The 72,089-nt window shown below is 34.4% G+C and overlaps 2 protein-coding genes across 4 annotated transcripts; one reads left to right on the top strand and one right to left on the bottom strand.

The window, feature by feature from the left end:
* Positions 1–470: 470 nt before the first annotated feature.
* LOC107862441 (protein JINGUBANG) lies at positions 471–2,247 on the bottom strand. The gene has a single exon (XM_016708029.2). It carries the CDS (start codon positions 1,876–1,878, stop codon positions 739–741), a length of 1,140 nt encoding a protein of 379 aa, XP_016563515.2. The 5' UTR covers positions 1,879–2,247; the 3' UTR covers positions 471–738.
* Positions 2,248–29,742: 27,495 nt separating this feature from the next.
* On the top strand, positions 29,743–55,087 carry LOC107862442 (alpha-N-acetylglucosaminidase). Of its 3 annotated transcripts, XM_016708030.2 has the most exons (20): positions 29,743–30,130; positions 30,590–30,666; positions 30,797–30,845; positions 31,384–31,606; positions 31,699–31,820; positions 33,056–33,141; positions 36,382–36,476; positions 36,920–37,001; positions 48,664–48,770; positions 48,912–48,942; positions 50,042–50,159; positions 50,428–50,475; positions 50,714–50,823; positions 51,495–51,597; positions 52,180–52,278; positions 52,689–52,799; positions 53,793–54,037; positions 54,126–54,363; positions 54,442–54,520; positions 54,669–55,087. In XM_016708030.2, the coding sequence occupies exons 1-20, from the start codon at positions 29,918–29,920 to the stop codon at positions 54,932–54,934; spliced, it is 2,502 nt and encodes an 833-aa protein (XP_016563516.1). In that variant the 5' UTR covers positions 29,743–29,917; the 3' UTR covers positions 54,935–55,087. The 3 variants fall into 3 exon arrangements, with proteins under 3 accessions (XP_016563516.1, XP_016563517.1, XP_016563518.1); XM_016708031.2 differs by lacking the exon at positions 30,797–30,845 and having other exon boundaries at positions 29,744–30,130; positions 31,395–31,606; XM_016708032.2 differs by lacking the exon at positions 30,797–30,845 and having other exon boundaries at positions 30,065–30,130.
* Positions 55,088–72,089: the final 17,002 nt, after the last annotated feature.

Raw genomic sequence — 72,089 nt, forward strand, 5'->3', positions numbered from 1 at the left:
TTATAAAATGATAATACAAAATTATGTATAACTTTAATGATTTTGTAGAACCTATGAATATAAATTATATTTCTTAAAAAAATTAAATATTATTCCTAAAATAACTTGTGAAAAATATTTGAAAATCTATGACGAAACGCTGGCTTAGTCTATGTCAACATTTGATTGAACCATATTAAATAGATGGTCCATGTACTTTTGGTCTCTCTAGAAATTCTAAAAGTTCAACCAACCCTTGGGAAACTTAATACTTGGATCATCAGAGACAGAATTAGGCCAAAAAGAAAAGTTAATTAGGCACGGAGGGACCATCACTTTATACCCAAGGAGCTACTATTTCCTACTAGGATATGTGTAGACTTTAGTTTTTTATACTCACTTCCCTGTTAACTAGGTGAACTGGTTGAAATGATTTCAACAGGACTTTATGAGGTGTACTTGTAGAGAAGATCAACCAAAGTGGTTTCCAGTTTAAGAAGCATAATCATTTCATAGTGGTAGCCTTTTTCATTAGAATAAACCTGCAATACAATCCAACTAAAGAAGAAAATAAGTTAAAATTTCGTAGATATTTTCTTCTTTTGGCCACTTGCCCAACAATCTAAAGTGCAAAATCTAATATACAGATATGTTAATTGGCAAATCTGGAGCATGTGCATGTTCATTAGAGAAATCAATCAGCCAACAAATACAACGTGTCATGCTAGCTGATGCACCTCATTGAGTGTTATCAACAGCTTAGAGAAATGGAACAAAAACCTTCCAAACCTTGGTTTCACCATCTAAACTAGCACTGTATAGGACATATGAATAAGTTGAATCAGATGGAATTTGTTGATCACTGGTCACAGTCAAGCACTTCACTGGTCCAGTGTGTCCTTGAATAACACTAAGACAAGAGTAGCATCTCTCAACCCCTCTCCACACTCTCACTGTTTTATCTTCTGAACCACTGCACACTAAATCTGATACGACAGCCAGACATAATATCGACTTTTTATGGCCCCTGAGTGCACCCACCAGCAACATGTCACCACCTTCATCCTTCTCCCATACTAATATTGACCTATCGCAAGCACCCGAATATAAAACAGGATGAGTGCTACTCCCTCCAACTGCTAGTGCATTTACACCAGATTTATGTTTCTCTAGTGTACAGCCTAGTGAATGTTTCTTCTCTTCAAATCCCTTTCTCCAAATCTTGATTTTCTTGTCAGCTGATCCTGTAAAAACATCCCCGTCTACTGATATTTCTAGAGCGTTGATCGCGTCATCATGTGCATTTGCTATCGATTCCAGGCACTTAAAATCAGTGGTGCGCCAAATTTTAAGTGTTCGATCCCATGAAACGGAGTAGAGGAACGACTCGTCGTTGGAAAGGGCTAGTGCTGAGACTGTATCAACATGATGCACCCATGTGGACTCCTTGTGGCGCCTGATCTGAACATGGTTTTTCGGCATCATAAATTTAAAGGCTCTGTCACTAAGTATTGGGAGAGTAGCCAAGTGAACAATATTCGGGGTATCTGAATGGTGGTTTTCGATTCTCCAGACTCTGATTTTGTGGTCTTGATGAGCACTAAAGACCTTATCAGCCAAAATTACTAGAGACTTCACTGCACCTTTCCCTGCTATAACTGTGTCAATTATACTTGCATCTATTGTGGAAGTTAAAGCCTTTTGCTCCCACATACAAATTTCTTTGTCAGAAGAGCCAGTAAAGAGGAATTTCCCAGCAAGTACAAGGGAAGATGTATAGGAATTCTGTCCCTTAAGAGTAGCTATGCATTGATGGTGAGCTCCAAGACTAAAACTTTGACTTCCTTGTTCTGCTTTCGAGCCATTGCTTGAACATGATGTTTGATAAAAGGGCATCATTCTTCATTCCCCTGACCTCTAGCTGATGATGACTTTGATTTTATGTGAGGAAGAATGGAGATAGGCAGTGGTTAGAAAATTCAAGTGGGGAGGATCTTGTGAATTGTTTGGTTGATCATAGAATATACATTTTTGGTGTCTGTCTTTGTGAGGACTGAGGAGTAGAGAAATTAAAATAGGCTTCCTTAATAGAAAGTGGGAGCTAATGTTGTTACTTTCCCGTTTCAATTTGTTTGTCTAGTTTTGACCTAACATGGAATTTACGTGTCTGGTTTATGATCGCAAACTAAAGATATGTCATATGTCTTTAAATATGCCATGTGTAAAAGTTAGAATTAAAGAATTGATAAAAATAAAAGAAGATATCATTTTTGAAACGGACGAAAAAAAATAAGACAAATAAATTTTAACGGAGGAAATATTTATTTTTTGAAAAAGTTCTATATTTTGTGTAACTTCTGTCGATTGGAAGGTTTTATCCTCATCAATGACACTTAAAGAATTGGCCCACAAAAAATAAACTAGACAAAAGTTACTTCATTAATTGTCTCACAAAGGTTTCAACTTGCATGAACCAATGTTTCTTGGAAGAACAGTATAGTCTTAATAAAAAAATATATAGTGTGAGTTAGGTACTATCAAATGGCTGACTACTTTATCATTTCATTTTCTTGACTGCCTAATTGAAAAGTTAAACCATTTAGCTATTTCTTTACTGCCCTGTAATTTGGATGGTAATTAGTGTCTTTTGTACTTAGAATGCTTGTGTGCCAAAACAAGGTCAAAAAGTAGACCTTGTGTATCTGCTGAAAAAAAAAAAAAAATCCTCCAGACACTTATAAATTATAGATTTCAAACCCGGTAAATCAAATGCAATGTGTTAGAATCCGAACTCAAATCCATAATGTTCATATCCGAAATTCAATTAGACTAGAAGAATTCAAAGGTTAATTTAGTGTCTATTCAATGATAGGGACTTAGCTAGTTGCATTTCATTTTAAAAAAAAAAGTGATTGGTAAAGCAGCAAAGTTAGGTACTCTCAGTAACCCGCCAATCTTTCTCTTCTCTTTTTAATTTCTTTAGTGTTTTATAACAAAAGAAAAAAATATATGGAGAATTTGCCAACTCACACTGCTAAAAAGTAAGTATTTACCATTGAAATTTCCCCATGAAAAAAAATATTTAGTGGCTACTTCCACAAATATTTTGACTAAATCAATGAGATAAGAAATTTTTTAAAATATTATCACACCAAAAAATTAGAAGCTTTTCAGTATTTCAATAAGAATCTGTTTCCTATCATGTATTTTTCAAGTAAACTTATTCGTTGAGAAATGGGTGGTAAAAACATATTTTATAATACAAATTTCTCATTGATTCGAGGTGGGGGAAACATTTGTTTCTAGTAGTGTTAGTTGTCATTATAGAATATGTGAAAAGTTTTCCATTAGGGTGTTTTGCTCAGCATCTGATTCTAATTATGGAGGACAGTTCTGCTGCCTCTCTGGATATTGCCTTGCGCTAAATTTTGCCTTTCACGTTGACAGTTTCTCAAGTGGCACTTATAAATCATCTCGGAATATGAATCCACCTACATTATATTATCTTATTTTTCCAATTTTGACCTTTTTTCGTATTAGTTTATTTGTCTTCCAAACATATCACATGATTTACTTATAATGCAATGTCCCAAACATTATTTTATAGTAATAGAAAAGAACTTCATTCAAAACTTAAAAATTAAATTAAAGATTGAAATAGCAGTCCAATGTTTGTCACTTTATTCAACACTGTTTCGGTGTAATTAATTAAGGCTCAAATCTCACGTCCTTAAAAACGCTCAAGTCTCAAGGAGACTAATCACGGATCCATCACCTAACTCAATTTTTTAGAAAAAGAGAGAAAATGCCTTTGAAAATATTATCCGAAGGATTTAGCCTAACTATCAATTAAGTGGAACAAGATTTAAATTTCAGCACATATATATACAAGTAAATGTGAGGTGATTTTTTCTAATTTAATAATTATACTGATGAGAGTCCTTAAGGTATGCATAAATCGATACGAATATATAGAAGTAAGAAGTCAATGAATATCTAACTACAATAGTAATCATTTTGCTAACTACAATAGTAATCATTGAATTAAAGCATGGAATTGAATGTGATCCAAAATATAGGACAATGAAGGAAACCTACCTGCCAAATTAGGTTTTGCTTAAAAAATACTCCCTCCGTTTCATAATAAATGAATTATTGTAGTATTTTTTATGTTTCAAAATAAGTAAATCGTTGAAATTTTTTTCCAAATTTAACCTTAAGAATTTGACAATCAAGGAGCTGATTTGACAACCAAGACTTATCATAAATATGATTCTGTACTTTGAAAAGGGGTAAAAATGAAAAACTATGTTAAATTTATATTTTTGATTCTTTTTCTTAATTTATATGTCAAAATCTAACAATTCATTTATTATAAAATGGAAGAAGTACTACTAAAGACACTATTCTATGGGACTGTCTTTACCTAAAGGATCTCTAAAGGGAAACTTCTATACTACTACTATTAAATGTGTACAATTTCTAGGTTACATACTTATCGAAGACTTATAATTGGAATAAATTATAGTATGGTTCTGCGTCCACTTGTTTGCAGGAATACAGGGAATTGATTGTTTGACTAACAGAAATAATAAATCAAATCACCAATTAATTAAGTCTTTGCTCTTTAGTTTTTTTTTTTTTTTTAATATAATAAAAATATGTTTTAAGATACGTGCACATTTATTTAGTATGCATTTGACCTTAGATTCTAAATATTTTTCACTTTACTTAAAATTGAGAAAATGGCCAAAGCCTTCGTCCCTCTTGACCCCCAAATCCCAATTGCACACCATATTTTGGGGGGTCCTATAATTCTCTGAACTATTTTAAAATGAAATATATACTCTTCTAAAAACTCATACCTAAATTTTATTTCAAGTAGTGGCCTGCACGCGTTGTCACGTGTCATGCCACGTAATTCCATGTCATATTATCTTTTTTTATCTAAAAAATTACTCTCTCCATTTAAAAAAGAATGATCTAGTTTGACTTGTCAAATGTACCAAAACCAAAATGTCCTTCAATCTTGTGGTCTTAAATATGGCTCGTGGAAAGTTAGAATTAAAAAGTTGCTCAAAAAGAAAAGGGGTCGTTCTTTTTAAATGGACTAAAATAGGAAGTAGGTTATTCTTTTTGAAACGGATGGAGTAATTATTTTACTTTATATATTATTTTTTTTATCTAAAAAATTAATTATTTTACTTTATATATTTTTCTTTTTTCGCTAATCCCGGCCATGGCCGCCGCCGAGTGTCGTCCACCGGAACCTCATATCGAATTTGAAATTTCCAACAATTTTAAAGTCGGAAATAATAAACAACATCGAATTTGAAATTTCCGACAATCTTGAAGTGGAAAATAATGAACAACATCAATTTTTAAATTTCCAACGATCTTAAATCCGAAAACAACGAACAATACCAATTTCAAAATTTTCAACGACCTTAAAGCCGGAAACAATGAACAATATCGAATTTAAAATTTTCGATGACTTTAAAGTCGGAAACAATAGAGATTCAACGACCTTGAAGTCGGAAATAATGGACAATACCCATTTTAAAATTTACGACGACCTTGAAGTCGGATATGATGGACAATATCGATTTTGAATTTCCAACGACCTTGAAGTTGGAAACAATGAGCAATACTCATTTTAAAATTTTCGACAATCTTGAAGTCGGAACCAATTGATTTTGTGTTTGGAGATGAGGAAGATGATAAATTAGTCTTGGGTGCCATTGATGAATTCTTTAGTTTTTTTATTTGTGAGAAAGGAGGAGGAGGGGGAGGAAGAAGAAGATTATATATATTTATGTAAAGAAATATTAAAAATAAATTTATAATTTATAATTTTCGTTTTCACTCTCTTTAAGAGAGTGAAACACTCTCTTGTCATGCTAGTTTTTAGGAGTGTAATAATTTCACTTTAAAATAGTTCACAAGGGTAATAGGATCCCGCAAAGTATAAGTGTGTAGTTAAGATTTGAGGTAAAGATTGGGGGGCTTTTGGCCATTTTCTTCGTAAAATTTATGGAGTTGGATCGGAGTTGAAGATGGAGTACTTGTGTTTGATTATATTTTTTGAGAACTTTTGGAATAATGTCCATCGTTGAATGTACTTACAAATAAAACTTCAAAAGTGAAAAGCGAGTTGAAAAACAGGTTATAAATTGTTTTTCAACTTTCAAATAAGTTGAATTTGAAATTTTATGATCCAACATTAATTTATGGCCAAATGGGTCTTGTGTCTAAATTTCCTCTTGTTTCACCTTCAATCTATAGGAAACTAGGTTTGGTCGTCTAGACATTAAAAATATTACTTACATAAGAAATGGAATTATGATTCACTCGTTGCTTCTCCTAATTTTATTTTTTTTCTAGTTTAAAATAAAGTCTTGACTCTTGACCTACCTAACTCCACAATAATCCATCTTTTACTTTAGTTTAATTTTAGCTAAACTCGTAATTAAGGAACTTTTACCATTATTTTGTGTCCATGACATCTTTGATCAAAACATCTTGGAAGATGGGTTTTACTTAATCCATCAAAAGAAATTTTGACGTCACACGTGAGTTTCTTTTTTCCAAAGAAAATTAAAGGGTTACGATTATCACATTTCACATGTGTATCCGGATGTCTATCAGAAACGGTTTTCCTACTTTATCTGACCTCAATTTGTGAAAATACATATATTATGTTGTTGTTGATTATCTTCATGACCACTAACTATGCAAATATTATAATAGTATCTTAACGTGTGTTAGTACTACTAATTAATATACAATCAAGGAAATGATCCCATACGTTTCGATTTGAATACAAAATGACCTTAAAGAAATTTCGTTTTACATTTAAAGTGACAATTCTATTAAGAGACGATTTAGTAGTAGTACTATTTAAACGTGGGAATTATTTCAACCAACAACAGATAGAATAACAAATAGTTATTAAAAAATAGTAGTAATATAAAAATGTGAAAATCGTAAAACTGATTTCTATGTGTACCTTGAAAGGTTTCCATGTCGTTTCTGCCTGATGAGTCATGATAAAAAGAGTGTTTAATTTATTTTTATTTTGTTTGGTTTGTCAACTTGGATTTTTGGTAGGTATTCAGGTGATAATGTACATTACCATAACCTTAATCTCGACCAAAAGTTCCAAAAATGAGTAATCTGTGTGATCAAACCAGTCAAAAAAAAAAAATACTAGTATCATATTGGTGCGTTAGGTATGACAGAAAAAATATATATTTTTGAATAATAAGTTCTAATTTTTTATTTATTTTCTCATATTTAGTAGGTAAATTACAAATTATGTATGTGTGTGTTGGGTTATGACCCCACATTTCAACCTAAGTATGACCCCATTTTTAATTTACTCGTCCATTTTAATTCGCTCAAATTCAATGTCTAAATTCTACCATTTGACATCTCTAGAATAAGGATGGACCAGAGGTGCAATTTTGTGGTGCTTCGACATCCGATACGTATATTAGATATAATTATACAAAAAATCCATAACAATTGGTATAAGATTTAGAAAAATACCCTGAAAACCAAGAAGATAGCTGAGTGCTTTGATTTTCAAACGAACTTTAGAGCTTTGAGCCCCAATATGTGCGTTTGAACCTTTCAGACACCCACGACCCCTAAATCCAAAGTCCACATCGATGAAACGCATCAGCCAAGAAAATCATAGAAGATATGGAGGGACTGGGGCCTTGACAAATAACACAGCTATCAAGGGGTAGGTTGAAAAAAAAAAAAACCTGCCTCCCAATTTGTTAGTCTTAGGTTAGGTGTCTTTTAACAGTACAAAAATTATGCCTATATGTCCCCAGACTCATTTTATTCATTCATGGGTACATGAATATGACTATTGGATTGGCAATTTGCCGAACACCTGGCTCTATTATTAGGTTTGTGTCTCACTATATATAAACATATCAAGGGCCCTTTTGTCCTTCATGTTGTTTGTGTTTTTCAGTAATTTAATTTGCTCAAATTTCTCTTGCTAGTACACAAGTAGATAATACAATGGTTGGAAGCATTTGTTCTTTATGTCACAATCTTGTTATATATCCAAATTTTCAGGGATTAGATATTAGGGTTATCTGTAATTAGTACTGTTAGAGGAAGATGGTGTATGTAAAACCTAGAAGTTATCATTGTTATATGGACTAACTATACAATTATTTCCTTGAAAAGAAGAGGATATTCATAATTAAGTTCTAATAAATAACCTACTCCTGCATCTTCATTTGATTGACATTAGTGCGTGCGATTTAGTGCCATGCCTTCCTCAAGGAATTATCTCTTTACTGGCATGTTTATTGATGTTGCAAATTTTTACCGTCCTAAAATCAATACTAGAAATGAGATCTCTCGCCTTCTTACAAAAAGAATAGAAGAAAATAATCTTTTTAGATTTCTTCTATGTAAAAAGTGAAGATCTTTTGTCAAAAAATCACAAATTCTTCCTCTTGCTATGGGTATTCAAGGTTTAACTCATGTATAGACAAGTTACTTTGGATCTATGTATACAACGTAACACAACTTTTATACATACAATATCAAGGTTTAATATGCATGTAGAGACACGTTATTTTGGATCTCTGTGTACAATTTAACTTTTCATATATACAATTTTTCCGATTAAATATGTTCAATTGCCATGAAATTTCATTTTGTAGTTGATCTGTACAAAAGTGTTCTTAGATTTATGTCATTTTTACTAGAAATCTTGTTTTATACATAAAATTGTTGAGAAATGATTCAAAAAGATACTTGACCAAGTTTTCAGGAAGTTAGTTTTTTTTTTGTTTGGTGATAAGGATAGATTATATTACTAAAGTTTCAGTTGTTGTCATAGTTAATAGCCACATCCCGGCATACTAGGCTAATATAATTACTGGGAATAGTTCTCCCATAAGTAGTACCCTGTTTGTCTTTCATCAAAATAGTTGCAACACTAAGGGGAGGGGAAGACAGTACATGAGGGTTATCACAAAGATCTGCAGTAGTTGCCATTTTTGTCAGTGTATCTGTCACTTGGTTTTGTTCTCTAAACGTGTGGATAGGTGTTGTAGCTTGGGTTTCCTTCAGCAATGACCTCAATTCATACAAAACATTATGATAATGAGATTCTGAGTTGTTTAGGGAATGTATAACTTCAATGGCATCAACATTAACCTCAAGAGGGTTAATGTTATTTTGTACAACAACAAGTAACCCTCTCTTTAACGCAAGGATTTCAGCATGGAAGGGACTGACTTGTGCTATCGTTTGATAAAAATCCAAAACCCAGTTCCCCTCATGGTTTCTTATCACGCCTCCCAAACCGACTTGCCTTCGCTATTGTTACACGCTCCGTCAGTGTTAAGCTTAAACGCAGGATGAGTAGGAGGCTCCCATCTTATTTCAATGGTGACACTATTTTGGTGCGGGTTCTATTCTTTTGAATGAGTAGCGAGTATTCAATCGCATAGCTGATGGGTATTTCCGTGCTAATGCTCTCTCGATTGTTATTGGATTGATTATCATTCCTACTTAGCCAAATTGTCCACATGCACTGCAGGATTTGGTTACCCCAGGTGATGTAGTCGTTGAAGGATTTATTCTTGATGTCCTTCCAAGTATTTGACTAAGAGACATTATCTAAGTTATTGAGAAAGGTGAGATGATTAATTCCACCAATTTGCTGAATGTTTTCCCAGAAGTTAATGGCTTTGGAGCATTGGAAAAAAATGTGGTTAAGAGTTTCCAGTTCCATATTGCAGTAATGGCATCATGGGTCCACATCCATCCCTATTCTGTTGAGGTACACATTGGTGGGAAGTCTACCATGAACAAGCAGCCATAGAAAAGTTTTAATTTTATTAGGAATGTTCGCTTTCCAGATTTCCCTGAAGCAACTAACGTCTCCATGGTAAGAATTCTCTGTGGCGTGAGCAATGGCCTCATAAGCACTGGAAGTGGTAAACTTACCATCATTTGTGAGTTTCCAATAGGGATGGTCATTCTAGTTGGTCAAAGGAGGGGGTTTGGAGTGAATGAATGTTTGCTTGATTTGGTCAGATAGTTCAAAAGATAGCCGCAAAAAATCTCAGCTTCCGTTGGTAACCATATCCATGACAGTAAGGTTTAGTTCCTCAGCATTCAAGGGACCATGAATTTTGTGTCTGATTGGGTCAGTGTTGGGAAGCCAAGTATCAGTTATGAACTTGACATTGTTCCCTTGATGAACGGACCATGCAAGGCCTTTCCTGCATTCTTTCCAGCCACTCTTGACATTTCTCCAGGTTGTAGAAACCCAAGGGTATGTCTGGTTGTTCTGTTCTAGGCTATGGTACTTGGTGGTGAGGACTTTAGACCATAATTTGTGGGGAGGGGAGGGGGTTGACCAGCCGCCACGCTAGGCTAGCATGCATTGCTCTATTTCTGTATTCAGCTTTTTGAAGTCCAAGGCCTCTATTGAGCTTACTAGTAGCAAGAATGTCCCAGCTTAGAAGATGAATCTTCTTTTTATCTTTCTAACTTCCCCAAACAAAGTTTCTTTGGATTCGGTTTATAGATTTCAAGGTCTTTTGTGGAAGCTTGATGAATTGCATTACATGAGTAGGCATGCTATTTAAGGTAGATTTGTCTAGAACAGTTCTGCCCGTCATGTTCAACATGTAGGTCTTCCAACCAGCTAACTTATTATTCATGTTATCTATGATGTATTGAAAGTCAGCATGGGTTGGTTTGCTATCAAGGATAGGGAATCCAAGATATTTTCCAAAGGAATTGCCTCTTTTCATGTTGAGGATGTCGCAGCATTCTTGAGCACAGCTGGTACTGTAATTTTTTGAGAATAAAATGCTGGACTTGGGATTATTGATTTTCTGGCCGAAAGATTGGCCAAATTGGTTCAGAGCTTGGAGAATGTTAATGCAGTTTTTTTTGTTGGCTTGGGCAAACAGAGTTAGGTCGTCTACAAAGAATTGATGAGAGATTTTGGGCCCACTGGTGATGGATTTTATGGGGTCCCATTGCTTTTGGAGCACAGCTTTGTCAACAATTCTAAAAAGTCTTTCCATGCAAATAATAAACAGGTAGGGTAAAAGGGGATCCCCTTGTCGTATACCTCTAGAAGGTTCAAATGAGGTTGAAGGCTTTCCATTAATAAGGATGGAAATCGTGGAGTTGGAAACGCATGACATGATGAGTTTGATGAGATTGGTAGGGAAGTTGAAGTACAAGAGGGTGTTATGGATGAAGGACCATTCTAGCATGTCGAAAGACTTTTCTAGGTCTATTTTCAGAATCATGTTGGCTTTCTTTCCCTTCATTTTCCTAAAGTGGCTTATGTATTCTTGGACAATAATTGCATTGTCTGCAACTCATCTGTTAGTTAGGAAGCTTGCCTGGTTAGGACTAGTGAGTTGGTCTAAATAAGGCTTGATCCTACTGACGATAATTTTGGTGATGAGTTTGTAGCTGAAATTACATAAACCAATAGGCCTGAAATTTTTGACCAAGTTGGCATTAGGACTTTTTGGAATGAGGTAGATGTAAGTTGTGTTTGCCTCCTTGGGCATGCAGCTTTTGGTGGCAGAATTCCAAGGTCTTCTGTCTAACTGCTTGTCAGTAATTTTGGTAAAACAGTGGGTAAATACCATCAGGCCCAGGGGCTTTCAAGGGGTGAAAGAATTTGAGGGCTCTAACCACTTCACTATCTCCCAAGGGTTCATCCAGAATAGTTTTAGAGTCTTCCCAAAGGTAAGGCTCATGGTAGCCTTGCTGAAGAGTTCTCTTGGAATTGCTTTGTTCAGTAGTGTAGAGAGAGATAAAAAATTTGGATACGTGGGTGGAGATACCCTCTTCTGATACAAAATCGACAAGGAAAACACTAACACACACCAAAACAGTCCATGATTTGAAGAACCGAGGACCCCCTTTGGTGAACCCTCTTGAATTCACTACCCAATAACAATACAAACACGATAACAACAAGATTCTAAGGTGTTCAACACCTATAATTAGCGAGCCACAAACTAAGATTACAACATAATAATAAGAACAAAAATAACACAACAAGGTCTCGGGTTTGGACACCCAAAACCGAGAATGAACATAACAACAATAATGAGATAGAATGATAGATAACTGGACACACAATGCACAAACACTATGAACCAAAGTGTATATTGAACACTAAGACCCAAGAATTCATACAAATAACATCAAGTTCTTACGATGACCTCAAGGGAATGGAATTCCCAAGCAACTAAAGTTTCAAAATAAACAACCAACACAAGTGATTCCACGCTTGTCACAAGTGATTCCACACTTGTATGAACACTCTCAAAGAGCTCTCAAAATATCATCTAAGTTATGATAAAATGACCTAACATGTTTTATTTATAGCCTAGGTTTCAACTTAATACAAAATGACTAGAATGCCCTTAATGAGCCAAGACAAAAGGGAGGCCTTGGAGTGTGCATATTGGATGGATTTGGAGTGTTGGGTCTTGTTCTCTACACTTCAAAGCTTGTTTCATTGGTTGGGCAGCCACCCAAGCTCGAGTCTTTACGTATTGATCCACAATCATGATCGTACTTGTATCATCCTCTCCTTCTAGAAAAAGGATTCGACCTCGAATTCGAACCTTGCAAAACAATAGGAAGGACAAGCAAACATAAGTTCCTCAAGATATGAGGGTTACTATTAGTGTAATTAATCATAGCATCTTGTCAAGGTGGCTCAAACTTCACATACACCCAAACATCCCTCTTACCCGAATACCCTCCCAAGAAAGAGTCAACTAGTCTATCCACACAAGTGTGACAAGAAACAAGGAACAAGAGTTGCTCATCAAGTGGAAAACATAGACTCTTCTTCAAACAACAAATAAGCTTGAAAGCCGAGAAAGGAAGGCCATAAATTCCATGCGTATTCAAGTCATTCCAAAAGACATCCTCATCACCATATTTCAAATGATCACCGGGATCAAATGGGTGGAGTGTCAATGGACACGGGTTTAGGATGCATTTCCTTTTCCCAATACTACCATTAGTACAATCACATATCCCATCTATTCTAGCATGGTCTACAACAAAAACAACTAGAGGGTCATCCATAGTCAATCGGCCAACATGTTCAACATCACCATTTTCACACACAAGTTGGTCTTCATGACTTCCATAAGACAATGTACTATCACTTGCCACAATAGCCTCAACACTAGATGGATCAACTAGTGTATCCACAATCTCAATTTGTACATTATCTTCACTAAATGGAGGCATATACGGCTCACCTAAAGACAAACTACCATTCACACTTAGTTGGCTACTAGCCTCATTCACTAGAGTGCAAGATTTAGTTTGATTACCTTGTAGCTCATGTGTAGCATGTCCACTCACATGAACTTGATTAGTAAGGCTTGGATTCTCTATCAAGTTATCCAACTCCTTGCAAAAAGAGCTTTCTGTCCCTTTCATTCTTCCTTCCACTCGGTCCATTATTTTTTTCATTCTCTCCATTCGGCTACTAAGGTCATGTTTCATACCTATTATGGCAGCCATCAAATCATTCATGGTCACCTTTTCCAATGCCATAGTTTCTAACAAAATAAATTCTAAAACAAAAACACAAAAAACAACAAACTAGTTAATGTTAGAAAAAAAAATCCTCACAAGCTCTCACACTTTGAAATGCCTCTCAATTGGCCTCACAAGTGTTGGTAACTCATTCATACTCCAAGGAGACTACTTGGTACCAATTGGGTCTCGAGGTCGGAATAGATTCTCTTTTGAAACAACTCAAAAAAAATACGTACGGACTTGAACCGAGAAACTACAACGAATTTTAAAAGATAAAAGCACACAAAGAAACGTAGACACAAATAAACGAACCCAAAAACTAATTTACAATCTAGTAGACAATTACTAGTTTGTTAATTAGCAATAGAATCAACAAATTGCAACTAAGAAACAAATATTAGAAACTAAGAAATAAAAAATTTGAGCCTAAATTTGTCGTGTGAACAGTAAAGCATGACGTGGCAGCCACGTATTGGTTGCGGTCTTAACAAATTTTATTTTTCAAAATTGAAAGTCTTGAGCAATTTGTGATTTGGAATTGGTGGAAATTTATTTAGGAGGGAAACAAGTCTTGAAATTCTATTGTCAAATTCAAAAGTGGAAAACTTGACTTTTTGTACCATCCCCCTTAAACCAAGGAAAGTTGTTGGGAAGTGATTGACTAGTTGATGGGTGATGGAAACTCTTTCAAGACTAACAAGCTTTCACCTTTTTCTCTTCAACTTTATAGATCTAGTATTCACTTTATTTTAACAAGTCTTGAAAGGGATGAAGAACATAAAGAACAACTTCAACAATCACCAAGAACACAATAATCCCAATAACCAATTCCAACAACAACAAGGCCAACAAATCACGGCCTAGTCCACCAAGATGACAACACAATCGGCTAAGGCTTTAAGTTCACAACAACACTTCAACAAATGCAAGCTCAAATTTAGATCTTGACTCAAGAGTGTTAGTGAACAAGAAAACTAACACTTGAAACACCAAGACAAACAAAATGACTCCTAGATCTAATGTTCAAGTCTCGGCCAAACACAACAAGAACACAACAAACTTTCGGCCAAGATCCAAACTCAAGAACACTACTTTTTTTTTGTATTTTCAAGCAAGCTAGCCCAAGATTGATCTTGTGGGAACAAAATCAAGCCATGCTCTGATACCGAATGATACAAAATCAACAAGAAAGACACTAACACACACTAAAATAGTCCATGATTTGAAGAACCGAGGACCCTCTTTGGTGACCCCTCTCAAATTCACTACACAATAACAATACAAGCACGATAACAACAAGATTTTAAGGTGTTCAACACCTATAATAAGCGAGCCACAAACTAAGATTACAACACAATAATAAGAAAAAAAATGACACAACAAGGTCTCGGGTTTGGACACCCAAAACCGAGAATAAACACAACAACAATTATAAGATAGAATGATAGATAACTTGACACACAATGCACAAACACTATAAACCAAAGTGTTTATTGAACACTAAGACCCAAGAATTCATACAAATAACATCAAGTTCTTACGGTGACCTCAAGAGAACGGAATCCCCAAGCAACCAACATTTCAAAATAAGCAACCAACACAAGTGATATCCACACTTGTATGAACACTCTCAAAGGGCTCTCAAAATATCATCTGTGACAAAATGACCTAACATGTTCTATTTATAGCCTAGGTTTCAACTTAATACAAAATGACTAGAATGCCCTTAATGAGCCAAGACAAAAGAGAGGCCTCTAAGTGTGCATATTGGATGGATTTGGAGTGTTGGGACTTTGTTCTCTACACTTCAAAGCTTGTTCCATTGGTTGGGCAGTCACCCGAGCTCGAGTCCTTACGTATTGGTCCACAATCATGATCGTACTTGTATCATCTTCTCCATCAATTAGTTGGCTAGCCTCATCCTTAAGAGTAAGGATTTAGTTTCTTCTTCTTCTGTTGAGGGTAGTGGCATGGAAGAATTTGGTGTTAGCATCACCCTCACTGAGCCAAGTGATTCTTGACTTGGTCCTCCAAAAATACTCCTCATATTGAAGAGTAAGGTTATACTCCTCAAGCAATTCCTTTTCTAGATTTTAAAGAAAATTGCCATGGGGGTAGTTAGGAAATTTTTGGATACCATCAAGTCTAGCTAGAATTTTTTTCAATTTTTGGAATATATTCCCAAAGACTTTAGTGTTCCAGCTGGAAATGGTTGATGGAGTGGGGGGTTGTAATTACTCTGAAAACACTGATGGACAAGGTTTTGAAAGGAGTGATGACTACCCCACAAGGTTCAAACCTAAATGTTTTATTGAAATGATTTGGTCTAAAGCCTAGGACATCAACAAGAATGGGGGAATGGTCAGACTTAGTCCTTGGTAGGTATGTGAAAGTGGCCTCTGGGTATTGGTTTATCCAGAGGTTGTTCGACATACACCTATCAAGTCGCTAAAAAATAAGTTGTCTTCTGTTTCTATTACGCTTATTGGTCCACATGTACCTGTTACCTTTAAAGCCTAGATTTACTATACTATAATGATTTATACACTGTCTAAAGTTGACACCTCTAGTAGGATTAATAGGAGCACCTCCTAGCTTTTCTTTGGTTTGAAGAACCTCATTAAAATCCCCATCCATGAACCATTTTCCCTTGTGATTATCAACTATACTACACAATTCATCCCAGAGATTCAGACGGGTAGAGTAATCTAGGCTACCATACACAATAGAAAAAAGCCAAGAAGGGTTATCAGGACATACCTTAATCATGACATGAATACCTTGTGTAGATGTGGATAGATTTTCTAAGTGCAGGAGATCCTCCTTCCACATGATAGCTATACCACCAGAGAGGCCAACAGCATTAGCCTGAATATAAGAATCAAATCCTAGAGCATTGGCCAGGGACTTATGTTCTGCTATTTTTGTTTCCAAGAGGACTAGCATCGCAGGTCTGTGGATGTTGGTCATAGCTTGACACTGCCTCCTAAAGGTCATACTATTTGCTTCCCTAGTATTCCAAATTATGAATTTCATCATTAACATTGGATTGTTGGTTCCTTGAGTCATGAGGGTTTTTTCTTTCTCCCCCGGTGTTGTTTGAGGGCTTAGAATGGCAACCGGAGGTGTCTTCTCTGTTGCACTCTTCAGCATTAGAGAGAACGATGTCATTTTCATTGGTGAGTGATCAATAGTAGTTGCGTTGAAGGACTCTTCAAAGCTTCTATGAAGGGTCCTTTCCAAGAGGAATAGTTTGAGCTTTGTTTCCCCAAATGTGTGTAAGAAGCTTTTCATTTATTTATTGATTTGTCTTATTTCCTCTGTAATCGATGTTGTTTTGCTTCCTAAACCGTCTACCCTTCCCGTTGGAGTTGACAGTGGTTGGGCTGGCGGGTTCAGGAGTGAGAAGTTGGGTGACTGGTTGTTTGAGAGGTATGGAGTAGTCGGCATGAATGGCATACTTTAGAATGTCTGGGTCATCAGTGCGTTGACCTTCTCCATGGAGCTCAGATGCTGATATTCTGGCAGCTGTGTCAAGAGAATTGTTTGTTTCCAAACTTATTCCCCCAGTCCTTGCACTACTTGATCCATTATTTCCTTTGTTATCTGAGCTAAGTAGACTGGGTCTTGAAGGAATATGGCTAAGGTTGTGATCCCACCGTTATCTTGAGCTGTATCCATTTCCTTTTAAAAACTTTTTCCATCCACGATGTCGGTTGGCGGTCTGGCTGTGTTGGAGTGGTTACAAAGTAAAGGGGTTCCATCGTTTGATTGATGGTTGTGTTGTTTGGTAGTTGATCCATTTGAGAGTTCTGGTAGAGGAATATGTTGATTGGAGGGATGTTTGTTTTCCGGCCATGGAGGTTTAATTAAAGGAAACATATTAATGGAGTTAATGGATTTGATAGTTGAAGTCTTTTCAGTAGCTTGGAGGTTATGATTACCCTGTATATCGGAGGAATTAATTTTCTTCAGAGAAGATGGAGGGAAGATGTCCATAGGCTCTGTTGAAGTAAAGAGTGTCAAGCTGGCCTCGAGGGCCGCAAAAGAATTAATGGAGTGGTTGGTTGAGTATTTAATGGAGTTGGTATTAGGATCAAGTTTTTCACTATTCTTATTAAGAGCATTTTTATTTTTATGATATATCAAATTATTTTTTTTCATTTGTGGGTTATGATGGTCCACAAACAATTTACGTTCCTTCCCTTTACAAATCAATATCAGTATTGTTGTTTTTAATTATTTCTTTTGTTCCATTTCAGGAAGATGCCTCCTGTGCTAAAGCATTATTAGCATTTAATTTAGAAGAGGTATAAGTGGACTTACCTGGTTGAGTTGTTGTGTTTCGTACCTGGCCATAGTCAGCATGTTTACCATGCTGATCCGTTCCTGCCCTGGGTGCGCCTCTCTTTTTCGGGAAAGATACTACTTGCCATTCGTTTGCTTGCGGCGGCATAGTAGATGTTGATGGGGTGTCTGGGTCCAATGGTAGTGATTTATAATATGTGCAGCTCCGTAGCAGATACCCAATTCTCCCTCAATTGGTGTACAATATCCCTTCCCCTTCATACACCACCTTTTGAGTGTGTGTACCAATCACAATTGAGGTTTTAACAAGTAGTTCGTTTGGCACTTGGATGTAAATTCTAGCATATCGACCTCGTAGAGAAGCTGATGTACAGGTATTAATTTTAAGTAATTGACCCAATTTTCGTCCCACTTTCTCGAGTATACTTTGATCATAGAATTTCGTAGGGAGTTGTGGCAACCTTACCCAAATCGCAGTGTGGGTTAGGATGGCCTTCTCCAGCACAAAATTGGGTTCCCAATATTTGACTGATAGAAAACCTCCAGCGACGAACCACGGTCCACCATGTAGGATCCTCTAAGAATTTTCCAGCAGTTCCAATTTAGCTGTATATTATTCATGCCCAAGATCGATTAGTGTAAGTGGCTCCGTCAGTTACCATAGCTCTTGTAGCTTGTTTTTGAGATGTGGGTGGGACAGCTTCTTGCCATAGACTTTGAGAATTATGGAGTGTTTCCATGGTTGGTAAATTCTCAGCTTGTCTTTCTCTGTGAGTATTATTGCATTACCATTATGATTGGGGGGTCTAGAGAGTACTCTTATTATAAAGAGTAAGTTTTGTTGTTATGAGATTGTTGAACCAGCAATGCTTCTTTGAAGGAATTAACTGTCACAGCTGTAGCTATTTGGTCCTCTTCTATTGCGGTTGTAGTTATTGGATCTAGTGGTTTGGGTGGGTGTGGTGGCGTTGTCGGGGTTGGGTTAACTGTGTCAATTTGCATTGAGAGAATTTCCTCCAGGAAGTTAGTTAGTTATGAGTTAGTTTTCTTTATTCTAGCAAGTTCAGATAGTGTTGTAGATTATTAGCTAGTCTGTAAATTAGTGGGTTAGTAGACCTAAAGTTTAGAATTTTCAGTTTGATTGTTAGCCTATTTATAGGCAGATATCTTTACTTTCATAAGGATATCAGAAATAAAAAAATTCACTACAGTATTTAGCTTCCTTTTTCCTTTCCAACAAATCAAGTATCAGCGTCAGGTTCCTTTTGAAATTGAGTGAATCGTGAGACTTATATCAATTGAATATTTGAGTGGAACAAAAGAGAAAGTGTGAGAGCAAAACAAATGTGGCAAAGAATCGTGAGGTTTTGCAACCACTCATGTCAATTTTTACTGGTGAAAAGTATGAGTTTTGGAGTATCAAAATAAAAACTCTTTCCAAATCACAAAGAGTTTGAGAGCTGGTGGAAGCAGGCTTTGTAGATCAAGCAGGCACTGACAAAGAGACAGACAAATTAAAAGAGATTAAAAAGAACGACGCCAAAGCATTGTTCCTGATTCAATAAGTAGTCCATGACATAATTTTTGCAAGAATTGCAATAGAAACTACAATTGCGGAGGCATGGAAGATTTTGATGAAGGAATTTCAAGGTTCATCTAAGGTGATTACGGTAAAATTGCAGACTTACCGTCGTGACTTTGAAACTCTTTATATCAAAAGTAATGAATTTGTTCAAATATTTGTCTAGAGTTTCTTCTCTTGTTAATCAAATAAAGTCTTATGGTGAAGATATATCTGAAGAAACTATTGTAGTAAAAGTTTTAAGGAGTCTTACTCTAAAGTTTGAACATATTGTTGTTGCGATTGAGGAATCTCATTACTTGTCTGATTATACTTTTGATGAACTAATGAGTTCTTTGCAAGCTCATGAAGATAGGATCCTAAGGTCACATGAAAAAAACAAAGAGAAGGCATTTCAGGTGAAGGAAGAATCCACTCATAAAAAAAATAAGCTAAATAAATTTGTTAATCGTGGTCGAGGCAGAGGTGGATTTTGAGGAAGAGGCCAAGGAAGAAGTTGAGATAAAGGAGGATCAAATGAAGAGAAGCAGAACAGAACATTTCTGTGCAACCACTACAGAAAATCAGGTCATAAAGAAGCTTATTGCTGGCAAAAGCAGAAGGGTGAAAATAGCCAAGCAAGCTCTATGGAGGAAAATGATGATGAAAGTAAACTGATCATGACCCTTTATTGTGAAAAAAAAACTCCTAACTATGTTTCATTTTTGGACAGCGGATGTTCCTACCATATGTATGGAACAAGATATTTATCCAGGGAGCTCAATGAGTCCAAAAATTCAGACGTAAGGCTAAGAGACAACAAGAAAATTCAGGTTGAAGGCAGAGGTACTGTTAACATTATGACCAACCAAGGTAATGCTAAGATTTTAGAAGATGTGATGTTTTTTCCTAGTCTATCTCATAATTTGCTTAGCATTGGACAATTAATGATTAGCAGATACTCAATTTCTTTTAACAATGGTGTTTGCACTATTAAAAATAAGAAATCTGAAAAAACCATTGCTAAAGTCCCAATGACTAACAATAAAATATTTCCTTTAGAAGTTTTAATGGTTGAGAAATGTGTTATGGTAGCTAGTGGTGATAATGAAACTAGACTATGGCATTTGCGTTATGGGCATTTAAATATTAATGGGTAGAAGCTATTGAGCCAAAAGGAAATGGTCTTTGGATTGCCGAAAGTTGAGAATCTAGATTTTTGTGAAAGTTGTGTTTACGGAAAATAAAGTAAAAAGGTTTTTCCTGTAGGTAAGTCTTGGAGAGCTTCTGTTTGTCTTGAGTTAGTACATGTTGATTTGTGCGATTTTTTGAGTATTGAGTCCTTAGGGCAAAGTCGATCATTTTTGCTTTTTACTGATGACTATAGTCGTATGAGTTGGATATATTTCTTGAAATTAATTAAATCTGAAATATTTGATAATTTCAAGAAATTTAAATCTTTTGTTGAGAGGCAAAATGAATGTAGACTCAAAACTCTTCGGAAAGATAAAGGTGGTGAGTTTATGTCAAAGGAATTCAGTTTCTTTTGTGAAGAAAATAGAATACATCGAGAGCTCACAACACCTTATACACCGGAGCAGAATGGTGTAGCCGAACGAAAGAACCGCACAGTTGTTGAGATGGACAGAAGTATGATAGAAGGTAGAAGTGCACCAAAATGTTTTTGGGCTGAAGCTACTGCTGCCTATTTGCTGAACATTTCCCCCACCAAGACAGTTTATAATCAAATACCATATGAATCTTGGAGAGGTAACAAACCCAAGGTAAGCCACTTACGTGTCTTCGATTGTATAGCTTATGCTTTGGTAAATTCACAAGATCGACGTAAGCTTGATGAAAAATGTGAAAATGTATCTTTGTTGGATATAGTACACAATCCAAGGCTTATAAGATATATAATTCAGTGAGTGGCAAAATTACGGTCAATAGAAATGTTGTGTTTAATGAAGATGCAAGATGGAACTTTAATTCTGAAAATGAAAGTTCAAATATTCAATTGTTGCCTTCTAACGATATTGTTGATCAAGAGTATGTAGCAGATCCTTGTTTGGAAGGTCCATCGACTACCTCATCAGTTGCACCAACAACTTCTCCAATATTGGAAGAGGCTTCAGCTGAGCCAACTGTGAGAACTTTTTTAGCCTTGGCTACGAAATTAAATTGGCCAGTGTAACAATTTTATGTTAAATTTATTTTTTTAAATGGTGATTTGGAAGAGGAAGTTTATGTCTCACAACCTGAAGGTTTTATAGTTAATGGTAAAGAAGATAAGGTTTACAGGTTAAAAAAGGCACTTTATGGCTTAAAGCAAGCGCCACGAACATGGTACTTCAAAATTGATTCTTATTTTCAGGAGAGTGGCTTTGAAAGGAGTAACAATGAGCCTACTCTTTATATAAAAGGAGGAGATAAAAATAATTTTCTGGTTGTATGGCATTATGTTGACGATATGATATATGGGTTCAAGTGAGTTTATTGTCACTGAATTTAAGGACTGCATGATGAAGAATTTTAAGATGTCTGATTTGGAAATGTTGCATTACTTTCTTGGTCTTGAGGTGAAACAAGAAGTTGATGGCATATTTCTTTCACAAAGAACGTATGCAACAGATCTTTTGAAAATGTTCAATATGGTAAATTGCAATGTTGCTGCTACTCCAATGAATATCAATGAGAAGTTGTGTCGTGATGATGGTTCTGAAATGACAAATGCAACTTATTTTAGAAGTCTGGTTGGTGGTTTGAACTACTTGTCTCATACCAGGCCAGACATTGTTTTCTCTATCGGCGTCGTATCTAGATTTATGCACAATCCAAGCAAACTTTACCTTGGAGCTGCAAAGAGAATATTGAGATATATCGCAGGGACATCAGAACATGAAATTTGGTATTCTAAGGTAACAAATTTCACATTAACTGGTTTTACTGATAGTGACTACGCAGATAACATTGATGACAGAAAGAGTACATCTGATTTCTTATTTAATCTCGGATCTGGAGCAATTTCATGAAGTTCAAAGAAGCAGGAAGTGGTGGCCTTATCAACTTCAGAGATTGAGTATATTGCAGCAACTTCAGCAGCTTGTCAAGCAGTTTGGTTAAAGTGACTTGTTGCAGATTTTAATCAGAAATCAGTTGGTGCGACTGAGATTTTTTTGCGACAATAGATCTGCTGTTGCAATGACGAAGAAGGCAGCTTTCCACAGCAGAACAAAGCACATAGATATTCACTATCACTATATTCGAAATCTTGTTTCTACTGGAGAAATTACTTTGAAGTCTTGTGATACAAATGAGCAAGCAACAAACATCTTCACCAAGTCACTTCCGCAAGCAAAGCACGAGTTCTTTAAAGGTCAACTTGGAGTTTGTAGTTTTGAATCAAGAGGGAGTGTTGAGAAATGATTCAAAAAGATACTTGACCAAGTCTTCAGGAAGCTAGTTAGTTGTTAGTTAGTTTCCTTTATTCTAGCAAGTTCAGATAGTGTTGCAGATTATTAGCTAGTCAAAAAATCAGTGGGTTATTGGACCTAAAGTTTAGAATTTTCAATTTGATTGTTAGCCTATTTATAGGCAGGTCTCTTTACTTTCATAAGGATATCAGAAATAAAAAAATTCACTGCAGTATTTTCTTCTCTTTTGCTTTGTTTTCTGTCCAGCTACTCATTTAGCTTCTTTTTTCCTTTCCAACAAAAATATCTTCATTTTTGCGCATAAAAGATCTGAAAAAAATAATATCTTTTATTTAATTTGTAAGTAGTCATAAGAGACCATTCCTACTAAATTTTTCACAAGGAAATAAGATCTCTCCTTATCACGCGGAATGTGTTAGTCGTCATATATATATGTTATCAGAAAAATGAATGAGTAAATTAAATCTAAACATGCATGATAGATTGAAAGGATATCATTCATAAATGGCGAAAACAAGTTAAAATTTTGAATATATGATATAATGTTCTTATTAGATATTTTTGATTCAAATATTGAAAAGTTTTTACGTGCCTGTGTTCTCGAGTGTCTATTATATCAACTTCTTTGATTATATACATTAGCCTAAATGGAACATGTATGGGGTTTTACGACTTATTAAGATTAATACATATAATTAAAAACATATTTTAGATGGTTAACTTATTTACTTAATGAGTGATTGGGAACATTTATATAAATTCTTTCAATTTTTGAATTGAAAGTGTCTAATATTAACACTTTATCATTTGTTCAATTCCTCAATTGGAACAACCACATCATACGTATATGAGATAAGCATCCAGTACACTCTTGAATTATGGTCAAAGTTGCTACAACACACTCCAACTTCACAGGGGTTCTATTACCCCCTGAAGTTAATTTCAGTGTATTTTTATCACCCTTTTGTGCTGACGTGACATCTTTATTATATAAAAATGAGGTCCACATCAACTAAAAAAATGTTACATCAGCTAAAAAGACTGACAAAAATACGTAATAAGATCCCTATAAAATTAAAATATGTCTAACATATTTAATCATAGTTCAACGAATACTAAATGCTTTACTCTACATATATTTTCATAGGCAGACCCCATAAAATGCGACACGACCGATTGCCACTTTATGCGCGGGGCTGGGGTACACCAAAGAGCCCCAAAAGTTTCACTCATTGATGGTATTGACCAATTCAATGGTCTTCTTTTGTACTCCCTTCGTTCCATTTTACTTATCCCAAATTGGAATGACACAGCTATTAAGAAAATAATAATTGGTAATGTAACTTTACCAGTTTACTCCTCTTATTGTGTTTTGTTATTAGTTCCAATATTGATGAATGGTTAATGATAAGGAGTAATCAATTACACTAAGGATATAATGGAAAAATAAAAATTTATCTTGTCTTGATAAGTAAAAAAAAGAAGTAAAATGAGACATTAAATTAGAAAATTTGGGACGGATAAAATTGAACGGAGGAAGTAATAGCTTGGGTGAGTCATGGTTCCTCTTTGTCAGTTTTCAGTTATTGGAGACGCATGCTTTTTTATAACTGCGTGGTAGGGCACAATTCAAGAAGCGTATCTCTCTAAATTCAGTATTTTTAATATGTGAAAATTGTAATAAATGATAGGTATGAATCCCAGTATTTTTAATATGTGAAAATTGTAATAAATGATAGGTATGAATCCTTTTAACTTTAAGAATATAATAATAAATTCAATATTTGAAGTCTCTAAAACTGAAGACAAAGAAAAACTTTGAATCCTCCTTTAGCACAACTTCCACTTCATTATTCATACTCGGTCATATTCTTCTAAAGAAGGGTGTTTCGTAAATGTATGATATATTATTTTAATAGCTCAGCTCGAGTTTCAATAATTTTCTTCCAGGAATGGTATCATGAGTTAAGTTTGTATGCACTCGGCATAGGGTGTTTGGGAGTACTTATAAGTTGATCAAAATAATTTATAAGCATTTTTTTACTTATATTAGTGTTTGACAAAATTTTAAGTAGCTTAAAATAAGTTGATTTTGACTTTTTTTAAGCTAAAATCAATAAGCAGCCTAATAGGTACTAATTTTTTCAGAATTTAAAGTTGACTAACAAAATTACCATCTTATCCCTTACAATTATAAGTTATTCCTATTTTACCCTTACCCTAATTCTCCTTTTCTACCTTTAGCACACTTACAATTTCAATATTTGCTTCCACTATAATTGCACCTCAATGATACGAAACAATCTTTTCAAAGCATCTCATTTCAATCTCTTAAAAAAAAAAAAAATTCTTATTTAAAAGTGATTCAAACCTAAATAATCTAAAACCTAATAGCTATTTAGATTTTATAAAAAGCATGACTTTTTTGATTTATAAGGAAATTTTTCCTTTTAAAAAAAAAGAACGTGTTTTTTTTTTTCTAAAAGAAAAAATACTTTTGTACACTTACGGTTTTATTTTGGGAAGAACGTGATTTAAAAATACAAAATTACTTTAGTAAACTTATGATTTTATTTTGGGAAGGTTAAGTATTTTTTCCCTAAAAATTTAATAAAAGGTGTTGCTGTTTTTTTCTTCAAAAATTTAAAATAAGATTTTTTTTTTTTTTAAACTTTATGGCAGTTAGTTGATTTTTATGTTTTATAAGGAAAAGTTTTTAAAAGATATTTTTCTTTTATATATAGGATTTTTAATTTTAGATATTATAATATAATGATATAATAATAAAAAAATATTATAAAATGACAATTTTGTCTAAAGCATAAACGTTTAATGAAGGGTAAAAAGTTCAAATCACTTTTTTAAGAATCTTCATACTTTTAATATTATATATATATATATATATATATATATATATATATATGTATGTATTAAAATATATATTAATTTTAATTTGAATCATTTTAACAAAAAAATTAATAACAATCAACTTTATATATTATTAACAGCTATAAGGGTTTTCAGTCATTTTAAATAAAAAAAAACGTGCTTAAAAGCATTATTTACCAAACACATCAATAACTTTTTTTAAGTTTCAGCACTTTTATCCAAACACTTAATTGCTTATTTTTAAAATAAGTTCAGCACTTTCAAAAGCACTTTTTTTCAGCCGCTTTTTTTCAGCTTATCCAAACAAGCTCTTAATCTATTTGAAGGCTACTATTCCTATATATCGCTCACCAATATAAGTATCAAAATTACTATGTCCATCAAGGAAAAAAATCACATTTTTTTTGTCTCTGGTAACTTATGTATCCTAATGTTTATATTTTTCAGCAACATAAGTATCAAAATTACTACATCCACCAAACTTTAAAAGATAGAGAAACATCACCCAAGCTTTGATCTCTAAGTGATAGTGTTTTATATATGAGCTAATTTTGCTTATCCCTCATATATATATATATATATATATATATATATATATATATATACCCATTTCCTTTGTTGGACCTTTATGGTGGTCCATAAGTGCTCTCAAGTTCTAGCATAGAATAGTCAAAACAAAGGCCGGTTTCTTTCCGTTTTTGAGAGAAAGATATTTCTTCCTGCGATTTCTGGCGATGAATCGAATCTGCCATCTATTTCAATTTAATCTTGAGCTGATTTGCTTTTTCTAAGCTTGAAAAAAGGAAACAAGTTAAATCATAAATAATTTATTTTGGCTATTTGAGTGTATGAGAAGTGGGGATGCATTGCTTTTTGCTAAGTAGGAAACTATAATTGTAAAAATATGTCTTTCCACATCAAAAAAAAAAAGATATAAAGATAGATTCGAACCTACAAAATTATATAATTATGGTAATTGTTTCCCTACATTACATCAGGGGGAAAAGGATCTGGAGATGCACTTACAAATCAAATCAAGAATAAAGAATTCTAGCACTTGAACAACTAGAGTAATAAAGTAGTACTCCCTCCGTTTTAAAAAGAATGACCTACTTTCTTTTTTAGTTTATTTAAAAAAGAATGACCCGTTCCTTTTGTGGTAATACTTTAATTTCAACTTTTCACATGGCATGTTTAGAACCACAAGATTGTCAAAGTAGGTCATTCTTTTTTAAACGGATAGAGTACTATATTTCGGAAAATAACCACAAAAAAGGAAGCATATATGCCGGTAAAGTTGTTGTCATGTGGCAAGGAGGTAATGGGTTCAAATTGATATCTCTTGCAAGAATGTTAGACAAAATTATGTAGACTCTTGTAGTTTAGCCCTTCCCAAATCTTACATATATAATAGGCGTTTTAGTGCAGCAAGTTGTATTTTAATTACAAAAATAAAGATAACGACGGTAATAGCTTTCCCGGCGCTCTCCAAATTAATGTCCACTTCTTTTCGTCGCTTCTTCTTATAGGTCGCTTCAACGCATAAATATCCCATCCATTTGGTTGCCAAACATTAATTTTTCCACCAAAAAAGTTAACAAAGTCGACAGTATATACTCCCTTTGTGTTTCGAAATAATTGATCGTTGTTGATCGATTTGATACTCTCGTTAAGAAAATATTTATTAAGTGTTTATTTTAATAAATTAATCTTATTAGCTATGCTTTAAAAATATTACTCCATTTAAGTATATGAACTTTGTTTAGTCATTTACTGATAAAATATAGTATTTGAAGAACATAATAAAATTTTCTTAATTTTATAAGAGAAATAATTAAATTAAAATAAATATTTTTAAAAAGCAAGTAGAACTATTTTGAAATAAATGAGTACTTAAATAAACACTAAATGAGTGAACCATCGACTATATTATATGAGCAGTACAATTATCTAGAAGAAGAAACCAATGAAAAAACTTAAGTGGGCTACTATTTTCACAGCTTCCAGCAAATCCTAAAGGTGGCAGAGAGTAAATAAAGGAGAAGATACGAAAAGAAAAGAAACCCAAAGCTGGGTGAAACGCAGTTTTAGAAGTGGATCGTCGTTCGGTTAGTATCTGTTGGGTTACATCTGATCCAATTTAAAAGGCCCAGTTGTAAGCATACCACTTTTTGGGCTGATACACCAGAGTTTCGGACTTGCAAAGGAAATTACTAACAAATTCTTCTTCTACTACTACTATTTTCTTAAGGGAAAAGAAGACTCTATAACACTTTTTAAAAGGGTAAAATTCAGAAATAGCATATTTATTCCTTTAATTATGAGTCTCATAGCAATTGTTTTATAATTACATAATGTAACAAGTTGTATTTTGTATTTTTGCAAACTATTGCTACAAAAACACAAATACATATGATTTTTACTGCCCTTATGATCGATATTTATTTTGTATTTTTGCAAATTGTTGATACAAATACATATGCTATAAAATATAATTTGATAAAAGTGTTGTTATTTTCTGTAACTTAATACTTAAGTATGCTACTCTATGTATTTTAAAATTCAAAAATAATATACTTATCCCCTTAATTATGAGTTTCATAGCAACAGTTTCATAATTACATAATATAGCAAGTTGTATTTTGTATTTTTGTAAACTGTTGTTACAAAATACAAATACATATGATTTTTACTATCGTTATGATCGATATGTATTTTGTATTTTTGCAGACTGTTGCTACAAAAATACAAATACATACAAATACATATGCTACAAAATATAATTTGATAAAAGTGTTGCTGTTTTTTATAATTTAATACTTAAATATGCTACTTTATGTATTTTTTTCCTTTCAATGAATAATCTAAATTTGATATCTTTTCAGAAAGTCGCCAATCATGTATACTATTTTTATTTTATAACAATTTCCTAATTTGGATCATCTTGGCCTATGTAGTTCAGATACAGTCCATATACATATTGATACAGTCCATATACAATATTAATATAATTTTCAACTTGGGTCATTCGGTCATTGTAAAAATATTTCAGTTTTTTTTTCTATAAATTTTTTAAGTGAAAAAATATTCTATTTTTTTTTATTGTTTAGAAATAATAATTAAATATAATTATATCAAAATGATATAATTGTTATATAGAATATGTATCAAATATGTATATGTATAAAATATACATATAAAAAAAATATATAGAAAGTGCATAAAAATTAAATAATTGTTGTATAAAATGTGTAAAAAAAGTATAATTATTGTATAAATTATGTATCGAATGTATAATTTTCATATGAAATATTTATATGTATAAGATATGTGTAGAAATTATATAAAAGTTGTGTAGAAATGGCATAGAACAATACAGTAAATTGAAATGACTAGAAAGTGAAATTTAAATTCGATGATCATTTTCGTGGAAATTCTTTAATTTGAAGTATCGTTTCTGTCCCTTCCTCTTTTCTTAATGTGTTTGACCATAGAAGTTGAATATATCTTTGTATTTGATTATATTTTTTGCAAAGCTTATTTGGAATAACATACTTAATACAACTTCAAAAGCAAAAAAGGTGAGTTGAAAACAAATTCTAAACATATACTTCCTCCGTTCGATTTTACTTATCACATTTTGAATCGACATACCTATCAAGAAAAATAATTAATAACATGACTATTTTACTATAGTATCCTATTAAATAATGCATAGATTGTATCTTGAAATTAACATTTTTTAAAATAATGTTAAAAATAAAATAGAAAAAAGTTACGGACTTTTAATATATCAAAGATAATAAGTAAGAGTAGAAATTAAATTAAAAACTTAATCACAAGTAAAAGCTAACGGAGAAAGTATTGGGACCATTTTGATCATTTCCTCATGCTTGACCTTTAGCGCTTTGGTTGAAAAAAAAAAAAAAAAAAAAACCTTTAGCGCTTAAATAAAAAAAGGAATTAGCATTCATTAAGCCCTTTTGATTTAAAAAGGGAAAATCGTTATTCTATACTTGTTTGGCCTGCAAAATTTGTCTTCACTCCTTCAACTTCCACTCCATTGATACTCAGACGAATATGTCTCTCATTTCCACTACTATAAACCTCTCCTTCACCAATCACTTCAACTCAACAACTCTCAGTTTCAACTATGGATTCCATTTCCTTAATTTTCATCTTCTGCGTTTTCTGCTTCTCTATAGCTAATTCGTCCACTCTCGGAATCAACTACGTTTCGCCGCTCCTCGAAATTCAGGAAAGGGAACGTGCACCTTCTTCAGTCCAATTAACTGCCGCCTACGACGTCCTCAATCGCTTAATTCCTTCCCATTTTTCGAGCTTTCAGTTCCTCATCATCCTCAAGGTGCTTTCACAAAAACATAATTTGTTTGAGAATTTTTCAATTATCAAACGTAGTTATAGTTTGAATAGTTACAAAATGTAGCAAACAGTTTATGAAATTCGCTCTGTAAATTGATACAATTGTTTCTGAAAATTCAGTGCGTATCACGGATACAACAATTCTCTGTGCATTAGTAATATAACGACAAATACAAAGCGAATTTTGTATCACTAATACAGAAGAAACTGTTGTATCACTAGTAGGAGAATTTCAGAAACTCTAGCTACGTTTAGTAATTTTTAAAATTCTTACTATGTTTGGTAAATGTAGAACTATATAAGTTTGTCTAGTTAGGAAGTTATCCCATTAAGATGAACACGGTTCTTCTCTTCTTAGCTATTTGTTTAAAATTTTAATAAATTTTAATACATTGTAGCAGCAAATTAAAGAGAGTGTCATATTTGTCATGCCTCATCGTAGGAATATTGTGGTGGAGAATTTTGCTTCAACATAAGCAACCTCCCTGGTTCAGCTCAAGATGGTTCTCCTGAAATTATGTAAGTTATAATTTTATTTATGTTTCCAAAAGATGGTGATTTACAGGGACAATATCCTTGAAGTACCAATTTTTGTTTTATATATATAACCATAATTTTAGGGCTTCTTTCTCCTTTCTGTTGTATGAAGTTTCACGGACCAGCTATTATTAGAGGCTGGAGATGATGAAGTAGTTCTGGTAATTATCTTAATTTGAGCAATACAAATATACAATATAATTAGTATGATAATTTCGTAGTATTCCTGGTCAGGTAAGTAGTCAAAGTCTTCTACTGCGTCCTGGCAAACAGTGGATTCTTCGCAAGCGTGTTTAGGCATGTCTGCAAGCTAGAAATTAGTCTGTTACTTAGTATGGTGCATTTGGTATAGATAAACTCTTTCTATAGTTTCTCTGGAAATTATGAAAAATGTTTTCACCCGTTTATTCTTCTTTACCATAGAAGTGATGAAAATAGTTGATTGAGTTCACCTCTTAACATAAATACATTACGTGTGAGTCCGGTAGGTAGAGAGCTTTTTATGAACTCATTGTCTGCTAAACATTTAATATTGCTTGTCAACCATTACAATTTTGTTATGTCATTTGTAGCAGAGATAATATCATAATTACAAAGAAGAAATGTTTTGTTCTCCATTTTTTTAGATTTAACCAGTCTTAATCTCTTTTATACATAATTTATTGCTCTCAAGTGGAACACTATTAATAATCTATCCAGATGTTACGCAGAATAAGTGGAACCACAGCAGTAGATATATTGTCCGGTCTTCATTGGTACTTGAAATATTGGTGTGGGGCACACATATCATGGAGCAAAACAGGTGGAGCACAATTAGCTTCTGTACCTGACCCTGGCTCTCTCCCTGCTGTTCAAGATGCTGGAGTCGTAGTAAAGAGACCTGTTCCTTGGAGCTATTACCAAAATGCTGTCACATCAAGCTGTAAACCAACTTTTCTTTTACTTTCTAGACACTTTCTGAATCCTCTTCCAGATGAGGAGGTATACTTAAAACTTTTGTGATTTCTTCTCCAGATACATTTGCTTGGTGGGATTGGGAAAGGTGGGAGAAGGAGATTGACTGGATGGCTCTCCAGGGAATCAACTTGCCATTGGCTTTCACTGGTCAAGAGGCTATATGGCAAAAGGTCTTCAAGGTATTTCCTTTGACTCTAGTTTCACATTGATTGTCTTAGTTGAAGATTCAAGTTCGTCTTACTGGTTTATGTTGCATAGGATTGAGAGTCTTCCATTTCATAAGGTTAAGTCATATGGAAAATTCATTAATAAGTAAATTGATTTCCTGTTAAAATTTCTTGATAAGATTTTTCGACTAAGCTTGTTGGAGAGTGGAGACTGTATAGCTCTATCCAAAAGAACTTGGAAAATTGTTGACTCATTTAGCAGTATGGAGCAATTATGTAGTTGTAGATTAAACGAGCAAAAAGGATAGAGACTCTAATGGAGTTCGTTCAAAGAGATCAATTTCGGTAGAAAAAATTGCAGATGCCGGGTGAAAGGTTTAAGTCAAAAATTTTGATATAGAAACTTAAAAACTGCTTAAGTTGATGTAGAGATCATTTGGATTGGCTTATTTTTTGTGTTTTTAAGCCAAAAATAGCTTTTAAGAACTTTTGTAGTGTTTGGGTAAAGCAGAAAAGTGCTTTTAAGCACCCGTTTTTAAGCCAAAAAGACAAAAGTAAGCCAAAAGCGATGAGCCCATCCAAACAGACTCTTGGTAAAGTCATATTTATCTTCTGGAATCAGCCTAGCTCTAATGGTCTGATGTAATGGAACCTTTATCTTTGGCTAGTACGTTGACGAAGGGCAAATCAAATTCATCAATATTTATATAGATGCTACTGTTGATGATATGAAATTGATTGTCATTTATACTTTTATGATGTCTCTGACTCTGGATACTTAAAAGTCCACTAGTGTGTGATCTACTGCTCCATTTTGAAGATACTTCTAAAACTTCAACTTTTCTGTTAAAATCTTCAGTTTGCTATAGTGGATATATGCTTTTTGTAGAACATGTTGAGACTTTTGGTGTAATATTAAATCTCTTTGGAGTAGCCAAGGATGTGGCCTAGTGGTCAATGAAGTGGGTGCAAACATTGGTGTTCAAGGTTCGAATCCTAGCATAGACAAAAAAATGTTAGGTGATTTCTTCGCATTTGCCTAAGTCTAGGTAGAGTTATCCGACATCTGTACCGGTAGATAGTAGGTACCTATTGAAATTGTTGAGGTGCGCGCGCGCTGGCCTGTACATCAAGGTTATCCAAAAGAACTATTTAGCTGCTTCCGATGTAACATTGGTCTTACGGTGTCCTTTGTTGGCTTGATTTTGTGTACTTATATATTTGACAAATGGCTTTCGTTTGTGCAGAACTTCAATATTAGCACTTCAAGTTTGGATGATTTCTTTGGAGGTCCAGCATTTCTTGCATGGTCACGTATGGGAAACCTACATAAGTGAGCTTCTAGTTCATTTGAAGAAATGAGTTCTTTTCGCATCATGCATTGCTATCAGATAGTTGGAGTTTTTGCAATAAATTCATCTTGTAGAAATTTTAAAATTTGTATTGCCTAAACAAGCCACAGGAAATTAATGTTGTTATTTTTCAATGCTTAGTTCATGCAAGAGCTATTCTTTGTGACCAGGAGGTCACGGGTTCAAGCAGAGGCGGATCCAGGATCCGGACTCTCCGGGTGGCAAGTAAAATTGTCAGCTGGTACATTTACGACGCTTGTTGCCCTGTTTTAATCTGACCAAGATAGAACCCACGACCTTTGACCCAACAAAAGTGACATTTTACCACTTGCACTAGATAGTGCTTTGATATTGTGAAATTAAAAAATGATATGTTGCTTTGGTATTGTGAAATTAAAAAATGATATGCTACGTTTTACCACTTGCACTAGATAGTGCTTTGGTATTGTGAAATTAAAAAAATTAAAAAATGATATGCTGCTGACCGAGATCAAACCCACGACCTATTACCACAAAAGTGACACTTTGCCACTTGGACTAGATAGCACTTTGGTATTGTGAGTGGCAGATTTAATATTTACTATATCAGTCTAGATATATACAGGCTTAACAGAAAACAACAACAACAAACCCAGTGTATTCCCACCTAGTGGGGTCTGGGGGGGTAAGATGTACGCAGTCCATACCTCTACCTCTAAAGAAGTAGAAAGGCTGTTTCCGATAGACCCCCGGCTCAAGTCACGAGATACCACACAAACTCATAGTAAAGCACAGAACTAGATTACATAACATAAATACGGCACCCATAAGTATTAGAAAACAGAGGAAAGCACACAGATTCGTAATAAAACATGGAACACGGAATCATAACAAGAATAAAACCCCCACCAAGTAATTCCCCACACTAGCGACCCAAACCGGCCCTAGTCTTTTGCCCTAATTCGCGTCCTCCAGACCTTCCTATCTAGGGTCATGTCCTTGGTGAGCTGTAACTGCTCCATGTCCCGCCTAATCACCTCACCCCAGTACTTCTTCGGCCTACCCTTACCCCGCCTAAAACCATCCAACGCTAGCCTCTCACACCTACGAACCGGGGCATCCATGCCCCTCCTCTTCACGTGTTCGAACCATCTCAATCGGGCTTCTCGCATCTTGCACTCCACTGGAGTCACACCAACCTTCTCCCGGATAGTCTCATTCCGAACTCTATCCCCTCTAGTCAGCCCACACATCCAGCGCAACATCCGCATTTCTGCCACCTTCATTTTTTGGATGTGGGAGTTCTTAACTGGCCAACACTCCGCTCCATACAACATGGCCGGACGGACTACCACCCTGTAGAATTTGCCTTTCAGCTTGGGCGGCACCTTCTTATCACACAACACCCCCGACGCGAGCTTCCACTTCATCCATCCCGCCCCAATACGGTGCGAGACATCCTCATCAATCTCACCGTTACTTTGGATCACGGACCCGAGATACTTGAAACTATCCCTCTTACATACCTCCTGTGATTCCAGCTTCACTACTACCTCATTCTCCCTCCTCACGTCATTAAACTTGCATTCCACATACTCTGTCTTGCTTCTGCTCACCCTGAACCCTTTAGACTCAAGAGTTTGCCTCCATACCTCTAATTTGTCATTCACACCCCCTCGAGTCTCATCTATCAGAACTACATCGTCTGCAAAAAGCATACACCAAGACACCTCCCCTTGAATACGCTGCGTCAACACATCCATCACCAACGCAAACAAAAAGGGACTAAGAGTAGATCCCTGATGCAATCCTGTCAAGACAGTGAAATGCTCTGAGTCTCCTCCCGCCGTCCTCACCTAAGTTTTCGCTCCATCATACATATCCTTAATTGCTCTGATATATGCCAGCGGTACTCCACTCACCTCCAAGCATCTCCAAAGCACCTCCCTGGGGACTTTGTCGTAAGCCTTCTCCAGGTCGATAAACACCATGTGCAGGTCCTTCTTCCTTTCCCTATACTGTTCCACCAACCTCCGCACCAGGTGAATTGCCTCCGTCGTCGAGCAGCCAAGCATAAATCCAAACTGGTTTTTCGAAATAGACACTATCCGTCTCAGCCTCACCTCGACCACTCTCTCCCAAATCTTCATAGAGTGACTCAATAACTTAATCCCCCTATAGTTATTGCAACTCTGGATGTCACCCTTATTCTTATAGAGAGGGATCATGGTACTCCACCTCCAAGCCTCGGGCATCTTTGCCGTCTTGAAGATTTCATTGAACAATCCAGTCAACCACCTTACACCAGCCTCTCCAACGAACTTCCAAAACTCCACCGATATCTCATCCGGCCCCGTCGCCCTACCCCTTCGCATCCTGCGAACAGCCTCTCTAACCTCTTCTACCTTAAAACGTCTACAATAGCTAAAATCCCGACACTCCTCTGAGTGCTCCAGTTCCCCTAACACAATAGCTCTATCCCCTTCGTCATTCAAGAGCCTATGAAAGTACGACTGCCATCTATTCTTAATGTGGCCGTCCTCCACCAACACTCTACCATCCTCCCCCTTAATGCACCTCACCTGATCGAGGTCACGACCCTTCCTCTCCCTAGCCTTAGCGAGTCTAAACAACTTTTTCTCCCCTCCTTTCCCCTGTAACCCTGCATACAAGCTCTCAAAAGCGGCCGTCTTAGCTGCCGTGACTGCTGACTTAGCCTCCTTCCTAGCTAGAACCTAAAAAATAACTAGATAGCACTTTGGTATTGTGAGTGGCAGATAAGATTGAACCCACGACCTATTGCACACAAATAGTGGCGCTTTGCCACTTGCACTAGATAGTGCTTTGGTATTATGGGTGGCAGATTTAATATTTTAATATATCAGTCTATATATTCCGTCGAAGTTTGCGGGTGGCGTGCCACCCCCACCGGCCTTAATAGATCCGCCCCTGGGTTCAAGCCTTGGAAACAGCCTCTGACAGAAATGCAAGGTAAGGCTGCGTACAATGCACCCTTGTGGTGGGGCCCTTCCCCGGACACCACGCATAGCGGTAGTTTTAGTGCACCGGGCTGCCCTTTTTTTATTTAGCATGGCTTTTCAACAGAAAATATATTTTTCTGGCATTTAACTTTGTTTCATTGGTTCAATAGTTACTTCTCTTATAAGAAATTTGGCTCGCGTGTTCTTATTTCTACTATATTTCTGTTCTCTTGAATTTCTAAAATAATGCATCTATCATAGATGGGGTGGGCCACTGCCACAAAGTTGGCTGGATCAGCAACTCATTCTGCAGAAGAAAATTCTTGCTAGAATGTATGAACTTGGGATGACACCAGGTACAGCTATTACTGTGTTTTAAAGCACTCTTAAACTCTCCTGTTTTTCCTAACTGAGAAAGATACGTTTCAAAACATTATTTGGGTTGAAGGAGTCAGAAGTTGATCATGCATCTATATTTTATACAATTTTGATGATGTAGCGGCACAGTTTTTACTGAAGAAAGAAAAATATGAGGATGAAAGTAAGCTATATGGTTACTTGTCTCGTATACAAAAGTTAAGCTTTCATAAAATTGTGTAGTGCTTCATGTGAAAATCTTTATACATTGAATATGATCATGGTAACCTGTTTCTTGTTTAATCCCTAACACTTTCTTGATTGTTTAAACCAAATTAAGAAATTGCTAAAAAAATAAATTAGGATCTATATAGTGTGCCATTGACCTTTGTGTGTGTTGCCTTGGTAAACTATTGTTGAGTTGATTTCATGCATCTTTCAGTTCTTCCAGCCTTTTCTGGAAATGTTCCAGCAGCACTGAAGCATGTATTTCCATCAGCAAAGATAAGTCGTCTGGGAAACTGGTATATATACTTCCTCCTATACTTTGACACAAAGTACTAGATTGGTGATTAAATGAAGATATGCCTCTATCTACTATTTTCTTTCCTTTATTCCATTGGATTCTTTCAATCTTTCTATTGGATTTCTTGTGGAGATAACTACAGATAATCAGCTAGCTGGAAAGATCTACCTTGTAATCATGTTTTGTTATGCTATTTCTCCTTGAGCTTATCTTCATCTTACTTTTTCTTGGTCCTATGTAATTAAATTAATAGACACGTTGCTTTTCTTTTTGATCTGCTTGTTCACTGTCTTTTTTTTAAAGTTCATTCACAATCTTTGACTATGGTCATCTTTTTAAATAAGTTGTATTATTGGGAGATGAGGACCTTATTGAAATTTATGTCACACCCCTTTTTGACCAAAAAAAGATATGTATTTTAAGTTCGAAAGAGTTTTATTATTAAGGTGACAAAAATGAAAAATTTGTTTCGAAAAAAAAAAGGATTATTTACATTATTTTTTTCTTATTCAGAGTCGCCACTTGGCATAATCCGGTGTGCCAAGTCACCTTTGGAAAATCCTTTTCGAAAAGGTTTGACTCTAAAAATTGATCCGCGAACAGAGATTCCGGCTAAGGAATTCTGTTGACCGAGGGGAAGGTGTTAGGCACTCCTCGATCCCGTGGTTCGACCACGGTCGCTTGGTGGAGCGTATCAGCTAATTTGACATTACAAATGTACAAAACCATATAAACACACAAAACAAGCAAACAAACAAATCACACAAAATTCAAAACAAACCAAAATAATGTTCAGTTCAAATTATACAATCCAAAATAAAAGAGGCGCTGAAATATAAAATCTATTCTATTCTAAACTAATCCTAAACTAAACTTCACCCGACGTTACGGGCCTTGATCATGAGCCTCCTTTGCGTACATGCTACTTCGGGGCATTCTCCGAATAAATCAATACAAATCCTTCGGAGCATTCCCCGGCTAAATGAGTACAATTTAAACTTTTCGTGCAATAAAGTAGAAAATACCATTCACGCACATATTCAAACACTCCAACAAATCGTTATTCCTAAATTTGCCTACCCGGCGTACGTTTGCCTACCAAGTTCAACGCATCACAATTCTATCATGTTCAACATTATCGATACATCAAAATTAATCAATATTCATTTTCCTCCATTTTTAATCCCCACCTTAATTCGTTCTCAACCACGTGATTAACCCATTTCAATACACAATCCACCAATCGAGAATAACGAAAATTCACTAATCATGCTTAGCACATCACACACCCAAATGTCACCAACAGTTCACATCAACAAACAAACCACGGTATCTAATCACACGCAATCACAATCACATAAGAATTAAATGAAAGAGAAGAAAGAATTGGACCTTAAATTTGAAGCTTTCAAACTCAATGTTTTTCGAATAAAGAGAGTCCGCACCCGGAAACCTCGAGCCGAACCTTAACACCAACAATCCAACTCGACAAATAATGACCCGTTCACCGTCACTTTTCACGCCGTTACTGTTCACCGGTACTGTTCACCGCGCCCCTTTTTTTTTCTTTTTTTTTTCTTTTTGTTGTTGTTGTTCTTGTGAGGAGGATTATTTTGTGATTGTTGTTATTGTGGAGAAGATGATGATCAAAGAATGAACCTCCCTTTTTTCCCTCTTAGAATTTTTCTTTTATAATGGGCATGGATTTGTTATGATGTGGGAATTTTGGTGGGTCCCTCATATATTCTTTCTTTGTGGACTAAAAAAAGGAGGGGGATCATATGGGTAGTTAGGGTGGCGATGGTGATGTGTCATTTTTAATAGGGAGGGGTTGTTAGAATAAGATAAAATTAGTTAGGAATTGTTATTTTTGTCTTTTTGTGAAGGGGTTATTACATGGGTGAGGGCACACACTAAGACAAGGGTAAAATGGTAAGAATGCTTTCGGGAAGGGACAAAATTATGTGTCTACATCATGTCCCTCTTTGCAGGTAAACACAAAGTGTTTTCATACAAAGAAGTAGACAATGAGATAGAATTTTGACCTGACCATTATTCACAGGGATGAAACAAAAGGAAGAAGGACGACCGAGTTGGAGAGTCGAGTGAGGTCCTGTCGAGGCTCCGGTCCACGGCTCTTTCATTACGTCAAAAATGAAAATTACAAGTTAAAACATAAATGAAATTACAAAAATCCTATCTATACAACTTCTGTTGAACTCCTGACTTAAGTTTCATCACCCTATTCTTTAGGCAGGCTCCTGACTTGCAATTTCTTCAACTTGTTGCTTGTTTTTCCAATGCTTCACCTCATTGCTTAACTTTCAATTTCTTCACCCTGTTCTTCAGGCGGGCTCCTGACTTGCTATTTTTCAATCCGTTAACTTTCATTTTTCACCTTGTTGCTTTGTTTTCAACTTCTTCAGCTTATTGCTTGACTTTTCATTTATTCGCCCTGTTCTTCAAGCGGGCGCCTGAAATCACATCAAAACTAAAAGAAAATTATCCCAAACAAGAATTATTATAAAGAGAAATTTCGTTTGCCAGAAAAGTGAAGTTCAAAAAAAAGAATTAAATTTTTGCCCCAGTTTATTATCAGAAGACTTATGGGAAAGTCACATCATACCTACTTGCATGTTGTAATGATGAATCAAGACTCTGACCAAGAAATGCATCTCTTGAGAGTAAAATTGAATAACCAAGCCTAGGAAATGCGTCTCCTAAGAATTAAAGTGAGGGATTCTAACTAGAAAGTGCGTCTTCTAGAGATACAAGTTTTAGTTAGAAAGTGTGTCACCTAACAAATGAAAACTAGCAAGAAAGTGCGTGTCCAAAGGATTAAGTGCAATAACTTGACTAGAAAGTGCATTTTCTAGAAATCAAGGGGACTGCTAGGATGTGCATTACCCAAAAGCAAAGTTCGAATTACCTAATCAAAGAAATGTATCTCCTTACCAATGTTGCTTGAATTATCAAAACAAGGAAGTGCATCTCCTTACCAATGCCGCTTGAATTACCAAACCAAGGAAGTGCGTCTCCTTACCAATGCCACTTGAATTACTCAAACGAGGAAGTGCGTCTCCTCACAAATGTTTCTTGAATTAACCAAACAAGGAAGTGCATCTCCTTACAAATGTTGCTTGAATTGCCCAAGCAAGGAAGTGCGTCTCCAATGTTGCTTGAATTACCAAAACAAGAAAGTGCGTCTCCTTTGGAAGTGCGTTTCCTTATGATAGCGCTTGAATTACCAAAATAAGGAAGTGTGTCTCCTTACAAATGTTGCTTGCATTGTCCAAACAAGAAAGTGTGTCCCCTTACAAATGTTGCTGGAATTACCCAAATAAGGAAGTGTCTCCTTACAAATGTTGCTGGAATAACCCGAACAAGGAAGTGCGTCTCCTTACAAATGCCAATCGAATTACCAAACAAGGAAGTGCATCTCCTTACAAATGTTGCTTGAATTATCAAACAAGGAAGTGCATTTCCTTACAAATGTTGCTTGAATTTCCCACACAAGGAAGTGCGTCTCCTTACAAATGTTGCTAGAATTACCCGAACAAGGAAGTGCGTCTCCTTACAAATGTCGATCGAATTACCAAACAAAGAAGTGTGTCTCCTTATGATAGCGCTTGAATTACCAAAATAAGGAAGTCTGTCTTCTTACAAATGTTGCTTGAATTGTCCAAGCAAGGAAGTGCGTCCCCTTACGAATGTTGCTGGAATTACCAAAATAAGGAAGTGCGTCTCCTTACAAATGATGCTGGAATTATCCGAACAAGGAAGTGCGTCTCCTTACAAATGCCAATCGAATTACCAAACAAGGAAGTGCGTCTCCTTACAAATGTTGCTTGAATTATCAAACAAAGAAGTGCATCTCCTTACAAATGTTGTTTGAATTTCCCACACAAGGAAGTGCATCTCCTTACAAATACCGCTTGAATTACCAAACAAGAAAGTGTGTTTCCTCACAAATGTTGCTGGATTTACCAAATAAGGAAGTGTGTTTCCTTACAAATATTGCTGGAATTACCCAAACAAGAAAGTGCGTCTCTTTACAAATGTTGCTAAAATTACCAAAACAAGGAAGTGCGTCTCCTTACAAATGCCGCTTGAATTACCATGGGTTTGAATACCAAATATGTGCAGCAACATTGCCTCTTGCATTTGTAGAAGTGAGAATATTACGGCTCTTGATGTTTAGGCTTTGAAATCCTTGATTCGAAGGTAGCATGTGTTCCTATTTCATACAAAGAAAACTTGTTAGTTTAAAAACATGGTGGTTGGTTTGTGGCTTAGCTTTCACGACAATCGCTTTTGCCCCCGTCACATTTAACCTTGCTTCCAACCATTAACATAGGTCGTTGACTTGCTGCATCATTGACCCAAACTCAGATTATTAAGAGTAACTCTGAAACAAACACAGTATCTCTGCTTTGCCATGCTCCTCAAATAAACCCTTTGAACGTTGTTATTTTCATGAATTCCCAGACTTGTTAGTTGACAAAATTTGTATGCCTTATTTCGGCTAACAATCATGTCTCTTTTATGTGCTGACTTTTGTCTTGCTTTGTGCAATTGGAGAAGCTGGTAGCAGTTTTGAAATATTTTCTCACTTGTTTTGACAAGGACTTGACTCAAAGACAAGAAAAAAAATGACAGTGATTTTTATTTGGACAACTGACCCAAGAAAAATAAAAATAAAAATATAAATAAGAAAGAAAAGACAATGAATGTCCCCATTTGAAACAAAGAAATGAAAAGTTTATCTAAAAATAACTGTCAACTCTAATGATTATGGCATGCATTTTGGATTAATCTGCCTGATCTTTCCATCCACACCTTCCACCAGTTGTTGTTGGGTTAATGGCCTTGAAACTGAGTTGCTTCCTTGGGCCAATTACATTTGGAGACCTCATTCGGCTAGTGGCACCTTGAAGGGTTTTCGCCAACAAACCTCTCTTATTTTTCTCTCAGCTCACCATCGTCTTATGGTGCCCGTAAGGGTTTTCACCGAGAAGACTCTCTTATTTTTATTTCTCTCAACTTACCATTGCCTTACGGTGCCCATGAGGGTTTTCACCAATAAGACTCTCTCATTTTTATTTCGCTCTTGATTCCTTGTGCTGAGGAAGATAGGTAGTTCCCAAATACATCATCATATCCCTTTCATGCTTTGCCTTAACATCCCCAAAGATTGATCTGAAGGTCTTTCTTTGGTTGTAACTTGGCTTTTGGATAGGGTTAGAAAGAAAGGATGGCATGAGGCCCAAACGACACTTGAAGTGGGTTAGGATTACAATTTTTGGAATCGACTCAAACAATGAGGATTAACTCATGCCCAGTTTCTTTTGACTGGGTGATTCTAAATTGTTTATTTGGTTGGACCGAGTCCTTAGTAGGGAAGCCTACGTATCTCACCTCCGAGAGAGGAGAATCAGGTCACGCGTAGTTCTGGCAGCTTGTTCTTTTGATTTGATTTGATTTTTCTTTTTTTTTTCTTTTATTCGCTCTTTTCACTTTGCGATTCTTTTTTCTAACTCTATCTTTCTTGACACTCTTTTTTGGAAACATTTTGTCTCTTTTTTGTAACATTTTGACTTTATCTTTTTACTCGACACTATTCTTTGAACTTTGCTCTATCTTGATTCCAAAAGAGGACTATGAAAGAAAATAACACTAAGGCTCAAATGGGGTAAACAAAGGATGACACAATGTTTGGATAGCAGAATGAAATGCCTTCATCATATCAATCCTTGAGAATGCAAGTACATAATATGCAATTGGAAGTGAGAGATGAAGATCATTTGCGACATCTTTTCAAGCAGATTGAGTCTGTGCGTCACTGCTTCTTCTGTAAACTCCACCTTTGTTGTACATTCCTCACATCAAATGACTCATGCTTTCGTGGAGCTGCTTATCTTCTTGTTTCTCTTGATATAGGGATCACACGTCCACTATTTGACCTAATTGGGACTTGCCTTTCGATCGATGACCAAGTTGTTCTTGTGATTCTCAAAATAATTGCCTTAACTTGTCACCAAATGTCTTAACACTCTATCTATTTTCTCATATGCTCTCTTTTTCTAACTTTAACCCTTTTATTCAATGTTCATGCTTAAACTGGATTTTAATATCTGGCTGAAAATTTCACTAGCATGTCATATCACTAGAGTCAACACAAAATGTAAGATGTAAAGAAAACAAACAAACAACACATATTTAAAACACAAAGGAAAATGAGACACTTCATTTAGTCGAAACAAAAGATAGAAGGGTTTGAACATAAACAACAAAAGGACAAAGCAAGACAGATCCCGAACGACAACCCTGAAATAATTCGGAGAACAGAAAATAAAACAAAATAAGCTACCAAACCCCTTCCTAGTAAGGAGAGAGGTGACTTCTCAATTGCTCAGCCTGACATCTTAGTCACTGGTTTCCATATCAGCATGACTAGAGCTTCCCTCACTGTCAATGTTCTGCACCATGGTTGATTTATCTTGAATCATCTTTTCAATTTCTCTTTTTAAAGCGCGACAATCTTCAATACTGTGACCCTGAACATCAGAATGATATGCACATCCTACTTTAGGATCAAAACTTCTTGAATTCGGGTCAAGAGTATACCCAAGGAGAGGAGTGATCATGCCTCGCTGTGCCAATCTCTGAAATAAACTGACATACGACTCTCCAATTAGTGTGAAACTATCCCTCAATTTCTGCCTCATTTCATTATTTAACTTGGATCGAACATCGGGCCTAGAAGGGCTTTGGTATGTTTGTGGAATTGGAGGATGACTTTGAAGATTTGGTGCACGCCATTGTGGGTAAGGAAGGAGTTGAACATATGGTTGTGCGCAATATACTAGATATGGCGGTCGGGAAACGGAGTATATTGGATTTTGAGAGTGATTATGGAGAGCTTGGGTATGAACTTGGGCTTGAGACTGACGGCAACGACGACGTCGTCTTCTTGGATGTGCCCGTTCTCCAACTACAATAGCAGTGTCATTTTTCTCATTCTTCTTCCCTCTAGGTTCCCTCAATTGATTGCAATATTATCCCAAATGTTTCACGGATTTCTCATGCCCATCTTGCTCCTCAAATTTCGACATCTCAAAGATTGGAGGAAGGTTAGCACTTGAAGGCATGTCCCAGTCTTTGTATGAAACATCTTCTTTACCCGTAGGTCCTAGAGAATTTTTCATAGCATTTTCTGCACTCTTTATTTTTTCAACCATTTTCTCCGACTCTTCTGGAACACTGGACTTCTTGTTAAGAAATTTTGGTGGTTCAGTTAACTTAAAAAAGCAGGCTCAGGAGTATAATAATGATCACCAAAAGTATTGAATATAAGTTCACTAGCAGCATGGGGACGCACAACCGTTGGGCGAGCCAGTGTGGAAGTCCCAGTAGAAGATTGAGCAACAAGATCGCAGACGACATTTGGTGTTGTGAATGTAGCAGGCTTATGCTGAGGAGCTAGAGGAAAAGTGGTGGAAGTATTGAGATGCTTTTGGCTTGGAATGAATTCTGAGTCATGTTGCGGTGCATCAACAACAGTAGAAAACTGACTTTGAGATTTTGGTGGAAAACTCGAGGTATTTGTAGGATCAATAAAGGGAAATAGAGTAGGAGGCAACCCACTGGTCCAAGCTCGATACATTTCTGTCATTTGTTGTCTTAGCCTCCCAATCTCTTGCTTCAAACTCTCGTTTTCCTGATTCTTTGTTTGATCCATGATGTCACTCTCTATATCTTGGTTAGACACAACTAACCCTTTGGATTTGGTGTGATATGAAGGACCAGCCAGAATGCCACAAACCAACCACCTTAAACTGACTCAATAAAAAAAAACAAATGTGTTGGAGTTCAACACTTTTTCAAAACCTCTTTTTCTTTTCTTTTTTTGTTGTTTTTTTTTTTTTGAAAAGATCACCGAACCCAAGAACGGCGCCTACGTATCTCACTCTCGAGAGAGGAGAATTAGGTGTGCGTAGTTAGTGAAATCTTGCCAAAATAGCCAATTAAACTCTTTTTTCTTTTCTTCTTTTACTTTTTTTTTTTTAAACTTTGAGAAGAGAAAATAACAAATTGTCAAAAGAATTGACGAAAATCTTTTTGAATTTTTCAACTTTAACATCTCTATACAATATGAAACCTACGATTACCAAAGAAAAATCTTTTTGGATTTTCGATTTTGAATTTCATATGAAAGTGAAACTTGAAACTATTAAAGAAAAATCTTTTTGTAGTTTTCTCTTGGAGATGTATATGAAACACCTATTCTAAATGAAGAGTGAATAATTTTTTTTTTTTTTTGAAATAAAATCCCCGAACCAACAATAGGTTGCCTACGTATCTCACATCTCGAAAAAGGAGAATCAGGGGTACGTAGTTCGTCCAGATTGGACAATTAATTATTAAATAACAGGCTAGACCCTGACTTAAGAGACACGACCCAAGACAGACGATGAACCATGTTAATAAAATCTTTTGAGTTTTCATTTTGATACTTCACAGAAAAATGACATCAACAACTATGAAAGAAAAATCTTTTTGGTATTTTCGTTATACGAAATGTAAAAATTTTCTAACATTTTTTTTTTTGCATTTTTCTTTTATAAACACATCCTATGAATGAAAAAATCTTTTTGAAGTTTTCGAATTGTGAATGCATGCTAAACGAGACAAAGGAAAATCTTTTTGATGTTTTTGAGAAAATGAGTGCGAAAGGTAAAAAAGTCCTTTTGAATTTTGGAATTGTGAAAAATAAAAGCCATAAAAAACTCTAAAAACTACGAAACACTTTTTGATTCATTCTTTTCGACTCACTTTTTCTATTTTTTTCTTTTTCGTTTTTTGCCTACGCACCTTACTCCTAACAAATGTTTTTTTTTTTCAAATCAGTCCGTCAAATGACCACGTTACCCTTAAAGATGCAACAGTTAGCACGTAGGGATGCTTTAGAGGTGAATCTCCTACAAAGGGCCATGTGGGTTCCGCTAGGTCTCAGTATAATGCACAGAAGCATGACCTAAAGGCTGACCTACGTTGTGGTTCACTAACAAGGCTGTTCGGGGGAGCGTATGGTCGATAGTGGCTGCTTTGCTTTCCACCTACTCCATAACACCGACGGCTCCCCCCTAAAATAAGGATGACTCAACTAGAGGTCGTGTACAACACGTGTACTATGGACTTGTTGCAGAAAGAAGGCCTGGGGGTAGACACATGATGCCAGATATAAAAGTGGTAACATATAGGATAAATACTGTACACAAAGAGCACGAAAACGCACAACAGTGATAACAATAACACAAACAATAATCACAAACAATGTTTATACACCCATAATGTCAAACAAAGCCGATACGACTCCAAAAATAAGACCGAATTCTGAAAAGATCCCTAGCAGAGTCCCCAGAGCTGTCACACCCCTTTTTGACCAAAAAAAAGATATGTATTTTAAGTTCGAAAGGGTTTTATTATTAAGGTGACAAAAATGAAAAATTTGTTTCGAAAAAAAAAAGGATTATTTACATTATTTTTTTCTTATTCAGAGTCGCCACTTGGCATAATCCGGTGTGCCAAGTCACCTTTGGAAAATACTTTTCGAAACGGTTTGGCTCTAAAACTGATCCGCGAATAGAGGTTCTGGCTAAGGAATTCTGTTGACCGAGGAGAAGGTGTTAGGCACTCCTCGATCCCGTGGTTCGACCACGGTCGCTTGGTGGAGCGTATCGGCTAATTTGACATTACAAATGTACAAACCACATAAACACACAAAACAAGCAAACAAACAAATCACACAAAATTCAAAACAAACCAAAATAATGTTCAGTTCAAATTATATAATCCAAAATAAAAGAGGTGCTGAAATATAAAATCTATTCTATTCTAAACTAATCCTAAACTAAACTTCACCCGACGTTACGGGCCTTGATCACGAGCCTCCTTTGCGTAAATGCTACTTCGGGGCATTCTCCGAATAAATCAATACAAATCCTTCAGGACATTCCTCGGCTAAATGAGTACAATTTAAACTTTGCGTGCAATAAAATAGAAAATACCATTCACGCACATATTCAAACACTCCAATAAATCGTTATTCCTAAATTTGCCTACCCGGCGTATGTTTGCCTACCAAGTTCAACGCATCACAATTCTATCATGTTCAACATTATCGATACATCAAAATTAATCAATATTCATTTTCCTCCATTTTTAATCCCCACCTTAATTCATTCTCAACCATGTGATTAACCCATTTCAATACACAATCCACCAATCGAGAATAACGAAAATTCACCAATCATGCTTAGCACATCACACACCCAAATGTCACCAACAATTCACATCAACAAACAAACCACGGTATCTAGTCACACGCAATCACAATCACACACCCAAATGTCACCAACAATTCACATCAACAAACAAACCACGGTATCTAATCACACGCAATCACAATCACATAAGAATTAAATGAAAGAGAAGAAAGAATTGGACCTTAAATTTGAAGCTTTCAAACTCAATGTTTTTCGAATAAAGAGAGTCCGCACCCGGAAACCTCGAGCCGAACCTTAACACCAACAATCCAACTCAGCAAATAATGACCCGTTCACCGTCACTTTTCACGCTGTTACTGTTCACCAGTTACTGTTCACCGGCGCCCCTTTTTTTTTTTTTTTTTGTTGTTGTTGTTCTTGTGAGGAAGATTATTTTGTGATTGTTGTTATTGTGGAGAAGATGATGATCAAAGAGTGAGCCTCCCCTTTTTCCCTCTTAGAATTTTTCTTTTATAATAGGAATGGATTTGTTATGATGTGGGGATTTGGTGGGTCCCCATATATTCTTTCTTTGTGGACAAGAAAAAGGAGGGGGATCACATGGGTAGTTAGGGTGGTGATGGTGATGTGTCATTTTTAATAGGGAGGGGTTGTTAGAATAAGATAAAATTAGTTAGGAATTGTTATTTTTGTCTTTTTGTGAAGGGGTTATCACACGGGTGAGGGCACACACTAAGACGAGGGTAAAATGGTAAGAATGCTTTCGGGAGGGACAAAATTATGTGTCTACAATTTAAATGGTTAATTACAAAGTTTTAGTACTGTGATATACATTTATAATTGTATGGCTGTATCTTTTTTTTGAATAGATAAGTAAGCTTGTCATGCAATTGTATTTTTTCTTACATTTCTTACTGTTGTAAGAAAATAGGTAGTTTAAGAAATAAAAATTGTTTCGACTGATCCTTGTTGATGATAACATGACTACGATTTAGAAGTTGTTAATTTGCTGAAAATATTAGACACTATTCAAGTATAATGTCCAATTAATTCCTAAGTTTCTCTAATGATTGATTCGCCGAGACAAATATATCTATTATGAAATGGTGTCAGATGGTTATATCTGTTTCTAATAAGTGATGCAATTATGAAAGATATCACCCAATTGTTATGTTTTCGATTAAACAACACAATATACCATGAGATGAGCTATGAAGAAGTTTAAGTAATACTGTCAAATACTTGTACTAGAAATGATAACCTAACGATGTACCTGAGTCCTGGACTGTTGATGAAAATGAAGTGCATAATTTGCATAAGCATAATGCTACAATTATCTGCTGTTTATTTTCAATTGATTATTGGTTTCAGGTTTACTGTGAACAGTGATCCCAGATGGTGCTGCACATATCTTCTCGATGCAACTGATCCTTTGTTTGTTAAAATTGGAAAAGCATTTATTGAGCAACAGCTAAAAGGTATAGTAATATAGAATTCCTATCACCATTGGACCAATCACAATCTTATTCTGATGCTGTCATTTTTAAGATTTTGTAGCTCAAATAAAGTTTTTTTTTCTCTTTTATTATTTTCTGCTGGGGCCAACCGTTGATATTCAGAATATGGAAGGAGTAGCCACATATATAACTGGTAAGTTGTTCAGCAATTCCATTATTGTCAGGTAGAAAGATTGTTTTACTATTGGTGATATTGAGTTATATTGTCATCCCACATGGGGTTGTGTAAGGGTTCCAAAGGGTTTATATAAATTTTGGGCCACTCCATTCATCTCCTTGCGGTTTTCCTTTGGATGCTCAAATTCTTTCCCAAGGGATAAGTCGATGATACATCCAGAAAATTTATGCTATTCAGCAACTAATACTGGGGGTAGTTTGCTAGCTTTATTTATGAGGCAGGCTTCTATGTTGCCTGTATTACTTTGGTACACAGATCAATTGGTTGCTATTACAGTATTAGAAAGCTGTAACTGCATGGATTAATTCTGGGCACTAATAGATGGTATTACCTTTTGATTTTGTATGATATTGAATTTCTTACACTTCATCTTCTTCAGCGGCAGTTTTCTACTGCATTATTCAAAAACATATTTATTGATATACTGACTAAAAAGATCCATCTTTTACCTCCCATTTTCTTATCCCAAATGAAAGAAATAAGTGAGGAAATTAGCAGTAGAAGTCAAAAGTAGATTGAACTGAGAGACAGAGTGAGAGAGTGAGGTGGCTGATAATAAGGCTGCGAGAAGGTTTTCCATGTTCCTTTTGCGGATTCAGGTAGGCAGGCCGCAGGGGGCATCATGGCACCGATCAGTCCTTACCTTTTTGTATTTTGTACTCGACTCAATTAGGTTATCATAATATATGAAAGAAATCCATGATTTTTCCTTTGCTAATTTCTAAAGACAAAATCTTACTTCTATTATCTCACGTTATATTGATAACTAGTTGCCATAGGTTGGTCAGTTTCCATGATTTTTCGTTCCTTCAAATATTTAGAACCTGTTAAACTCTTGACATGTCAGCATAAGTGGCTATTTCTTCATCTCCTTTTTCAAAAGGTCCTCTTTCCATCAGATATGATCTCCAACTGCCTAGCATCTTTTGTTTATGATCAAGGACTGACATGCTTGCATAGAGCTATCGTGATGGTCACCATGTGGTAATAGCCTATCTTTGTAGCCTTGCCCAACTTTGTCTCATCCTAGTTGGAAAATGTCAATCTATTGCAGTGATACCTTTGATGAGAACACACCTCCTGTTGATGATCCAGAGTATATCTCTTCGTTGGGGGCCACAATCTTTGAAGGAATGCAACGTGCTGATTCTGATGCGGTTTGGCTAATGCAGGTGAAAAAGCTTAACTCTTTAGTAGCAGATTGTTCAATGATTTGGAAATCTCTAACTTTTATGTCTACCGGTTTCAGAGCCTCTTTTTAGTTCTTCATTTGGGTATTAATTTAACATCCTGGCTTCACTTTGCCTGAATCATTTTAGTGTTAGTCTACTCCTCTGGCATGGCGCACACAGTTTGTCTTCAAACTGATGATATCAAAGTGTTATCCTTGTTGATCGTGTTCTCTTTTATTTTTGACAATGATTTTTTTTATTTTTCTAGGGATGGCTTTTCACTTATGATCCTTTCTGGAGACCTACACAGATGAAGGTTGTACATCTTAGCCTATATTTCCCTCTTTTGAAATATGTAATGTTCATGCTGGTTACTTTATCAAGAAAAAAAAGATTTCATGCTGATTAACCGAAGCATATTGCGTATTTCCATTAGCTGTTTGATATTGAGACATGGTAACATGATGTTTTGGATAAATTATAGAATGCTCAATGCCATCAAAATTTTGCCCGTGTCCTTTCAAATTTTAATTATCTGCATTCGCATTTTTCAGGCACTTCTACATTCTGTTCCTCTTGGCAAGTTGATCGTTCTTGATCTTTATGCTGAAGTTAAACCAATATGGGCTACGTCAAAGCAGTTCTATGGCACCCCATATATATGGAAAGTAACATTGCTATTTTTCATTTGTGCATCTGATGTAGTCTTCAATGTCATTAAGTTCTAGATAGTCATTCCAATAGTTAGCATGTTATTTGCTCAGTTCATCTGGCCCATCTCAGATGGAACTAATCTTAAAGTGGTCTTTTTGGCTGGATATGTCATATATTTCATTGAATGACTTGGAATGGTGTTTGTTTGGATACAGTGGAATTTTTTTTTATCGGTTAGGTTAGCATGTACGTTCTGAACTGGTCCGCAGAAAGTAGTTACATAGATTATTTCTCTATGCATCATGAATATAGGCCATGATGTCATGTCAGGCTGCTGTCAATAATAAGCATGTCTAACCTTCGTTTTAAGTGCATTAGACACCATAAAAGTTCGACCATGAAGTCCATAGAAGTTCAACTGATGAGCAAAAATCTCATAAGGTGGGTTTCTGGTGTACTTAGCAGTAATTCTTACAAGACTTGAAATCAGTTCATAGCCTTACTCTTTCTAGAGATGAAATACTGTAACTTTCTGAGTTATGAGGTTGGAGCCTTCTCACCAGCCTTAGCTCAGCCTTTTTCCAATCAATGGAGCTAGTATAATAGATCTGGCCACCTGAAATTTGTCTTTCCTAAATCCTATCTTAGTTTGTATTCACGTTTTTTGTTCCACTATCTCAGGTGTATGCTACACAATTTTGCTGGTAATATTGAAATGTATGGAGTTCTTGATGCAGTGGGATCAGGACCTGTTGAAGCTCGTATAAGTGACAACTCAACCATGGCAAGTTTGGTTGTACTCATATTAGGTTTTCATTCTGGTTATACCTGTGTACCCATCTAAGTTGCGGGGACTCTTCACTTCTGATGCTACACCCGTGTCGGATTCTCCAAAAATACACTACTTTTGGAGAATCCGACACGCACCCGATGACATTTTTGAAGAGTCTGACCAGCGTAGGTACCGATGATACATAATTATACGGAGGTTGCCATTATCTGGATCCTTGATATCTTGATCTGTTAGGATCTTTGAGCAATGTAGCTGAGTTAGTTCCAGTGCTCATGTCCAATTCCATCAGTCTCTTCAAAGAATGTTTCTGAAGGGATTTCAAAATAAAACTGTCTGGTGCTTCCTTTCTCATAGATTTAGAGATTACACAAGAGGTTAGGTGATCTAGGTATAATTATAAGAGATTATTTGTTCCATTGGTGGTGTTGGAATTGGATCTGCAATATACACAATTCTATTAGGATCTTGTTCATGTAATTCTATTTGTCCTGTATCTCAGTCCTTTCCTTTTTTAACATTTTACTGAATTTTTTTCACCGCATCATACTCTTAATTTCATTTTCTCGCCTAAAGGTTGGTGTTGGGATTTCAATGGAAGGCATTGAACAGAACCCTGTGGTGTATGATCTTATGTCTGAAATGGCTTTTCAGCATAGGCCAGTTGATGGCAAGGTAAGATTATGGTTTTATGTATAATGCTGGAATTTATCATTTGATTTCTTCTGTATGTTTTCCGTTTTAGTAAATTAGACCCTTTGTTTTTTATATTCTAATAGTAATTTCCTTTCACTTATCAGTTCAAGCAAATGTATTTGAAGAAGTGTGTTAGCTATAAGAAAGCTCCAAACTTCTTTGCTTTATAAATTGTATGTAATAGCCTTTCTCCTCTTATTCAGTTTTGACAATTGCATGGTCAAGATTCTTCCAGATTTTGCTATGTTGACGAGTTCTAGAGTTTTGAGAGACAAAGCAGTTCAAAGTAGCACGTTTTCGTGTCAGAGTACTTCTATAAGTTGTCGGTTGAAATGATGATTATGTTTGCATATATGACACCTAATAAGTCAATAAATCACTACCTGTAGGCTTGGATAGATCTGTACTCCAGAAGACGCTATGGGAGATTTGTTCAACCCATGCAAGATGCCTGGAATATTTTGTATCATACCATCTATAATTGCACTGATGGTGCTTATGTAAGTAACCTGTTTATTGCTGACTTATACTTTCAGTGTGGTGTTTATGTAAGTAAACTCTGTATATTTGTCTTGTCCTTCCACTAAGAGGTACTTTAAGGATCTTTAGTGACATAAGATATAAATTAATGGAAGCACTGTTTTCACTTGACATATGATAGTATCGTGTTTATATCTGATATAATTAGGTGGGGGTTTTCAAATATGCTCCTCTTGAAGTACTCTGACATCACCTAGGGACTAAAAATATTGGGGGATCGGAAGGGATAGCTACAATCGGATTGTGGATTTGGTTCAAGACAGATTTATTCATGACAAGTGCGTGGAGAACAATTAGGATGGTGTAAGTTGCTAATGGAGAAAAGAAAAATGAAAATGCAAAAAATAGCACCATATCAAATCAAAATAATAGAATCTCCTAAGCATTGTACTCCCTTCAAATTTTAAGGGGCTGCAAACTGGTAGTTCTCGATGGAGATAAATCAAGCGTGATAGTTCTGTTGTGTATGTTTGTGCACTATTGCGAAGTCAACATGGTTATTATTTGCCCTTTTGAGTAATTTCTAGTATAGTGCCTCATTTCAAGATTTGAATTCTAACTGAAGTAATGCTATCAGGAAATTTGAAATTACCGATCTAGAAAAGTAAATCATTTGTTTTTTGTCATTCTCATTCTCTTGTCCTTCACTATGTATGTGCATTGTTGGAATTTTTTTCTGTACATAACTTGTGATATGGTTATAAGATTTGGCTTTTTCTGATACTAGGGATTGGTTATATATTTTGTTAATTTCCGAACTTTGATCTGGTTCTACTTCAACATACCAAATGTGCATGCACTCACTTGCTTATGCCGCCAATACAGTAACATGCATCAATCTTCAGAATACCAGAAACTCATGTTTTTATCATCATACATTCAGAGACACTTATTTTTTATGTTCAGGATAGTAGTTTTTTATGTTGAGCATTTCCTTTGTGATTCTGGTGCAGGACAAAAATAGAGATGTTATTGTTGCATTTCCAGATGTTGACCCAAAGTCCATTTCGACACAGCAAACAGTACTAAACTATACCCATGATCAATATGGAAAACTATATTTAAGAAGAGCTACTCTGGAAGAACCAAATGATTCCTATGATAAACCTCATCTTTGGTATTCAACTTCAGACGTTATACATGCACTAAAACTTTTCCTGGAGAGTGGATATCAACTATCTGACAGCAGTACTTACAGGTTGGATATGCTAGTTCCTCTTATGGTTCCTACTTAGTTCCTTTTTTCACTCCGTGATGATAGTGTTTGTTGATCTCAATCTTCTCAGGTATGACCTCATAGACCTGACAAGACAAGCTTTGGCTAAGTACGCAAATAAACTATTCTTAGATGCTATAGACGCATATAAATTGGATGATCTGCATGCTGTTGCACACCTTAGCCAAAAGTTTCTAGGCCTTGTGGAAGATATGGATATTCTTTTAGGATGCCATGATGGATTCCTTCTAGGACCTTGGATAGAGAGTGCAAAAAAACTTGCTCAAGATGAAGATCAGAAAAGACAGGTAGAGGCTCCCTTAACTAAACACCTTTCATGCTTAAACCATGACGAACTAGTAACTTGAATGGTGGACAATCTGCAGTTTGAATGGAATGCAAGAACTCAGATCACTATGTGGTTCGATAATACTGTGGAGGAAGCTAGTTTGCTTCGCGATTATGGTATGCAAAATATCCAATCTTGTACAATGTCATGTAGTCATGTTTATTTTCTGGAACCACGAATGGATTAACTTTTGGAGGAAAGAACTTTGTTAGTCGTCACACAAGATTATTGTTGACTCCTATTTTTCTTTTTTTTTTTCTCTAGGTAACAAATATTGGAGTGGGCTATTACGAGACTATTATGGTCCTCGCGCAGCAGTCTATTTCAAGTATATGATAGAAAGTTTAGAAGGCGGCCATGGCTTCAACTTGAGAGCTTGGAGGAGGGAGTGGATCAAACTTACAAATAGTTGGCAAAGTAGCAGAAATGTTTTTCCAGTCGAAAGTACAGGAGATGCCCTTAATGTATCACAGTGGCTTTTTGAGAAATACTTGCAAGATTTGGGATCACATGATCAACAAGCTTCCTAATGGATATTGTACTATAGATATCCCCTGCCCCTAATACATCTCATTTTGGTTTCTGCAAGAAAAATATTTCATCATAAATCATAATTGATCGATGTGATGTTCAAGCAATTGTAGTTTTGACGAATGAAATGAAAGCCTCTCTTTAATTTCATATATGCATTCATCAAGTCCAAATTACGAAAAGTGAAGCAAAAGTCAAGAAGTAAGAACTTGCAGCAAAGAATCCAAAAATTATTTTACAATGGAAATTTCATTTTGCGTAGGGTGAAGAGAGAGAAGGGCAGGTGGGTTGAGGATGCATGGTGAAAATTTCCTCCTAAAACTCCTATTGAATCCTCAACAACACCGTAGACTAATTGTTTTTAAATTACAAAAGTTGCAACATCTATTTTTCTTTGAACGTATTGAAAGCTGTGGTTTACTTCTAATACCGTCGTGTAATTCAAATTTAATCGTTTTGTCGACAATTCAAATAAGACGGTTGGCTTTGTGTTGGACTGTTGGTGGAATTGACTATAGAATAGAATACACATGGAGATTTAAAAAAGATTTAATGGTCGAAAACATACATCACACCGCCTAAGTTCGTCATAGATAGCGTGAACACTTGATAGTTAAAGATGTATTTTGATAAATAATTATAATAATTTAGGAAGTAAATGCACAGAATAATTCAAATATAAGATTCAAAAATTCTAAGATGTTTTATTTGCTTGAACAACGGTATTCCTCAACTAGAACAAGAAAACGTCATTGGGCAGAAATGTCAAATGACGGGAAAAATAAGAAGCAGCACTAAATGAAATTAAAGAGGAAAGATTCGTAGGTGCCTGCAGATTGTATACTTTCATTCGGCCAAAAAATCGTGAGCTTTGTGGATAAAGTTTGTTACAGTCAATAAATACACAGCGTCAATTCGTCATCATTCTACATTCTAGCTCCTCTCTTGCTGACTAGCTCAATGTTCTGTCTATTTACCAAACTGTCCTAACATAATATACACATAATACGTGCCTAAACAATATACTAAAGCAAAATTATGACAACATATATATATATATATGTTACTTAAAATGTTTTTATAAGTCTATTTTATATATAATAATATATTGCTATGTTATGCTTTGGAGCATCTTTTCCTTCTTTTCTTGGTTCGATTCGGAAAAGTCAGAATTTTTATTAAGGGATCGAAGAAATTTCAGTATCTATTATATATACATAAATATCAACTTTAACCATATATAATTAACATAAGTTTCCGCTGATGAACCTCTCAACGATACGTCGTCCTTATCCTAAATTAAATTAAATTGTTAACATGTACTTTCTGAAGTTGGCAGGGAGAATATGGTACTTAAGACAAGTGCAATGGATAAGTAATTAACTTATAATTCTCCTTGACTTTAGCTACTTATATAACATATCCCCACTTTCCTATAGGCTGTTATATCTACTCTTTTCTCTTTACTTGTAGACCTCTTCCTCTTATTACTCTCTTTTTTTTTTTTCTTCAAAAGTCCTCATCTAAGTTCATCAAAGCAAGAAGACATGGATAGGAACCATGCATATGACAATTCATGGGCTGATCAGTGGGACTACAATAAAGATCCATATAACAAACAGACCAAGAAAGGCAATTTCTCCGGTGGAGGCGCCGGAGTGGCAAAGAAGGTAGGAGAAAAAACAAAGGCAGTGGCTTCAACAAGCATGAAGAAAATGAAAGAAGGTACCTCATCTGGCTTTCAGTGGATCAAAGACAAGTATCAAAAAACTGCCCAGAAGAACTGATCATTTTTGGTACTATTAATTAGTGCAACGCACGTTTCTAAAGACTAGTTTATACTATCATTTCGATACACTTTTTCAGTTCACCACCTCTATATATGAATGCATCATCATTTGTACATGATGGACCATATATATACATAGATTTCATTTCATGCAGAGATTATATATTCATTTTTACTGGCATGTATTGGTGGTCTAATAAATTTGAGATGATTTTTTGTTAGCCAAGTTTTTTTTGTAGTTTTCTTATTTTTTTCAATGTTCTGATTGGACTAATGACTATTATGAAGGATGATTGATTCTTCTTCATAAAAGCAACAACAGGAAAAAGGAGGGCTAGATCGTCTTTTGGACGAAATTCAAGATTTAGTATGTGATTTTATTGTGTATTGTATGTGTATATTTTTATATATGTAAGTCGTGTAGTTCTATCTTAAAAGACATAATTTAATTCCTCTAAAACTTATGTGGAGTGAGTCAAAGGTACTCTAAATTTTATATGTTAAAGGAATTAGATCATAGAAATAATACGGTTTTCAATAAATTTTAATTGATGAAAAATACATTTGGGTATAATTTTGTTCATCCCTTGAGACAATGAAGTTTTTGGTGAATATTTCTTTTTGTGTAAATATTCCATGAGTTTATGAAATTTTGGAAATGCTTGATCTCTTTATGAATATGAATATTCCATGAGTCAAGGAAAGTTGAAAATGCTTGCTCTTTATGAATAGTCGGTAATTTAGGATTTATATAATAGAGTAGCCACCAAACTAAGCTAGTTTAGGGTCTAATAGCTCCAAGAATTCTAACATAAATTGTATTCCTTTCGTAGTACAGGCCATAAAATTTCAATGTCTACAGCAATACAACTTATGTTAAGTAAATCAGGCACAAATAAAAATACTTTGATCTACAAATTTTCACTAAATGAACATCAAGGCAAAAATAACAACTGGACAAAAATTAAATGACGACCCAGAATAGGGGTAATTCGGGCAAAAACTTCTATTTTATTAGTTAGTTGTTAATTAGGCCCAAATTTTAAAAATAGTTAAAAGTTGGATGTTTGGAGTATACACCTAAAACTATATAATTAACAAATGCACTCGCGTCCTATGTGCTTATCAAGATTGTAACTGGTTAGTAGAAAAATTAGACACATAATTAGCAAATTAAGAGCTATTCTTTTGGCTATAAAGATCCTGTACGTTATCAATATGGCTCAAAAATAAATTTCAACAGAACTTATTTTAGAAAATACAGTCAAATAAAAATTGCTAAATAAGACTTATTTGCTTATTTGAGGGAAAAAAGAAGAAGAACAGCAAATCAAAGACTTATTTGCTTATATTTGGCAGTCGTTCGCCCGAGTACCGATCCTTCTTTCATTGTATGTATTTATTCTATTTTCTTCGATTCAGATTTACTAGTCACGTTTTGACTTGTTACACTTATTAAAAGAACAGTGATTAGTCACGTTTTGACTTGTTACACTTATTAAAAGAAGAGTGATTGGTATAGTAACTTTATTATATTGCCTCTATTAATTGATGTTTAATAATAAACATTGAAAAATGATTTAAAAGGATAAGTAATTAATGTTATAGGTAAAATGTAGATTTTTTTTTTTTATCTTTTCTTAATTTGTCAAAAATAATAAGTAAAAATAAAAATCAAATTAGAAAAATAGTGACAAGTATATCCGAGCAAAGGAAGTATTAAATATCTTAAGGAATGTATCAAGTCAATATGAGTCAAATAATATGAAATGAAGTGAGTATACCATAGGCATAGATAAGTACTTCGAGCCACAAATTTCATTAAATAAGCAGCAAGACAAAATTAAGATCTACTATCATATATTTGCTGACAAAAGTTAAATGGATAAACAATATAAATTTGAACTATAGCTAATTGCTTTGTATCTCTATTTTTTAAAAAATTACATAAATTTTATGTTTTTGAAGCAGCCGAATACATATCATAACGTTGGATACATCACTTTCACATACATAGATACATAATTAATCAATCGATTGAATTTAAAAGAAAAATACGAAACTCTAATTAGTTGTTGCGCAATTCACACAATCATGTATTTATGACAAATGTTGTATCACTGTAACATATAACATATTAAAAAATTCAAATTTCTAAATCAGCAGATCAAGGCAATCTCATTAATTCTATGGATTTAGCTATAGCATGGCAAAAACATTAGTTCAAATGTATCATATACACAACATAATAATGTATATTAAAATATGTTAACATATACTTACTCTTATATGTATCTGTTATTTTTTCACATACACTGTGTGATGCCATTTCAATGTATCAATTGCCTAATTAGTAACGATACATATGTCAATCTTACTCATGATGTATAATGAATCAGATTTATCTATGATATAGTATAAGTTAATTTCGTCCACAATGTAGATTCATTAAAATATATCATTTGACAAAGTTATCTTAGTCATGATACATTACAATGTCCATGACATTGTAACGACCCTCCTAGTCGTTTCGTAAATTTTCCTGATCTTTTGTAATTTTTCTCTCCCATGGTTTGTATACGTGATCTATGATTCACGGGATGGGTAGTATCATTTTTTTAGTTAATCGGAAGTAATTTAAGTCATTAATTGGGTCCTTGAGTTTAATAAAGTTAAATCCGATAATAGTTAACTTTCGATTGAGACGACCTCAAATGAGTGTCATTGTGTTTTCAGGAGGCCTGGAATATACTTTTTAGTCAATGTAACTCTTGGACTTATTTTCTCAAGGTTTCGAATAATGTTCGAGGATCTATTGGGTATTTTAGATATTATTTTAGTTAACGGTTATGGATCTAGTTGGTATTTTTTTATTTATTGAGACCTGTGTATAAGAATTGAATTAAGTGGAAAGGATTTATTATATTTATAATTATATATTATATAATAATAATAATAATAATAATAATAATAATAATAATAATAATAATAATAATAATAAGGTCAGATATTGGGCAAAGAGGAGGCAAGCAGTTTTGAGTTTACGGGAGAAGAAGGAAAGAGGGAAAAGAAAAAGGGAGGTGGACGAGTGCGCATAAGCAGTTGCAGACATTTGTTTCAGGTAACGTTATTGTTCCTTGGGACGAAATTGTTGTTGTCCAGTATACCCAATTGGTACGTGTAGAATATGTCTTTGGTTTGGGTAAAAGAAAATAAATTTCTATAATCATTAGTATAATAATTACAGAAGAAACAAATTTATATATGGAAAGGCATTATAAGGCCATTTGTGGGTTTCAATGTAGGAAACAGACAATTGTTCCTTATGCTAACTGAAGGCTGCGATTTGCGATATTGACTGTTTAATATTTTTATATTGTAATTGTTTCATATTTTGAGATTAAGAAATTGAGGCTTAGGTCTAAGAATTTTAGGGTAAGAATTTGTAAACTGGTGTCATTAAATAAGTACTATTATGAAAATTATATATTGGAACAGATTTAAAACGCTCGGAGGTTTTACGGAAAGGCAAGACCCTAGCAAAGTAACTTATATTAGGTTCCTTCAGTTGAGGTAGGTTACGGTTTAATTGGAGTTTAGACTCAACTTAATTGTGCGTATACTCCTAAATTGGATACTTGTGGATTGGTATTCGGACATGCTTGAAACTGTTGATGTTTGGATTGATGATTCATGTATAAATATTTATTGAAAATTTACTTGATGAAATTGTCTTATAACTTTAAGTGTACTTGAAAACTTGGTACATTGTGTTGTATGCTGTGAGGTTGTGTAAATTGATAGTGATAATACTTGTTTATATTTATGTTGGATCGAGTACCACGCCGGTACGTTTATATTTATGTTGGATCGGGTACCACGCCGGTACGTTTATATTTCCGTTGGATCGGGTACCACGCCGGTACGTTTATATTTATGTGGGATCGGGTACCACGCCGGTATGTTTATATTTATGTTGGATCGGATACCACGCCGGTACGTTTATATTTATGTAGGATCGGGTACCACATATCTCGGGTACCACGCCGGTACGTTTATATTTATGTTGGATCGGGTACCACGCCGATACGTTTATATTTCTGTTGGATCGGGTACCACGCTGATACGTTTATATTTATGTTGGATCGGGTACCACGCTAATACGTTTATATTTATGTTGGATCGGGCACCACGCCGGTACGATACATGAACATAGATTGTTCCCTGCAGGTCATGACTATTTGGGCAAAAATAAGTCTCATAGCATGTGTGTACATATTTGTGTTGATTTTGTGGATGTTTACGGTATGGTTGATACTCTTGATGGTTATGTGGCTTGTCTGTGAGCATGTTTGACCTGTTATTGTTGTATTGTTGATTCATTGAGAATTTGTTATGTAATGATGTCTGTCTACTTGTTATTTGATTTATGTTGTTTATATGTTATTAACTTGAGCTGGCCTATGATACCTACCAGCATAGTGGTTTGTACTGATACTACCCTGTAATATTCTTTTGGTTGAGTGCAGAAATTATTCTAGAGGCTCATTCATGATCTCATCTCTAGAGTTTGATAGCAGATCTTAATTCAAAGGTAAGCACTACGTCTTCAGGATTCCATGAGTCATCTTATTTGTTCTTGTCCATCTTTCGGGCAATGAAACATTCTTTATTTACTTTATTTTGGGATATCTCCTTAGACATGATCTTTGTTAGTAGCCTTGTACGATGACTTTCAGGTCTTAGAAATTTTAGTAAGTAGTTTGTTGACTTCTGCATTAATAATGATTAACTCCAGATTATTGTTATTAAGTTGGTTTTATGATAATATCATTTTAATATTGACTAAGTGATTGGGTAATGGTTTGATTTAGATGGTTCTCCCATAGGAAGATTAGTGTGGGTGCCACTCATGGCCATTTGGGTCTTGACAAAGTTGGTATCAAAATCCTAGGTTCGTCGATCTCATCGTACAAGAATATGTCTAGTAGAGTCTTGCGGAATGGTACGGAGACGTCTGTACTTTTTTTCGAGAGGCTATAGGACACTAGGAAATTCAAATTCTTCTTTATTACATGATATTACTTGATTTCAATTGGTATCTGTTAATAAGAGCAATGCCAAGTAGAGTTCCAATTGGCCCCACGCCCAATCTTCGTAAGGCTATGAGGCATGTAGAAGTCATTTTCCTTTCTTTCTCTCCATCGTACTGTCCTAATCTTGGACTACTAGATTGAATCCAATTGGTATCTAGAAAATTTCAATTGGTATCTTAATAATTTGAATAAAAGTCTAGGAGATTTCAATTGGTATCTGTTAATAAGGTCTAAAAGTTATTAGTAATAGGTAAAGACTTGTGAAAGTTGTCAACTTATAGATTGCTTGTGTTTGATATTTGGCTAAACTTGTGTTGCTAGATTTTTATCATTGTTGTGAATTATTTTTGTTAAGTGTTGAAAATTGATAAAGTTATTTTTGTTGATAAATGTGGTAGGATTATTTGATTTCTTGTTATTGTGAAACTAGAAATTCTATGGTGCTTACTTATTTTGGTACTATTATATTGATGAGATTGATGGAATGTGAATTGAGAGGATGATATGAGAATATGATGTCAAGAAAAGATGGTGAAAAAAATGACATGAATAAAAGACTGAGGTGATATATGTTTTCCGTAATGAGAGGTTCTTGTTAATGATGTTGTGGATGGATTCTTGTGTAGTTCTATTATTTGATATTATTTGGGGATCCTTGTGTGGTCCGGTCATTGAGCTCGTATTTAGAATTTTTGTGCAATTCTATTATTGAAATTATAATGGTTCCTTGGAAAGACTAGCTAAGTGACATTATCTTTGAGTTCTTTATGTGAACGAATTCTTAATGCTTGACAAAATAATGAGTTTTAAATAAAAGTGACAAAAACTAGTGGAGGTTGTTGATACCTACAGAATTTGATCGATGACTTGTCTGGAATGTGATATTGGTGATGAGACTGTCAATGACCTATAATCGATTTATTTTGTTTGTCCTTGCTTATGTGCTAGTGGTGTGGGACCACTCTTGAGGTGATTAAGAGTTAAGTAAAGTCCGTAATAAAAATATTGTTAGGTAGAAATAAGAACGACTTTGTATGTCTTAAATTAGTGTTAGTGATATAAGAGAGGTTTGAAGTGTTTGTCGTTGAAAAATATTGAGTTAGTGATTGTCAGGACATAAGTTGTAGTTGTGAATTTATGCATTAGGAAAAATTTTGAGAAGATAAATTATTATTGACTTGACCTTGTGGTTGAATTATAAATTTGCATATCCCACAAAGTTGACTGAAATATGACACTTATCTATCTCTTGTCGATAGATTATAATTGAGCAAATGGATAATTTTGTGTTCTTTAATATAATCCTCTCACCAAATATTCAGAGTATCTTTGTTTAAAAGATTTTAGTTAACTAATCAAGTACACTGCATATTTAGTTAGCATTAGTTAGGCAACATTCATATGGAATACTATTTTTAATATGTTCTACTTGAGCTAGGGTCTATAACAACTTCTATATCTTCACAAGATAGAAATATGATTGTGTAAACATACACTGAATACGTTATTTTGGTATTAGTTGGGCAAACTTCTTTGCATATCACTGATCTCCTCTGCCCTCCCCCCGCCCCCCCCCCCCCCCCCCCCCCCCCCCCTCCCCTCTTTAAAATTTTCAAACAAGTAACTAGAGGTAAATTTATAAAGATGTTAGCATTAAATTCACTATAATTTATGATTAAATAAAGTTTATTGTATGATATGACAGTCAATGTGTTTGTTTCTTTTTTTAAAATCCTCTGGTGGACAGCGAGGCATTTTTCAATTATGTACTCTATAAAATGCTTACTTATTTTATATGTATTTGCATATGATGTTTTTAAAACTCTTATATTTTATTCAACATGAGTTTCTTCTTGGTTGTGATGCATGAAATAGGGTATATACTGATTTCTTATAAAATAAAGCTCAATCTTAACCTAATGGCTAAAGCTGCACTACCAATTAGCCCTTCCGTTCCATTTTAGAAAGAACTAAACTTTACTACTTCTTTACTTTAATGTTGGTGCGTATAATTGAAAACCATTGTCAAGTTTAGTTTTGAATTCCCAAAATGAAAGTTATTTTGAGATACCACTTTTATGCTAAAGCAATAGTTAAAATAGGACGGAAGGAGTATCTTTTTAATGTCAAGAGTATAGAGTAGGTACTAACTACTAACTTTAGTCTTGAATTCTATTGTAACAACAACTATTTTAAGTTATTTAAAGCAATAATTACAAGCGGGCGAAAGGAGTAACTTGGTTCATTTTCATCCTACAATGGTACTTCCTTCTATGCATTTTACTTGGCCTCGTTACTAGAAACACATAACAATTTGCATTAGTTTTGGTAAAAGGAGGGGACTACTCGTGTTACATGCTTTTATATTTGGGTTTATAGATATTAGTCATATTAATGTGATTCCTTAAATAAAATTGTACGTACTTAGCAGGAGAATAATTTGATTTAAAAGTGCTTAATATACATTAGTGAGATCTTTAGAAGAACGTGAATGAAATTATCGATCAAACTGGGATCAAAAATACTTTGGGATGTATATAAAAAAAGGGTATCATAGACCTATAAAGCGTTGTAGCACCATTGTGATTTGTGAGAGGGTGAATGCATGCGAAAAATGTTTTCTAATTTCTATCAAATTGATTAGCCTTATGCCATTTTACTGGTTGTCAAATTTTTGCTTAACAGGCTAAATTCTTTATGCTCAACCTTTTGGAATGTTGACAAATTAATGCTTTGTACGTATTGACGTGTTTGTATACACATCTTTCCTGTATAGGACGAAGGAAGGTGCGGTATGTTGCTTACGACTTTATTATTGGATATTGGTAATGGCAAGGAATCTAATGTATTAGTTAATGAATCGTGCTTAGTTGAAACATGGTAGCTAGCGATGATTAATGCATGACTTATGGTGAGGCCGGATCTAGCATAGATGAAGATTAGTTGATTTGATGACTAAGTTCGTGATATTGGTTAGTCGATAAACGATGACCTGTGTGTTAATGAGGCTAGATAATAAGGGATGTTGGTAATAAGAGGTGACTAGTTAATAACTTTGAATAGTTGCTAAATGGTTAACTAATGAATAGTTAAGCAAGTATTAGTTGGTAAACGGTGGTTAGATGATGAATGGGGTCAGTTAATAAAAGATAGTTAGGTGATAAGTAGTAATGTGTTGTCTAGTAATGATTAACGGGTATAGGATGATTAGTTGATAATAATGAATGGTGAATAAATAACGGTTTTGATCTAGTGATGAACCTTTACTAGATGTTAGATGTTGGCTATTAAATAAATAGTGATTACTTGCTATCCCGTGAATAAGGATTACGTGATGGATAATGTTTAGCCTAATAACTAGAGGTTATGTGATGACTAGCGAACTAGTGATTCTATTGTAATAAGTGTTGGTTAGCTAATAAAGAGTAGTTGGGAAGTATTCACTAGATATATATTCTATGGCGATATGACTATTTTTTTTTGAGTATTTTAGTGTATGTTATTCAGTAATGACTATTATGATGGTATGTTGATTCCTGTCAAGGTTGGAGGATAATATTGATGATGTGTTGATATCCGGCAAGGTCGGCTGTTGATTACGATGATGGTCCCGATGATGACAGTTATGATGAGTTGTGATATTGATTGTGTACTTTGCATTCATTTCTGCATGCACATTGCCTATCACTAATATGCACCTATAATTATCAGCCAGCATAGGACGGTTACATATATATGGATGAAAAGTATGCCTTGTGTTATTATTTACTGATTTGAGTCTGGGCGGTAGGGGTACGCATAGGTTCGGCAAGGTATTTGGTTGTCCATAAGTTGAGGACTAAGGAGATTGCGTCTGTGAAGGTCCAACGGAAGAATAGTACAATTGAGGAGGCCACTTAGGAGACCGAAGCAGACGTGCGTAGCAAGTATCCACATTTTTTTTTATGATTAAGGTAATTCTTTAGTTTCCTTTATTGTCGCTTGGTTGCCCATTCGGGGACGAACGGTTGTTTAATTAGTATCTAATGTAACAACCCTCCTAGTCGTTTCGTAAATTTTCCTGGTCTTTTGTAATTTTGCTCTCCCATGATTTGTATACCTGATCTATGATTCACGGGATGGGTAGTATCATTTTTTTTAGTTAATTGGAAGTAATTTAAGTCATTAATTGGGTCCTTGAGTTTAATAAAGTTAAATCCGATAATAGTTAACTTTCGATTGAGACGACCTCAGATGAGTGTCATTGTGTTTTCAGGAGGCCTGGAATATATTTTTTAGTCAATGTAACTATTGGACTTATTTTCTCGAGGTTTCGAATAATGTTCGAGGATCTATTGGGTATTTTAGATATTATTTTAGTTAATGGTTATGGATCTAGTTAATATTTTCTTATTTATTGAGACCTATGTATAAGAATTGAATTAAATGGAAAGGATTTATTATATTTATGATTATATATTATATAATAATAATAATAAGGTCAGATATTGGGCAAAGAGGAGGCAAGCAGTTTTGAGTTTACGGGAGAAGAAGGAAAGAGGGAAAAGAAAAAGGGAGGGGGACGAGTGAGCATAAGCAGTTGCAGACATTTATTTCAGGTAATGTTATTGTTCCTTGGGACGAAATTGTTGTTGTCCAATATACCCAATTGGTACGTGTAGAATATGTCTTTGGTTTGGGTAAAAGAAAATAAATTTCTATAATCATTAGTATAATAATTACAGAAGAAACAAATTTATATATGGAAAGGCATCATAACGCCATTTGTGGGTTTCAATGTAGGAAACAGACAATTGTTCCTTATGCTAACTGAAGGCCGCGATTTGTGATATGGACTGTTTAATATTTTTATATTGTAATTGTTTCATATTTTGAGATTAAGAAATTGAGACTTAGGTCTAAGAATTTTTGGGTAAGAATTTGTAAATTGGTGTCATTAAATTCGTACTATTATGAAAATTATATATTGGAACAGATTTAAAACACTCGGAGGTTTTACGGAAGGGCAAGACCCTAGCAAAGTAACTTATATTAGGTTCCTTCAGTTGAGGTAGGTTACGGTTTAATTGGAGTTTAGACTCAACTTAATTGTGCGTATACTCCTAAATTGGATACTTGTGGATTGGTATTCGGACATGCTTGAAACTGTTGATGTTTGGATTGATGATTCATGTATAAATATTTATTGAAAATTTACTTGATGAAATTGTCTTATAACTTTAAGTGTACTTGAAAACTTGGTACATCGTGTTGTATGCTGTGAGGTTGTGTAAATTGATAGTGATAATACTTGTTTATATTTATATTAGATCGGGTACCACGCCGGTACATTTATATTTATGTTGGATCGGTATCACGCCGGTACGTTTATATTTCTGTTGGATTGGGTACCACGCTAGTACATTTATATTTATGTTGGATCGGGTACCACGTCGGTACGTTTATATTTATGTTGGATCGGGTACCACGCCGGTACGGTTATATTTCTGTTGGATCGGGTACTACGCCGGTAAGTTTATATTTATGTTGGATCGGGTACCACGCCGATACGTTTATATTTATGTTGGATCGGGTACCACGCCGGTACGGTACATGAACGTAGATTGTTCCCTGCAGGTCATGACTATTTGGACAAAAATAAGTCCCATAGCATGTGTGTACATATTTGTGTTGATTTTGTGGATGTTTACGGTAAGGTTGATACTCTTGATGGTTATGTGGCTTGTCTGTGATCACTGTTTGACCTGTTATTGTTGTATTGTTGATTCATTGAGAATTTGTTATGTAATGATGCCTGTCTACTTGTTATTTGATTTATGTTGTGTATATGTTATTAACTTGAGTTGGCCTATGATACCTACCAATACATAGTGGTTTGTACTGATACTACCCTGTATTCTTCTTTTGGTTGAGTGCAGAAATTGTTCTAGAGGCTCATACATGATCTCACCTCTAGAGTTTGATAGCAGATCTTGATCCAAGGGTGAGCACTCCGTCTCCAGGCTTTCATGGGTCATCTTATTTGTTCTTGTCCATCTTTCGGGCAATGAAACATTCTTTATTTACTTTATTTTGGGATATCTCTTTAGACATGATCTTTGTTAGTAGTCTTGTACGATGACTTTTGGGTCTTTGAAATTTTAGTAAGTAGTTTGTTGACTTCCGCATTAATAATGATTAGCTCTAGATTATTGTTATTAAGTTGGTTTTATGATAATATTATTTTAATATTGACTAAGTGATTGGGTAATGGTTTGATTTAGATGGTTCTACCACAGGAAGGTTAGTGTGGGTGCCACTCATGGCTATTTGGGTCTTGACAGACATATAAGTTAATTTCGTCCACAATTTATCATGAATTAGATACATTGCAATGTACCATCACACAAAGTTATCTTAGTCATGACGCATTATAATGTCCATGATACATAAGTTAAAGTATCATGAACAAGATACATTACAATATTTATATAAGACCCCATCTTTGTTCGACAACAATACCTCGTGAAAACCTTGATATACTATTCTTTTTTCACTGTCATTATTTTTTAAAATATCAATTTTGCCGGGACACATCAGATACATTTCGTGAAAAACCTTCATCGAATTTCGATTTCCTTTTTTAAAAAAAAAAGAGATGAAATGTAATGTACGGGATTATTAGTGAATCAAATCTTTGGAGTTAAAATGAATCAAATGAAATTTCAAATCCTTGAAGTTAAACTTCAATAGAAATTCATTCAAAAGACTGAAAAATAGAATTTCTCTATTAAGCAGGAGGGTGTCTTTAATGAAAAAATTGAAGATGAAGTGAGTGAAGAAATACGATTCTGTGGGATTTATGTAGATAGAAGATCTTCTTTAATGGAGAAATTGAAGATGGAGTAGGAAAGGGAACAGAAATTCGAATATCTCCAGCGAAAAAAAAGGAGCAACGGGCGGTGTCTTTTCACTTTTGTGATGTATCCGTGTAGTCTAGACAGATAAAGTAAAATTTAAATTTATATAATTCATTTAAAAATTAAAATTTTAAATAATTATGATAAATTAACATTGTGGTATTATGTAATTTATAAAGGCAAAAATTTACATATAGTATCATTAGAGTATCTATAACTAACTTCCTAGTTTAAATTTCATATTTACAATTCATAGACAAAATAAATGACAGTTTTATGTACATATATACAAAAAAGAAGGAAAAGTTCATAACAGCAAAAAGAGATAAAAAAAAAAGAAATTTTAATGTAATAAATGTCTTTAATCTTCTCCAACTTTTCATTTATTTCTCTGATATAACAGATCAATAAATATGAATTTATGCGTTAATTACTCCCTCAAAAGTTGATAATTTTTTTTTTTTAAAATGTGATCTGCAGGAGAAGGTTGATAATTCGTGCATACAAAATTCTGGTATATACGATTTACGCAAATTATTTTTATACTTGAATTTATTTACTAAAATCCTTTTTTGAATCTAATACGCAATAAAAATTGATTCAGTTTCAACATAATGAAAATTGATTTTATTATTGGTTTGATTTAGATTTTCGAAACTGAATGCACAATATAAACTTCAAACACTTTCAAATTGTCAATTTTGATTACTATTATTTTTGTATACAATAACTTCAATTGTAATTTTGTGTTTCAATTTTCGCATTCAATTTTTATTTTCGTAATTTTGAGAAAAAAATCACAGAAGTTGTTAAAAGGTTATAATCCTTGTTTGTGTTAGTTTTTTTTTTCTTTTCTAAATCCCATTTGTAATTGCAATTTGTGTAATATATTCATTCATTACTCTACTGCATATTTCATAATATACATATTGATAGTCTTTTAATACTTTTTTACGTATATCTATTAATAGTATATTTGAATTTCTGTATATCTGTTAACATAAGTTTATAATTGTATTAGTATATCTGTTTTAAAGGTTACAAAGATTGGTTTTATTATTTGTATATCTATTGTTTGTATATCTCTATATTAGTTCATAAATTTGATATGTGTATATCTGTTGTTTGTATATCTATATATACATATATGCAAATGAAGTATACATATATTTAAATCAAAATTGTTGTTTATTATTTGTAAATCCGTTGTTTGTATATCTGTATATACAAATATGAATGTTGTTTGTAAACGATATTGCAAACAAAATATACATATATTCAAATCAAAATTGTTGTTTATTATTTATATATTTGTTGTTTGTATATCTGTATATAAAAATTTGAATGTTGTTTGTAAACGAAATATACATGCAAATGAAATATACATATTTGTATATCGGTTGTTTGTATATCTGTATATACATATATGCAAACGAAATAAACATATACATATATGTTTATTATTTGTAATCTGTTGTTTGTATATTTGTATATACAAATTTGAATGTTTTACATAATAACAAATTTGAATGTATATACATATATGCACTCTAAAACTGTATATATCTGCATATGCATTATTCTTCAAAATGTATATGTGAAAGTTAACTGTATATACATATATGTAAATTGTATATACATATATCAAAAATACAAACTGTATATACATACATATACTCTAACTCTGTATATATGCATGTATTATTCTACAAAAAATATATATATATATATACGTATCTACATATATTGAAACAAAAATGTATATTGACCAACAATTCTGTTTCATGAGAATATATATAAAAAAATCTCGAAATCATTGTCAACTTCATTGCTCCCCCTTTTAGATTTAGATACCTTAAAATATTTTTTTCCTTTCCGCCTTGCTAGAAGATGCAAAATTCTTTTTTTTTTTTTTTGATAAATCATCAATCAAAAAAAATGGGGGAGTGACTTACATAATTTATAAAAATTTATATTATAAAATAAAAATCCGCAAAAACGAAAAAATTATAAAAATGGGGGAGTGCTCCCCCTTTTCTATTTTTTTGTAAAATATATGAAAAAGAAGAAATTTAACGACTAACTGACATAATATAGAAAAAAATTAAATTTAATGTCAATAAATATCCTAAACTGATTTTCTGTGGTGAAAAATCCGCAAAAACGATTTATTACAGAAAAATCAAGGATTATATTTTGTAATATTAGGGTGACTTTGAGAGAAAAATAAGGAGAAAAGGGTTGAAGAAGATCTCTTGAATAATCATGTATTGTGATGTTGTTAATGTTGTCGTTTCTTTAATTTAATATCAAGGATATTAGAGTGATTTTGAGAGGAAATTAAGGAAAAAATAGTTGAAGAAGATATCATCAAAATTTTTGTGTTTTGATATTCCATTGTTGCCTTTTTTTGAGTCAATAGGATAAAGAGAGAATAGAAAGAAAATACCAAAAATAAATATATGAGAGAGAAAATTGATATATAAGATCTTAATATATTTGTATATAAGACCCGCAAAAAAAACTGACTTTCAACTATAAAATGATTATGAATTATAATTTTTTAAAATATTAATTATATCCTATAATTAATATAGTATTTTGTCTATAATATATAATTTTTCCATTTATAAATACTTACCTAAAATAGGGGTCGTGCGAAAATCTGTATTTTCTTCGTTAGTTGTTAGTTAGGCCCAATGGGCTTTATTCAGACAATACTGTAGCGGCCATTTGTCAATCCAATCATGTTTTTGAAAAGGAAAAAATACATAAAGTATCATACTTAAATATTAAATTATAAAAAATAGCAGTATTTTATCAAATTACATTTTGTAGTATATGTATTTATATGTATTTGTATTTTTTTAGCAACAGTTTGCAAAAATACAAAATACATATTGATCATAAGGGCAGTAAAAATCATATGTATTTATATTTTTGTAGCAACTGTTTGCAAAAATACAAAATACAACTTGCTATATTATGTAATTATGAGACTGTTGCTATGAAACTCATAATTAAGGGGATAAGTATGTTATTTCTGAATTTTACTCTTTTGAAAAATACTTGGAGCTACTCGCTATAGCTACTATTGAAGTTTCAGATTAGGAGTGGAGTTTCAAAATATTACTTACCATTTTAAAAATTTTAGGATAATAATTATTTTTTGATCACATGGGAAAATAATTGTTCGAATTTTCTCCCAATAACCCTCTATTAGCATAGAGGGTGTGTTTGATATAGAGGAAAATGTCTTAGTTTGAGTGAGCACAAAATATCTATCAACAAATGTGATTTCAGGGATAGATTGATTGCCCCTCATTGACAGCCAGAGAAGGAGAAAGAAATGATATATGTCTCGCGCTGA

The sequence above is a fragment of the Capsicum annuum genome, chromosome 3, assembly GCF_002878395.1.
Source record: "Capsicum annuum cultivar UCD-10X-F1 chromosome 3, UCD10Xv1.1, whole genome shotgun sequence".
Lineage (NCBI taxonomy): Eukaryota > Viridiplantae > Streptophyta > Magnoliopsida > Solanales > Solanaceae > Capsicum > Capsicum annuum.

What these genes read in the sequence shown, in the direction of transcription:
- LOC107862441 (XM_016708029.2), bottom strand. Translation starts at nt 1,878, where the DNA reads ATGATGCCCTTTTATCAAACATCATGTTCAAGCAATGGCTCGAAAGCA.
- LOC107862442 (XM_016708030.2), top strand. Translation starts at nt 29,918, where the DNA reads ATGGATTCCATTTCCTTAATTTTCATCTTCTGCGTTTTCTGCTTCTCT. An exon ending in GGAGACCTACACAGATGAAG is followed by an intron (nt 50,476 to 50,713) that starts GTTGTACATCTT and finishes CGCATTTTTCAG; the next exon opens with GCACTTCTACATTCTGTTCC. An exon ending in TAAGTGACAACTCAACCATG is followed by an intron (nt 51,598 to 52,179) that starts GCAAGTTTGGTT and finishes TCTCGCCTAAAG; the next exon opens with GTTGGTGTTGGGATTTCAAT.